Genomic DNA, 72,089 nt, shown 5'->3' on the forward strand with positions numbered 1-72,089 from the left:
CTCTTTGCATCGGCAATGGCCCGACCTAGATCATAAACGGGCTCATCTGATGCCTCTTCTTCAGCTTCTTCCCGCATTGCCGGCTCAGCTTCTTCCCGCATTACCGGCTCAGCTTCTTCCCCCATTGTTGTATCATCATATTCATGGAACCCATGGCCAGGATAGCTGTCGTCGTCCTCTTCTTCTTCATTGTCTTCCATCATAACCCCTCTTTCTCCGTGCTTGGTCCAAACATTATAATGGGGCATGAAACCGGACTTAAACAGGTGGACGTGAATGGTTCTTGACGTAGAGTAATTGTGACCATTCTTACAGCGAGCACATGGACAAGGCATAAAACCATCCGCCCGCTTGTTTGCCTTAGCCGCAAGCAAAAAAGTATGCACGCCCTCAACGAACTGGGGAGAGCATCGGTCATCGTACATCCATTGCCGGCTCATCTTCATTACACAACACCGAATAGACCAAATTAATACAAGTTCATACATAAAGTTCATACAACACTTAAATGCAACAAACAAATAACTCTCTAGCTAAAGCATTTAAATGCAACAACAAATACGATCAAGATCGCAACTAAGGTAACAATGGATCCAACAGCATAATGATACCAAGCCTCACTATCGATGGCATATTTTCTAATCTTTCTAATCTTCAAGCGCATTTTCTCCATCTTGATCTTGTGATCATCGACGACATCGGCAACATGCAACTCCAATTCCATCTTCTCCCCTCAATTTTTTTCAATTTTTCTTTCAAGTACTCGTTTTCTCTTTCAACTAAATTTAACCTCTCGGCAATAGGGCCGGTTGGAATTTCCGGTTCACATACCTCCTAGAAAAAATTTCTATGTAAACTTGATGGGCATAATTTGTCTTAAACACGAAATGCAACTAGTTTTAAAAGAGAATATACATACCACATCCGAATCATAACAAGGACTAGGGCCGACGGGGACGGATATCAAAACCATGGCACTATATGTATAACAAACAACGTACGAGTAAGATAATTATACGAGTAACTATATATCCAAATCACACAAACATCAATTTTTATATAAAATATCATGAACAAGAGGCTCACCACAAGGTGGTGCCGGCAACGGGACGGTGCGGGCGATCGACGGTGGCTACGATGGAGATTTAGAAGGCACTAAGTAAACCACACCTACATATGCAAACTAAGTGTTATTTTTTACCTCAAATTGCATATAAATCAAATACTAGCACATATATATATATATATCCTCCCAAATTACTAAACTCACAAATTAATCACTATATAAACCAATGCAAGAGCTAATCTAGCAATGAGAGATGAAAGGACAAAGTTACTAACCTTTGTGATCATTTGAATGGATGAGGGCCTTCAAATCTTGACAAATTTTGGGCAAATTTTGTGATGAACTCGAGAGGAAGAAGGGAAGAACAGAGGAGAGGGAAAGGGGAAAGGGGGAAGAACAGAGTGCTGGTGGACGAAGGGTTTATATAGGACGACCTTTAGTACCGGTTCGTGGCACGAAGCGGTACTAAAGGTGCTGGAGGGGCCCCACTCTAACAACATCCTGCCACCACTCTCATTAGTACCGGTTCGTGGCACGAACCGGTGCTAAAGGTTCGCCACGAACCGGTACTAATGAAAGCGGCCCAGCTAGCCGTTGGAACCGGCACTAATGTATACATTAGTGCCGGCTCAAATACAAACCGGCACTAATGTACTTCACGTTTGACCCTTTTTCTACTAGTGATAGTGGTTCTCAGGCTTATACGCGAGAGTCTACTCCACAAGAGCTGCAGCTACCCCGGAATGTACATGGCGGCTTCACCGAGCTGAGCATCGCAGGACCGAGGCCAACAACAATTCTTCACCGAGCCAAGACTACACCGACCGATCTGCACTGCATCAAGCCAATCTACACCGACCCCGCGCCACAACACCGAGCTGCACGACTACATCATGCCTAAGAAAAGAAAATTCTTCATCGAACACATCAACGAGAAGCTACCACCACACGCACCATCCACACAACAGGCCGGTGTGAAAAGCTATGCAATTCTTCAACGACTTCTCCGGCACGACATGACATCGACACTTCGTTGCCACGAGGGACGCCTTCAAGCGATCGTCGACACGCTGTTGTGACGGCATCGCCGACACTTATCGCCATGGTCTTCATCAATGTGGTCTTCATCACCATCATCGTCAACACACCGCTGCCACCTCATCCACAAGATGGGCACCTAGCGTCCTCTGACAGACTTTTCTGCAAGACGCGACCACTACGAAGGCAATGTCCGCGTCACGAGGACGGTATCGACCGCGTCATCCACGATGGCACAACTGCATCGACACGGCATCAGTATAGTGATGGCCCCTACACGGCCACACGGTTCTGGCAAAACCAATGTATGCTCGATGGGTTTCCTCCGGTCCTAGTAAAATCGGTGGACTCATCGCCGATGGCACCCTCTAACATCCTCAAGGTGCATTGTCCATGACTGCAGCTCAGTCATCTACAACATAGCGCTTTTTTGCGCCTCCGACTTTGTGCGGCTTCATTGACTACGACGACTACACCATCGATCACGATTTTCTCGACCACGGCTACATCTCCATGATCCTCTACGTCGACATTGGCATTAATGGCTTGGTCTACAGCAAGTCATCGGCAAACTCCAGTCAACAGCATCTGCGTCGTGACTAGCGTTCACGCCACTCTCCCTATAACTGTAGGAGGGAATAGAGGATAGACTGGGAAGGCACCAGAATGGGACACAATCACCGTCCTAGGTGCCGACGCAGTTGAAGATGGCACAACGGAGAAGACGACAGAAGCGCAAGACTTCAAGTTCAGTGACAATCGTTCGCTTCACTCCCGTTACGACCGAGGAGGGTGTTAGAGATAATATTTGATAGTTAGATATAAATATCCATTAGGGATATTAGAGATAAAATAGGTTTAAACAACCTTGCCATGTACTTCAAACCTATCCCTCTCTCATGTACTCTATATATACCCCTACGAGGGTCAAATCAATACAACACACAATAATACAAATAGCCATCATGTAATTTCCACACAGATAACTGAACAATAAGCTAGCTCTTCATTCTAGTTTATTATTTGGGCTATGCCAAATGTAACTTACTCTACACAGATTCCTGGTTTTGTACTGTTATCTTGGTAGCCACATGAGCATTTGGGGCAGGTACCAAGCGTGTCGCTGTAAAACGCAAAGAGGGATAAACAGCAAGTAGGAGACCTCAGAGCGCAAAACTGTGAGTAGGTACAAGTCACAGTCCATGTCACTGCAAAATAAAACAAACATTCAGTTATGCATGCTAGTTACTGGGATATTTTCTCCATGCATCAAGAAATTAGACAATGACTTACTGTGGGCTTGAGTTTTCCGCCTTCCATCTGGTGTAGTGAACTTTGTAGGTTCATCGAACTTGGTTGCAGGTCCACAGGTATACCCTGGACCAGGGGCCTTCAGAGTGAAATTCATAGGCAACTCTAGGGTCTTGGTTGTGGTCCCTGATCGACCAACTGAAACTTCAAAGGAGGCCACAACATTAGGAAGGTCCCATGCTAGTAAGCTGAGGACTCCAATCTTTGCTCACACAGCGGCAAAGGGATTTGTAGAATTACCAATCTCTGGTCTTACACAGAAAAAAGAAAGCTCCGGTCTTACAGAGGTTGGGAAAAGAAGAGAGGACATTTGGTTGGTAGCAGCCGCGAAGCTTCATGGGGGCCATTGCCCCCCTCCCCCTACTCTAGAAAAACTATCCCTAATTATTAGGTTTAAATATTAATTATTTATGGACGTGTGGACACCGTTGCGCAGGGGCGCTTTTGTGGTCTTTATGGACGACCCGGAACAAAATTACGATTGAGAAGAAATTTCCTTCTCACCCAGCTGATATTATTTTCAAATGCCATCTCTAGCTACAAATGTCGACACCATTGGGGAAGCAACGCGATGCTGAGCGCATGAGGGAGACCATGGAGAAGATCAGCAACACTCACACGCTTGCTCCCCACTCTGCGTAGCTGGTCTGAGTTTTTGGAGTCTCCAACTTGCACCGGGAGGAAGGACATGTTGATTTAGTGGAGATATTTATTGTGCTCCTCACTTCATGTATTTTGGAATTATCCTGTACTTCATCCGTGTTGTCTTGTACCATTTGAACTTAGTTGTTTGTAAGGTTCAGAACCTGTTTGAATGCTGCCTTGTGACTTTATTAATTTAAAGTCGGACGCTTCTAGCGTCTTCGTTCCAAAAAAAATCAGTTATTTCTCAGAGTTCATGCATAATTTATTTTCTTCGCCCCCTCAACTCTGATAAGCCCCCTCAGGAATTTTCATCAAGCTCCGCCACTAGTTGCTAGGTTTACAGCAGGCCTAAAAAGACAGCTAGAGAGAAGAATGTTGCTGACCTGATGAACCAAGAAGACAAGCCAAGGAGAACAGGAGCAATGCAGGAGACATGGTTCTCGTGCTCAAGAACCGGATTCGTGGTGAAGAAGCAAGAGTGCAGGAGGAACTTGTTTTTTTTAACAGAGGCAAAAGACTACTCTCGCGGCATGATGATGCTCATATGCCTTGCCCCCGCATGAGCCACGTCTTGTCCTCTCCTGGATGAGTTTTAGAATATAGTATGGCGGCGTCGATTTCTTCCGAAAGACTCCAGCGTTTCTCTCATTCCAGATAACCCAGCATACAAGCATGGTAAGTGAGGCCATGGCCTTCCTATTTGCTGTATTTGGTTTTGAACTTGTGAACAGAGAGCTACCGGAGGAAGAGAACGAGGAGGGGAAAGTTGCAGGATGAGGACTTTGCCACTTTAGGCGTCTCGGGGATTAAATCGCTCATAATCCAGTCGGGGATTAAATCGTTCATACATTAGGGTTAAAATGCGCTGCTCCCGGTAAAAACGAGCAGGTGTTCATACTCCAGGGTTCGGTACTTCGATTGCCATATTACACTGAAACAGAAGTGCTCAGTGAACATGCCGAGGAACCTAAGATATCGTCGTACACAAGTTTAAGGCAGAGGAGCATCAAGCACGCACAAAAAGAAAGCCATGTAATGACAAACTGAAGAGTTCTTTTCAGTCCAACAGCATGCGCATCGGAGTGCTCTCTTTCCCTTGTTCTTGGTCTTGCTTTATTTCCACGAGCGGCAGGGTGGACGGATGGCGGTACAAAGAGCTGCGCTGTCCACCGCACGAAGAAGAGGAGACGAGGTGGGAGGGAGGAGAGAGAGGAAGTGCGACCAAATAGTTTCTAGGCCTCGCTTCATTGCCCGAACGACGTGCATCTTAGTAACCGTAAAAACTAGTTGATTCACCGGACCTTAGATAATGTGGCCCACTTGGCAGCTGCTCCCGAAATAAATGTGAATGTAAAAAACAGTGCGCCAGCAGCCAAAACGGAGCCACAGGAAAAGAATCGAGCGGCCGAACGAGCGCAGCGCACACAAATATGCCTCCGGATGGCGGATAGTCTAGCGAGATTTATACTAGGTTAGATGAGGTTTTGAGTTTTGGGGATTCTCCCTTGAATCGACACGCACAAGCTTATATATTACTAAACGACTAAAATCCACACATGGAACGACCGATATGTTGACTAAATTCCGTATGTGGAACACGTCCAGCTTGAACCACTTTTGACTAAAATAAATTCCTATGTCCATGGAACGCCTTGCTTGAACGACTTTTGACTAAATTCCGTATGTGGACGTCTGGGTAAAGCAACAGAATTTCTATATGGCCAAGATCTACTGCTAGATTTTAAAGAAAATTCAAGAGTCCGATGATTACAGCTTGACAACGGAGTCCCATGACCGAGGCAATCTGTAACCAGCTAGCATTTTCATCGGTCGATATAAACCCATAGAGCCAGTCTACTACTACCAGACACCGCTAGCAAAAGCAAAGCTACTACTAGAACCAACAGTGACATGGAGCTCATATTCTCTGATGAAGCGCTGGCCATTGTCGTCCCCATAGCTGCCTACTGGGTCTACTCCGGCATGTACATGGCGCTTGGACGGTCCATGGACCAGTACAGGCTACACCCAAGGGAGGAGGAGCGCAGCAAGAACCTCGTGCCCAAGCGCGACGTCGTCAAGGGCGTCCTCCTCCAGCAGCTCGTGCAGGCCGCCGTCGCCGCCGCCATTTTCACAGTATGTTAGTACAACTCTGCATGCATGGACATGCAAACCTTCATATACATATGATATAAACGTACCTACCGCAGCTTCGAGGCGAAAGCACCGGGACGGCCGCCGGCGAAGCACGGCAGCGGACGACCTGGGCAACGTGGGTGACGGTGGCGATGCAGATCGCGGTGGGCATGGCCGTGCTGGACGGGTGGCAGTATGCGTGGCACCGGTACATGCACCTCAACAAGTTCCTGTGCCGGCACGTCCACTCGTGGCACCACCGCCTTGTCGTGCCCTACGCCTTGGGCGCGCAGTACAACCACCCCATGGAGGGCCTCCTCCTCGACACCGTCGGCGGCGCGCTCGCCTTCCTCGCCTCCGGCATGGCGCCCCGCGTCTCCATCTTCTTCTTCACGCTCTGCACCGTCAAGGGCGTCGACGACCACTGCGGCCTGTGGCTGCCAGGGAACGTGTTCCGCCTCTGCTTCTGGAACAACACGGCATACCACGACATCCACCATCAGCCGCGAGCCAGCAGATACAACTTCTCGCAGCCCTTCTTTGTGACGTGGGACAAGGTGTTTGGCACGCACATGCCCTATGTTGTCGAGCACAGGACCCAAGGAGGGCTCCACGTGCGGCCCGTGGAAGCCCTTAACTAAGCATATTGTTGTGTTTCAGATTTGACTTATATGTCACCAGAGTATTTATCCTTCCCTCATGCAACCAGGATACTACTATACATCACAAATTGATATCCCAAAAAAGTTCATATATATAGGAGCATGTGCATTTCCTGTCGGCGGTGGTTTGAAATATCTGTCATTCGAGCATCTGAGCAATTTCTTGTCGATGAAAATGGCATGCTTCAAGGCTGTCAGAGAAAAGAATTGCTACATCTGCATCAAAAGTTCAAAACCAACACCTTGATTTTCTGTACAACAGCACCACGTCAGACTAGATAGTAAAGCTTCATGTTCCGCGAGCTTCTATTCGGAGTTCTGTCTTTACAAAAGTTAGAAAACATCTTCATTCGTGCTGACCGGATTACAAACAATAAGGCCTCCTTTGGTTTAGAGGAATTTCATAGGAATTCTAGAGAATAGGATTCTTATAGGATTTTTTTTCTTTAGAGCCCTTTGGTTCATAGAAATGGATTCCTATTCCTACATAGGATTGGTTCCCATCCTCCACATTTCATAGGAAAATAAAAAAAAGCCTAGACTCAATGTAAAAATTCCTTTGGTGTCAACCAAATGACATCTTGTTTCCTATTCCTACTCATAGGATTTGAGATACATGTCATCTCATTTTCTACAAGATTGCTATTCCTATGATAATCCTATCCTATGAACCAAAAGAGGCCTAAAATAGTACTAGGCTAATATTCATAGGCAAGTTGTGTCCTGTGTGAAACTCTGGCATGCAGCTAAAAGAAATCAGTGTTGCAATTCAGATTACCTTGTCGCCTTGTCGCCTTGTCGCTACATGAATGTAGAACATGTTATAGTATATATTTTTAAGAGTGTACCCCAGATCCGAGTATATAAGATAGGAAGAATGAAATCTCAGGAGCATCTATCTGAAAGAAACCATCATTTATACAACTATGTATCCCATTAAAGCGAGAGAGTTCTTTTATTTTTTGAAAAACGAAAGATCACAGTAAGAAAGCAGAGAAGTAAGTAAGAGAAGATGCCGACCAAGAAACATAAATATGTGATCAGACAGCATCAAAACATGTTCCAGGTTGGAAGGCAAGTCCAGTAAGTATTTCTTGTTCAGCATACAGGATTAATACCCAACCAAACTATTAGCTGAATGCAGTACAATATAGAGATTACATCTATTTTTGTAAGGGATACTAAATAATAAACACACCAGTTGACAAGGCATGCTCAAGACTAGGCAAAAACTCCACGACGAGCAAAGATGATGGTTCACTTGTTGACACCATACACCAAACTGGGGAGCACCCAGAAGCTCTCCAGCTGCTTGCCTTTGCGTCCGAGAATGTATGAAATGGGATGGGATCTCCTGGACATGAACTGACCAAGCTCTATCTCAATCCAAGGTTCGTTGGAATCTTTGGATCTGCGCAGAACGTAAATGAAATTACTCTTCCCGTCCCATCTTTCAGGGTTCAAGCAAGAAAATGTAGAGCTCCTCCTATCAAGGCTAAGAAAGAGAACCCAATTTCCCAACTTCTTCATCTTCGCCCACTTAGCGGGTCTGACTGATAAGTCCAGGCGGTAGGCTTGAAAGCAGAATTTGAGATCATGTATTGAGAGGTCAACCTTGAGAAGCATGTCACCACGGACCACCAACCATGGTTTTTTAAGCAAGCCAGCGGTCATGTCCTCTCCCCACACAAGTGGTTCTTCCGGCATGCCAAGCTGAGGTGCCAAGGAAATGGTATTGAGCTTCATAAGAGAGTCCATGGCCAACATCTGACCTTTGAAGGACACAATTTGATGAATGCGTCCAGCAACGAGAGGGTGCTCCGTCCAGGACTTTGTTCCAACTTCCCACCGGAACATATACTTTCTCGAGAAAAGGAGGAGGCACGAGTTGGGCGAACTGAGAGGAGCCGTAAAGACGCCATAGTAGATTTTAGAGTTGTCACTGCGTCGAAATTTACGGGGCTTCACCATGGTACTAGTGTACACATCAACAAGGAAGCATTGTTCCTCACAGTACAAGATCAAATACCCATATGAGCAGCCCAAATAGCGCACATAATATGGAGTATGTCGGGGTGCTGAACAACGAAGGGATAAATTTGTTTTCGCAGGATCATGAAGCAGCCATTTGTAGTTAGATAAAGGGTTGTGGCATGAATTGTGATCGCCCATATGCCGACGATCATAATGAAGGTCTGTTTCGACAAAGAGAGGTGGGAAGGAGAAGTGATATATAGGCGGGAAGGAAGAAATTGTAGCACGCCAAGAGCGGCATGTGCTAGTAACAGCAAGGAAGTCATGGAATGAACTAAAGAGGACAATGATTAGGTGAAGCAGGCTGTCTGTAAGGTCTGCCCAAACTTGTCTTCCAGATGAGTCTAAGCCGTTTGAGCCCAAGCCATGGCAAATTTTCTTAGACGGCTTCTCTACAACGGCAGCTTCTCTGTCATACAGAAAATTCAAAAAGAAAGATCAGAATCAAGAAATCAAATATCAGAGACATAACTACTACAGTATTACAGACTAAGGCAAACCAAGATGCTCATCTCACTGAGCATCAATTTTTTCCAGAATAAGATGTATACCAAGTTATCAACAAGCACTTTCAATTAGAATAAGCTCTACAGCAAAACAAACCAAAACAACTTCATGAGTACAACAGCATAATATACGCATATTTCCAGTTCACCCAACAGGGGGAGATTCATACTTTATTGACTTGAGCATCAGTATCGTCAAAAGATACCAAGTAATCGAATGAGAGTAACATACTCGCAACAAATCTTTTCAACGCATAATTATTGTTTTGGTAGACCCCTCCTTCTGCACATAATTTTTGGTAACTAGCTATCCAATTCCCAAGTGTTTTTGACATCGAGAACACCAAGCACATACTAGCAAAATTCTTTCGGGTCAGATAAACACCAGGTCCAATCGCACAATTCCACTACATAATTTCGGGGCAGGCAGGGCAGCATCGATCATTCATGGCCGCCATCAACCACCAGATCATGAACTTGCATCAGGAAGAGGAGAAACACAGGGTTAGGGTTCTGCAGACCTATGGGGCAGAGCGGCGGGTGCCGCCGGCGGCGAGAGCATTGTCTCCAGTGGCTCTGGGTTTCCGGTCCTGAAGAACTCAAGCCAGTCTATGTCTATCCCTTGCGCCGCACCGCGTTTCCCCATCGGATGCGTCGGCGACGAAAGGACGAACGGAGAAGGAATCCGCCGATCCGCGGCGCCGGAGATTTTTTTTTGAGGGTCACCACACTTTATTTAAACCTCAATGATGTTTGGTACAAATAAAACAGTATGAAAAGTGGATAACCAAAGGTGTCGTCCCGCGGCAAGAGAGGCCGAAGCCTTAGTCAAAGCATGAGCTTCAAAATTGCATTCTCTAGCTTCATGCACCACTTCAGATTCATCGACTTGCCTCATTCTCAGTTTTATATCCCTGATAATAGTCGCCGAGGAGCCCATGAAGTTACCATATAAATGATTGACAGTGGCTAAGCAGTCAGTTGCAACTTTCACCCTTCTCAACTGCAGGTCTGTTGCTAGGGCGAATGCCTCACAGCAAGCATGGGCTTCTAAACATTCAGGATCGACTAGTCCATCAAAGACAGTCACTGAAGCTCCCAGGTAAACACCTTTGTCATCACGACAGATGGCTGCACTTGCACCTCTTAAATTATTCCTGGAGATTGAAGCATCGACATTAATCTTTGCTACACCAGGACACTTTTCAACCATCGTTTCGTGACTCCTCTCTGAACTCCAGCGTGCTTTTTCTTCTCCTTTGCTGGCATTAACTGAAGATCATCCAAAAATCTTTGAATGAAAGAAAAAGTAGACAGGGGACTCTGATATATTTCTTCATGCTTTGCCTGTCTCCTTGCCCACCAAATTGCCCAGAGTGTCACAAGAATCTTCGCAAAAACTTGTTCACTCGTTGATTCTTGCATCTCCGTAAGCCACAGCCTTGCATCATCGAATTGGCATGCAATCATATGCTCAACTATGTCCTCATCAACTAGTGCCCAGACACATTTTGACATGCGGCAATCAATTAGTGCATGGCGCCAGCTGTCCACTTCGGTATTGCAAAGAAAACAGGTCTCCGAATCAGCTATATGCCTCTGTTTTAATACTGCACCAGTCGGGATAGAGTTCCGAGCTAATCTCCAAGCAAATTTTTTATCTTCCCTCGGACATTTGCTTTCCATAGTTTCTGCCATTGTTTCTGTTTTGATGCCATATCTGACATACTTCCATGGTGGTATAGCCAATCCTCCATTCGCCTCTTCGTATGAACCAGCAGGCGGTACGCAGACCGTGCCGAGAAAATACCTGAACGCTCATAGAGCCACGCCCACCAATCCTCTGAAGCAGAAGTGCTCAGCGAAATATTTAACACAGCTTCAACATCAATGACATTCATGTGCTGGTAAACAGCATCCCGATCCCACTTTCTGGAGGGTACATCAATTAGTTCTGCAACCAAAACCGGAGGAACATTAGATATTGGGTGCAAAGCCCGCATCATATTGTTCCTTGGAATCCAGTTTTGGTTCCACACGTGCGTTGATCCACCATCACCGATCCGTCGTATGAGCCGTTGTTTCAAAACTTCCAAGCCCGCATAAACAGCTCTCCATACTTGTGTTGGGGAACGTTGCAGAAAATTAAAACTTTTCCTACGGTTTCACCAAGATCCATCTATGAGTTCATCTAAGCAACGAGTCAAGGGAGTGAGTTTGCATCTACATACCACTTGTAGATCGCGTGCGGAAGCTTGCAAGGTGATGATGGAGTCGTACTCGACGTGATTCGAATCACCGATGACCAAGTGCTGAACGGACAGCACCTCCGCGTTCAACACACGTACGGGACGGGAGACGTCTCCTCCTTCTTGATCCAGCAAGGGGGAAGGAGAGGTTGAGGAAGACAGCTCCACCGGCAGCACGACGGCGTGGTGATGGTGGAGAGGCAGTACTCTGACAGGGCTTCGCCAAGCACACAACGGAGGAGGAGAGGTGTTGGGGAGGGGAGGGCTGCGCCTTGGAGGGTGGTACGGCTGCCCTCCCCTCACCCCTCTATTTATAGGGGAAAGGGAGAAGGGGGCCGGCCCCTCTAGAACCCATCTAGGGGGGGGCGGCGGCCAAGGGGAGAGGGGGAGAGGGTGGCTTGCCCCCCAAGCCAAGGGGGCGCCCCCTCTAGGGTTCCCCCCTCAACCCTAGGCGCAAAGGCCCAAGGGAGGGGGTGCGCCCAGCCCACCAGGGGCTGGCTCCCTGCCCCACGCAGCCCATGTGGCCCCCCGGGAGGGGTGGCCCCTCCCGGTGGACCCCCGGAACTCTTCCGGTGGCCCCGGTACAATACCGGTATGACCCCGAAACTTCCCGTATATAAATCTTTACCTCCGGACCCTTCCGGAGCTCCTCGTGACGTCCGGGATCCCATCCGGGACTCCGAACAACATTCGGTAGTCACATACTAGTCTTCCTAATAACCCTAGCGTCACCGAACCTTAAGTGTGTAGACCCTACGGGTTCGGGAGACATGCAGACATGACCGAGACGCTCTCAGGTCAATAACCAACAGCGGGATCTGGATACCCATGATGGCTCCCACATGCTCCTCGATGTTGTCATCGGATGAACCACGATATCGAGGATTCGATCAAACCCTGTATACAATTCCCTTTGTCAATCGGTACGTTACTTGCCCGAGACTCGATCGTCGGTATCCCAATACCTTGTTCAGTCTCGTTACCGGCAAGTCACTTTACTCGTACCGTAATGCATGATCCCGTGTCCAACACCTTGGTCACATTGAGCTCTATGATGATGCATTACCGAGTGGGCCCAGAGATACCTCTCCGTCATACGGAGTGACAAATCCCAGTCTCGATCCGTGTCAACCCAACAGATACTTTCGGAGATACCTATAATGCACCTTTATAGTCACCCAGTTACGTTGTGACGTTTGATACACCCAAGGCACTCTTACGGTATCCGGGAGTTACACGATCTCATGGTCGAAGGAAGAGATACTTGACATTGGCAAAGCTCTAGCAAAATGAACTACACGATCTTTTATGCTATGCTTAGGATTGGGTCTTGTCCATCACATCATTCTCCTAATGATGTGATCCCGTTATCAACGACATCCAATGTCCATAGTCAGGAAACCATGACTATCTGTTGATCACAACGAGCTAGTCAACTAGAGGCTCACCAGGGACATATTGTGGTCTAAGTATTCACACATGTATTACGATTTCCGGATAATACAGTTATAGCATGAATAAAAGACATTTATCATGAACATTGAAATATAATAATACTTTTATTATTGCCTCTAGGGCATATTTCCAACAGTCTCCCACTTGCACTAGAGTCACCAATCTAGTTACATTGTGATGAATCGAACACCCATAGAGTTCTGGTGTTGATCATGTTTTGCACGCGAGAGAGGTTTAGTCAGCGGATCTGCGACATTCAGATCCGTGTGCACTTTGCAAATCTCTATGTCTCCATCTTGAACATTTTCACGGATGGAGTTGAAACGACGCTTGATGTGCCTGGTCTTCTTGTGAAACCTGGGCTCCTTGGCGAGGGCAATAGCTCCAGTGTTGTCACAGAAGAGTTTGATCGGCCCCGACGCATTGGGTATGACTCCTAGGTCGGTGATGAACTCCTTCACCCAAATCGCTTCATGCGCTGCCTCCGAGGCTGCCATGTACTCCGCTTCACACGTAGATCCCGCCACGACGCTCTGCTTGCAGCTGCACCAGCTTACTGCTCCACCATTCAACATATACACGTATCCGGTTTGTGACTTAGAGTCATCCAGATCTGAGTCGAAGCTAGCGTCGACGTAACCCTTTACGACGAGCTCTTCGTCTCCTCCATAAACGAGAAACATGTCCTTCGTCCTTTTCAGGTACTTCAGGATATTCTTGACCGCTGTCCAGTGTTCCTTGCCGGGATTACTTTGGTATCTTGCTACCAAACTTACGGCAAGGTTTACATCGGGTCTGGTACACAGCATGGCATACATAATAGATCCTATGGCTGAAGCATAGGGGATGACACTCATCTCTTCTTTATCTTTTGCCGTGGTCGGTGACTGAGCCGAGCTCAGTCTCACACCTTGTAACATAGGCAAGAACCCCTTCTTGGACTGATCCATTTTGAACCTCTTCAAAATCTTATCAAGGTATGTGCTTTGTGAAAGACCTATGAGGCATCTCGATCTATCTCTATAGATCTTGATGCCTAATATGTAAGCAGCTTCTCCAAGGTCCTTCATTGAAAAACACTTATTCAAGTAGGCCTTAATGCTGTCCAGAAATTCTATATTATTTCCCATCAAGAGTATGTCATCTACATATAATATGAGAAATGCTACAGAGCTCCCACTCACTTTCTTGTAAACGCGGGCTTCTCCATAAGTCTGCATAAACCCAAACGCTTTGATCATCTCATCAAAGCGAATGTTCCAACTCCGAGATGCTTGCACCAGTCCATAAATGGATCGCTGGAGCTTGCATACTTTGTTAGCGTTCCGAGGATCGACAAAACCTTCCGGCTGCATCTTATACAGCTCTTCCTTAAGATGTCCGTTAAGGAATGCCGTTTTGACGTCCATCTGCCATATCTCATAATCATAGTATGCGGCAATTGCTAACATGATTCGGACGGACTTCAGCTTCGCTACGGGAGAGAAAGTCTCGTCGTAGTCAATCCCTTGAACTTGTCGATAACCCTTAGCGACAAGTCGAGCCTTATAGATGGTAACATTACCATCCGCGTCCGTCCTCTTCTTAAAAATCCATTTGTTTTCTATCGCTCGCCGATCATCGGGCAAGTCTGTCAAAGTCCATACTTTGTTTTCATACATGGATTCTATCTCGGATTTCATGGCTTCAAGCCATTTGTTGGAATCCGGGCCCGCCGTCGCTTCTTCATAGTTTGAAGGTTCATTGTTGTCTAACAACATGATTTCTAGGACAGGGTTGCCGTACCACTCTAGTGCGGAACGTGTCCTCGTGGACCTACGAAGTTCAGTAGTAACTTGATCCGAAGTACCTTGATCATCATCATTGTTTTCCTCTTCAGTTGGTGTGGGCATCACAGGAACATTTTCCTGAGCTGCACCACTTTCCCGTTCGAGAGGTAGTACTTCATCGAGTTCTACTTTCCTCCCACTTACTTCTTTCGAGAGAAACTCTTTTTCCAGAAAGCATCCGTTCTTGGCAACAAAGATCTTGCCTTCGGATCTTAAGTAGAAGGTATACCCGACAGTTTCCTTAGGGTATCCTATGAAGACGCATTTTTCCGACTTGGGTTCGAGCTTTTCAGGTTGAAGTTTCTTGACATAAGCATCGCATCCCCAAACTTTTAGAAACGACAGCTTAGGTTTCTTTCCAAACCATAATTCATACGGTGTCGTCTCAACGGATTTAGACGGTGCCCTATTTAAAGTGAATGTAGCTGTCTCTAGAGCGTATCCCCAAAATGATAGCGGTAAATCGGTAAGAGACATCATAGACCGCACCATATCCAATAGAGTGCGATTACGACGTTCGGATACACCGTTTCGCTGAGGTGTTCCAGGCGGCGTGAGTTGTGAAACGATTCCACATTTCCTTAAGTGTGTACCAAATTCGTGACTTAAGTATTCTCCTCCACGATCTGATCGTAAGAATTTTATCTTTCGGTCACGTTGATTCTCTACCTCATTCTGAAATTCCTTGAACTTTTCAAAGGTCTCAGACTTGTGTTTCATTAAGTAGACATACCCATTTCTACTCAAGTCATCAGTGAGAGTGAGAACATAACGATATCCTCCGCGAGCCTCAACGCTCATTGGACCGCACACATTGGTATGTATGATTTCCAACAAGTTGGTTGCTCGCCCCATTGTTCCGGAGAACGGAGTCTTGGTCATTTTGCCCAAGAGGCATGGTTCGCATGTGTCAAACGATTCATAATCAAGAGACTCCAAAAGTCCATCAGCATGGAGCTTCTTCATGCGCTTGACACCAATGTGACCAAGGCGGCACTGCCACAAGTATGTGGGACTATCGTTATCAACTTTACATCTTTTGGCATCTACACTATGAACATGTGTAATATTACGCTCGAGATTCATTAAGAATAAACCATTGACCATCGGAGCATGACCATAAAACATATCTCTCATATAAATCGAACAACCATTATTCTCAGACTTAAATGAGTAGTCATCTCGTATTAAACGAGATCCAGATACAATGTTCATGCTCAAACTTGGCACTAAATAACAATTATTAAGGTTCAAAACTAATCCCGTGGGTAAATGTAGAGGCAGCGTGCCGACGGCGATCACATCGACTCTGGAACCATTCCCGACGCGCATCGTCACCTCGTCCTTCGCCAGTCTCCGTTTATTCCGCAGCTCCTGCTGTGAGTTACAAATATGAGCAACGGCACCGGTATCAAATACCCAGGAGTTACTACGAGTACTGGTAAGGTACACATCAATCACATGTATATCAAATATACCTTTGGTGTTGCCGGCCTTCTTATCCGCTAAGTATTTGGGGCAGTTCCGCTTCCAGTGACCCTTCCCCTTGCAATAAAAGCACTCAGTCTCAGGCTTAGGTCCATTCTTTGACTTCTTCCCGGCAACAGGCTTACCGGGTGCGGCAACATCTTTGCCGTCCTTCTTGAAGTTCTTCTTACCCTTGCCCTTCTTGAACTTAGTGGTCTTATTGACCATCAACACTTGATGTTCTTTCTTGATTTCAGCCTCTGCTGACTTCAGCATCGAGAACACTTCAGGAATGGTCTTTTCCATCCCCTGCATGTTGTAGTTCATCACAAAGCTCTTGTAGCTTGGTGGGAGCGACTGGAGGATTCTGTCAATGACCGCCTCATCTGGGAGGTTAATGTTCAGCTGGGTCATACGGTTGTGCAACCCAGACATCTTCAGGATGTGCTCACTGACAGAACTGTTTTCCTCCATCTTACAACTGTAGAACTTGTCGGAGACATCATATCTCTCGACCCGGGCATGAGCTTAGAAAACTAGTTTCAGCTCTTCGAACATCTCATATGCTCCGTGATGCTCAAAACGTTTTTGGAGCCCCGGTTCTAAGCTGTAAAGCATGCTGCACTGAACGAGGGAGTAATCATCAGCACGAGACTGCCAAGCATTCATAATGTCTTGGTTCTCTGGGACGGGAGCGTCACCTAGCGGTCCTTCTAGGACATATTGTTTCCTGGCAGCTATGAGGATGATCCTCAGGTTCCGGACCCAGTCCGTATAGTTGCTGCCATCATCTTTCAGCTTGGTTTTCTCTAGGAATGCGTTGAAGTTCATGTTGACATTAGCGTTGGCCATTGATCTACAAGACATATTTGCAAAGGTTTTAGACTAAGTTCATGATAATAAAGTTCTAATCAAATTATGAACTCCCACTTAGATTAGACATCCCTCTAGTCATCTAAGTGTTACATGATCCGAGTCGACTAGCCCGTGTCCGATCATCACGTGAGACGGACTAGTCATCGTCGGTGAACATTCTCATGTTGATCGTATCTTCCATACGACTCGTGTTCGACCTTTCGGTCTCCGTGTTCCGAGGCCATGTCTGCACATGCTAGGCTCTTCAAGTTAACCCTAAGTGTTTTCGCTGTGTAAAACTGTCTTACACCCGTTGTATGTGAACGTAAGAATCCATCACAGCCGATCATCACGTGGTGCTTAGAAGCGACGAACTGTAGCAACGGTGCACAGTTAGGGGAGAACACTTCTTGAAATTTTTTATAAGGGATCATCTTATTTACTACCGTCGTCCTAAGTAAACAAGATGCATAAACATAATAAACATCACATGCAATTATATAGTTGTGACATGATATGGCCAATATCATATAGCTCCATTGATCTTCATCTTCGGGGCTCCATGATCATCTTGTCACCGGCTTGACACCATGATCTCCATCATCATGATCTCCATCATCGTGTCTTCATGAAGTTGTCACACCAACGACTACTTCTACTTCTATGGCTAACACGTTTAGCAATAAAGTAAAGTAAGTTACATGGCGTTCTTCAATGACACGCAGGTCATACAAAAAATAAAGACAACTCCTATGGCTCCTGCCGGTTGTCATACTCATCGACATGCAAGTCGTGAATCCTATTACAAAGAACATGATCTCATACATCACAATTCATCATTCATCACAACTTCTGGCCATATCACATCACATGATCAATCGCTGCAAAAACAAGTTAGACGTCCTCTAATTGTTGTTGCATCTTTTACGTGGCTGCAATTGGGTTCTAGCAAGAACGTTTTCTTACCTACGAATAACCACAACGTGATTTTGTCAACTTCTATTTACCCTTCATAAGGGCCCTTTTCATCGAATCCGCTCCAACTAAAGTGGGAGAGACAGACACCCGCCAGCCACCTTATGCAACTAGTGCATGTCAGTCGGTGGAACCGGTCTCACGTAAGCGTACGTGTAAGGTTGGTCTGGGCCGCTTCATCCCACAATACCGCCGAAGCAAGAAAAGACTAGTAGAGGCAAGTAAGATGACAAAATCCACGCCCACAACAAAATTGTGTTCTACTCGTGCAAAGAGAACTACGCATAGACCTAGCTCATGATGCCACTGTTGGGGAACGTTGCAGAAAATTAAAATTTTTCCTACGGTTTCACCAAGATCCATCTATGAGTTCATCTAAGCAACGAGTCAAGGGAGTGAGTTTGCATCTACATACCACTTGTAGATCGCGTGCGGAAGCTTGCAAGGTGATGATGGAGTCGTACTCGACGTGATTCGAATCACCGATGACCAAGTGCTGAACGGACAGCACCTCCGCGTTCAACACACGTACGGGACGGGAGACGTCTCCTCCTTCTTGATCCAGCAAGGGGGAAGGAGAGGTTGAGGAAGACAGCTCCACCGGCAGCACGACGGCGTGGTGATGGTGGAGAGGCAGTACTCCGACAGGGCTTCGCCAAGCACACAACGGAGGAGGAGAGGTGTTGGGGAGGGGAGGGCTGCGCCTTGGAGGGTGGTACGGCTGCCCTCCCCTCACCCCTCTATTTATAGGGGAAAGGGAGAAGGGGGCCGGCCCCTCTAGAACCCATCTAGGGGGGGGGGCGGCGGCCAAGGGGAGAGGGGGAGAGGGTGGCTTGCCCCCCAAGCCAAGGGGGCGCCCCCTCTAGGGTTCCCCCCTCAACCCTAGGCGCAAAGGCCCAAGGGAGGGGGTGCGCCCAGCCCACCAGGGGCTGGCTCCCTGCCCCACGCAGCCCATGTGGCCCCCCGGGAGGGGTGGCCCCTCCCGGTGGACCCCCGGAACCCTTCCGGTGGCCCCGGTACAATACCGGTATGACCCCGAAACTTCCCGTATATAAATCTTTACCTCCGGACCCTTCCGGAGCTCCTCGTGACGTCCGGGATCCCATCCGGGACTCCGAACAACATTCGGTAGTCACATACTAGTCTTCCTAATAACCCTAGCGTCACCGAACCTTAAGTGTGTAGACCCTACGGGTTCGGGAGACATGCAGACATGACCGAGACGCTCTCAGGTCAATAACCAACAGCGGGATCTGGATACCCATGATGGCTCCCACATGCTCCTCGATGTTGTCATCGGATGAACCACGATGTCGAGGATTCGATCAAACCCTGTATACAATTCCCTTTGTCAATCGGTACGTTACTTGCCCGAGACTCGATCGTCGGTTCCCAATACCTTGTTCAGTCTCGTTACCGGCAAGTCACTTTACTCGTACCATAACGCATGATCCCGTGTCCAACACCTTGGTCACATTGAGCTCATTATGATGATGCATTACCGAGTGGGCCCAGAGATACCTCTCCGTCATACGGAGTGACAAATCCCAGTCTCGATCCGTGTCAACCCAACAGATACTTTCGGAGATACCTGTAATGCACCTTTATAGTCACTCAGTTACGTTGTGACCTTTGATACACCCAAGGCACTCTTACGGTATCCGGGAGTTACACGATCTCATGGTGGAAGGAAGAGATACTTGACATTGGCAAAGCTCTAGCAAAACGAACTACACGATCTTTTATGCTATGCTTAGGATTGGGTCTTGTCCATCACATCATTCTCCTAATGATGTGATCCCGTTATCAACGACATCCAATGTCCATAGTCAGGAAACCATGACTATCTGTTGATCACAACGAGCTAGTCAACTAGAGGCTCACCAGGGACATATTGTGGTCTAAGTATTCACACGTGTATTACGATTTCCGGATAATACAATTATAGCATGAATAAAAGACATTTATCATGAACATTGAAATATAATAATACTTTTATTATTGCCTCTAGGTCATATTTCCAGCAACTTGTGACGGTTGTGATCCAATTTCTGCTTGCAAAAAGTCTGAAGATGGGAAATACTTTGCCTTCAAAATTCTAGCACTCAACGAACTAGGTTCCTGGAGTATTCTCCATCCTTGTTTTGCCAACATCGCGAGGTTAAAGAGCTCAGTGTCTCGAAATCCCAGACCACCCATGTACTTGGGCATAGTGAGATCCTCCCAAGAGACCCAGGTTGTTTTTCTATTTCCATCTTTACCCCCCCCCCCAAAATTTCCTCAACATAGTATTCACCTGATTGCAAAGGCCCCGGGGTAGCAAGAAGCATGACATGGAGTAAGTGGGGATCGCCTGAGCGATTGCTTTTATTAAAATTTCCTTCCTAGATGAAGCCATACACTTCTCAATCCAGCCCTGAACTTTTGCCCACATTCTGTCTTTTATGTACTTAAATGATCCATTCTTGCTCCTTCCCATATCTGACGGTAAGCCAAGGTACCGTTCATTTAAAGACTCATTTGGAACAGTAAGAATGGATTTAATAGAATTCCTTGTAGCCTCCGGGCAACCCTTCCCAAAAAAGATAGAAGACTTGGTTAAATTAACTCTTTGGCCTGAAGCATCACAGTACTGCTGCACTGTATCTCGGATGATAGTAGCAGCGATCTCATTTGCTTTGAACATGAGTAAACTGTCATCCGCAAAAAGTAAATGATTGACGGGAGGAGCCGTAGGAGCGACAACTACCCCCCTCACATTTTCGTTCTCACCCTTGGAGTTCAAAAAACACGAGAAACCTTCTGCCGCTAGCAAGAAGAGATACGGAGAGATCGGGTCACCTTGGTGGATGCCCTTGGTGGGTTTAAACTCCTCCAGTCGACCACCATTCAGCAAAACTGAGAAGGAAACTGTATTCACACATTGCATAACTTTACGAACCCAAGATGGATGCAAGCCAATTTTTAGCATAACAACTTCAAGGTAGTTCCACTCAACCCTATCATACGCTTTCATCATGTCAAGCTTCAATGCACAATGCGAATTTTTCTTACTCCTTGATCTCTTCATGAAGTGAAGGCATTCATATGCAGCTATAACATTGTCAGTAATGAGTCTGCCAGGAACGAAAGCGGATTGCTCTTGGAAAATAATCTTCGGTAAAATCTTTTTCAACCGGTTAGAATGAACTTTAGAAATAATCTTGATGATTACGTTGCACAAACTAATCGGTCGAAATTGGACCAAAGAGGTTGGTTTTTTTACCTTAGGGATAAGAACGATGAACGTTTTATTTATAACCTCCGGAGAATCTAGCCCATTGAGAACACGCAATACCATCTCGGTAACCTCATCACCGCAAACACTCCAATTCCGCTGAAAGAAATGCACCGGAAAACCATCCGGTCCCGGTGCCTTTGTTGGATACATTTGGAATAGGGCCTCCTTTACTTCACTAGCTTTATATGGTGCATTAAGCATGTCATTCATCTCGGTACTGACTTTACAAGGAATGTGGGATAACACTTCCTCCATCCCAACAGTGCCTTCAGATGCATATAAATTCTTGTAGAATTCAGTCACCATGCTGCCCAATTCCTTTTCATCTCTGCATAATGTGCCATCCTCCCTCGGAAGCTCACTGATTCTATTTTTTCTTTTCCTCATAGACGCCTTTTGGTGAAAAAACTTTGTATTGCCATCACCCTCCGCAAGCCACTGTATGCGCGAACGTTGGCGCCACATAATCTCTTCGCGGAAATTCAACTCTATTATTCTGTTTTGCACTTTCAACTCCTCATAGGAAGGCCCCTGCCTATTAGGTTCAGACCTTAGCTCCTCAAGTTTTTTCTTCAAGCTTCTAAGTTCACTCCTCACCTGACCAAAAGTGTGCTTGCCCATGCGGCCAAAGCCGAGGCCAGGGCATGTAATTTCAAACTGGTATCTAGAACCGTCTCGGCCTTGCCTAACGATGCCCACACCTGCTCAAGCATCGGGAAGTATTCATCATGAGTTTCCCACATTTGTTCATAGCGGAACGGTTTGTCCAAAGCAATCCTCCTATTTGCTGCATCCAAATCATTAAAAAGGATAATTGGTGAATGATCAGATTTTGCAGCCACAAGATGTCTCACAGAAGCGAAAGGGAACAAGGAGCTCCAGCTAGCAGTAGCCAGTGCCCTATCCAGCCGCACCCTACAGAAGTATCCACCCGTCACCTTTTTCTCCCATGTCCAATCCACACCGATATACCCAAGATCGCACAGACCGCACACATCAATTGCCTCTCTAAACCCTGCCATTTGTGCAGCATCGCGTTTGTTAGGACCAAACTGCTCTTCTTTTCTTAAAATCCCATTAAAGTCGCCAATGCAGGCCCATGGTAAGGTGGATTCACCCCTCAAAAAGGACATCATATCCCAAGTATTATGTCTCAAGTTCCTGTTTGCCTCACCGTAATAGCAAGTAAGCCTCCATTCCTCCTTACTCGGCTCAGAAACGACCATATCAATGTGATATTTAGAGAAATTCAGCAGCCGCATGCTTATTGGATTCTTCCAAAACATAGCCAGGCCTCCGCTTCTACCACTACTTCCAACCGCATAGCCTCCATCGTAACCCAACAAACTAGTCAGACCCTCCACCCTTTGCTTGCAAAGCTGAGTTTCAAGCAGACATACCACCTCTGGCGCACACTCCCCAATGAGCTCCTTGAGCTCGCGAACTGTCGAGGGATCGCCAATTCCTCGACAGTTCCATGACATAATCCCCATTTATTCTAGCGGACCTCCTCGAGGGAGCCCGCCTCAGAAGTTGTGTCCATATCTTTCGCCTCCGCTTCATGCCCCTGTCTCCTCCTCTTAACTATAGGCACCTTCCCCGGTGTGACAGCAGCCGGAGGGGTCCCCTGTGAGTTTTCTGCTGGACCATTTTCAAGAAGCAACACAGTCCCCGCCACCTTCCCTACAAGATTAGGGACAGGCTGCCCATTTACATTAACCGAGCCATCAGCCGAGATTAACCTCTTCCTTGCACTTCTATCTTTATCCCTGTCATCACCAACCCGATCTTGGAAAAATTTCCCACCATGATGTGTTGTTTTCTCTACTCCCTCCTCATTGATGTGCTCAGTATACTCCATATCAACCGGTCATGAAGCCCTTCCACCAAAATTTCCTCCTGAATCTCTTCTACCCATGCCTCCAAAGCCACCACGAGTGTTCCTTCCACCCCTATCTCCTCTACTACCCATCCTTCCTCGACCACCTCCACTGGTGGAAAAAGGGCCTTTGGTCGCGGTTCGCAACTGCCATTAGTCGCGGTTGCGCAACCGCGACCGAACGGGCGCGACTAAAGGCCCCCCCCTTTAGTCGCGGTTGCTTAAGAACCGCGACTAAAGGCCCGTCCACGTGGGCGCCAGGTGGCCGTCGGGGCGGACGACCTTTTAGTCGCGGTTCTTGTGGCTAACCGCGACTAAAGGCCGCCACAGGTTTTTGAAAAAAAAATTGATTTTTTTTTTCAAATTTCTGAATTATTTTAACCTCTAGTCTCTAATCACCACCCCTCATCACTTCTCAATTTATTCTTTTATCACCCCTCATCATTCCAAATCATCTAACTTCCCAACCGGTCACCCATCCCTCTCACTACTCCAGCCCAAGCACGCTTAACTTCCGGGTTCTATTCTCCCACGCTCCAAGTCTGCACTTGTTGTTTTCCTGACAATAATAAGATGTCAATCCTATTAACCTTCAGGAATTTTGCTTGAGCATGAAGTGACACATTTCACTGTTTGAGTTTGAAACTATTGTTTTAAAAAACAATAATTATTTAGTAACACTAATATTTCTTGAATAATTAGTTTGACCATTGTTTGACCACAGTTTGACCACAGTTGACCACAGTTTGACCAGATTTGACCAAAATTGAAATAATTAAAATAATTATTTAGTAACACTAATATTCTAGAATAATTAGTTTGACCATAGTTTGCCCACTGTTTGAATATTTTTCAATTTTTTCCACTCTAGATCTTACAAGCCCCGTAACTTTTTTTCTATTAGGTTTTTGAGGATTTTGAAAATGTTTAACGGGGTTCCCCCGTTAAATTTGGATGTAACTTTTCGAGTAGATGATTTTTCATATAAAAAACTTTTTCATCCGAGTTAGTATGCAAAAGTTATGCCCATTTTTACAAATTTCAGAGAGATTTTGCAAATAAAGTCAAAATTCACATTTGCAAATTTTCCCAACAACTAGACCACATATCACATGAGAAACTTATTTTCTTTTATTTTTTTGACATTTCCATTATTTTCTTTTATTTTTTTAAAAACTGAAAAGGCGATCCGGGGGGGGGGGGGTTAGAGTTTGAAAATGGGACCTTTAGTACCGGTTCGTGGCACGAACCGGGACTAAAGGTCTCAACCCCATTAGTTCCGGTTCGTGCCACAAACCGGGACTAAAAGGGAGGAGCTTTAGTCGCGGTTGGCCTGGCCAACCGCGACTAAAGGCCTTTGGGCACCTTTAGTCCCGGTTGGCCTGGCCAACCGCGACTAAAGCCCGCGAGCGCCCTGGGCCCAGGCATTTGGTCGCGGTTCATCTGCCGAACCGCGACTAAAGACTTCATTAGTCGCGGTTCCTACAGTTTCGCGACTAATGGGGCTGGACGGAAGCCTCTTTTTCTACCAGTGCTCCTCCATCTCTTCCCCTCCGGAGATGGCCGATGTGTACGAGCGCCCGGTTTTTTATTCGGCTGAAACGAACCTGCTTGGCCCGGCCCATCCAAGCCCAGCTTACCCGTGTGCTTTCAGTAGTAGTTAGGCCCAGAACATAATTTTTTTTCTCTCCCAAGAATTTTGTTCGGAGGATTAGTGTAAAATTCTCTAAAAAAACATGGAGTGGCGATTTTCTTTTCTTCCTTGTATCACATAAAGACATGCATGCACACGCATGTACGTGTGGCCACGCCCTTTTTTAAATAAAACTTTGATTTTATTAATTATAAATAATTGTTACATGGTCCATAAGAAGAGCTACAATACAACCCAATAACAGTGGCGCAAAGAGCGCACCCTCACAGTGTCATGTCATCACATGTGTACGACAAAAAAAATTGGATCGCGAAGGGCCTGTATTGGGCAGAAAAGCTAGCGATAGAGGAAAAAAAAAACTCGTCTCGCATTCTCCCCCACGCACGCGACCTTCTCTCGTTCTGCACGCCAACGAAGCCGCCGCCGCCGCCGCCTCCTCTCCTCCTTTCTCTCAGCGTCGCCATATCGGGGATCGGGGAGCCACCGGTAGGAGATCAGAGACGCCGCGACCATGGCAGAAGCAGCATCCTCGAATAGATCCGGCGCTCACTGCTGCCGCCGTCTGTTTCTCTTGTCTATGGTTGGGGCTTCGGCAATGGTTGGTGCACGACGATTAGAGGTGCAGATCGAAGATGCGTCCGCCCCCGCCTCCTCTGGTGTCGGCCGCACGCTCGAGAGGGCAGCTGCGTTGCTGGCCGCGGGTTCAGCAGCCAGCGCCTCCTCTCCTCTCCAAATTCAGCACGCCATCTAGTGAGTGCATCGGGGGCTGCCGTGCCCTCAACGACGGTAGATCACCAGGTTCAGGTGAGCTCCTCCTTCAAAGTGCAACTTCTTTCTCCATGAATGCACATATCTGAAGCTTTTTTTGTTCCCCATCTAGATTTCTAATCTATTTCATTTTAATTTTAAAGTGTGCATATGGTTGTGACTTATCAGGGAGGACAATATCCGTTTGAAGGACTCATCAGGTCCAGAATACTTGGCTCGTCAGATCTCATATTTCTATAATTCATCCTCTAATTCTGACCATGCAGATCAACCCTATCTATTCCCCTGCACCCTTCTAAATCTGTTGTTGCTACGTTTTTTCCCTACATGGATATATGTATGAGATTTCCGTGTTTTAGTATATTTGTGCCTCAAAGGAGTTTACATCTTTTTTCTTATGAAATGAACCTGCTTCCATTTGCAATACTGTTAACAATGTTTGGTCAAAATTATTCAAAAAAAAAAAAACAATACTCACAAAACATGTACATTTCACCATATTGAGGATTTGAGGGCAACACTTCTTTCTTGATTATATTGATCAGCTGCAATGTTCTGTGATTACAGAGAAGGAATGGCTTCAACCAGGGGAGACATAGGATGTGAGTTAGGCCAAGGCAAACTGATAGGAAGGAGTGAGTATGGCGAACGGTCTAACTGTCTCAGAGGTTGATCAACATGTGAGAATATCAAAGAGAACGAATTGTTGTATTAGTTTCTATTTTTCAGTTTTGCTCTTAATTGGCTGACCCTGAATCCCCCATCGATATGCAGAACGCTAACAGAATCCTCTTAGACTCCTTGATATTTAATGTTAGTTGTCATAACATAATAACGGCTGTTTTTTGTGTGTTCATATTGTTAGATATAATATATTAGAGTTAAGATAATTAGGATCTGGATCTCTTGATTAGAACATCCCTGGAGCAGAATGGTGATGACTAACCGTGATTATCTTGATCCATTAGCAGGATAGCCCTTGGCTCTACCTTAGCATCTCCAGCAGTGAGGAGATCCTCGGGGAGGAAAGGCAGCAAGCAGGGCGATGTAGCAGACATGACAGACGCCGCCGGCGGCGACGCGAGGCACCCGGCGTCATCCATCACGCGCTGGTCTAGGCGCCGTAAACCTGCGCCCCGTCCGCCTCTGCGTATGGCGACGACACTACTTCAACGGTGCTGCTGCAGCATGACGTAGTGAAGTTGACGCGCATGGCGTGGTAGCCATGCTCGTAGGCGTGCATGATGTATGTGCTGCACGCCTGCACGGCAACACCTCCAATCTGAAGCGGGTAAGCACCCCGAGCCTAAACACGTTGAGGATTTATTCTTTTCTTCTAGTGCTCGGGATTTGGGGGAAAACTAAAAATTTTCTTGGGATCTTTTCTTAAACTTTCCAATCCTTTTCTGAACCGAGGCCACAATCAGTGCTAATCATTATTAGGCAACTATTTCATAATTAGCAAACATTAGTCAGGGCAAATAGCACTTAACCAGATGTCGTCATCATTAGTCTGTAAGCGGAAGCGATTTATACATGAACATTACTCAAATTCGTAAGGAATTAGACTGACTCTAGTAATTAACATAAAACGAGTCTAATCGGGGTTCTTAAACAGAGATCAAGCAGGCTCTGATACCAATGTTAGATATAATATATTAGAGTTAAGATAATTAGGATCTGGATCTCTTGATTAGAACATCCCTGGAGCAGAATGGTGATGACTAACCGTGATTATCTTGATCCATTAGCAGGATAGCCCTTGGCTATACCTTAGCATCTCCAGCAGTGAGGAGATCCTCGGGGAGGAAAGGCAGCAAGCAGGGCGATGTAGCAGACATGACGGACGCCGCCGGCGGCGACGCGAGGCACCCGGCGTCATCCATCACGCGCTGGTCTAGGCGCCGTAAACCTCTGGTCCATGTCCCCTTCGCACCACTTATAAAATGAGGAGGTCGTACCCCTTGGGGTGAGACACATGTACGGGTAAACACCCTAGTTACTCCTAACAGCCGATCCTGAAAAGGTGCTTAAGGGGATCAGAACCAAAAGTTGGGTCAATGCCCCCGATCAGGGCATGTACCGGGGATGCAAGCCCTCCCCTTCTTTCTCTCAGTTTGTTGTAACCGTAGATCAATTCCAACACATATATGTTTTTATATATTTTTAAATAAAATAAGTGACTTGTTTCTTAATGACCAAATACTGCATCACTGAATTTGTGTAAATGGAATTCATCATCTTGACAAGTATCTAAGACAGTTGATATATGTTAGATATCTTGAATCCAGTAAGAGTTAAAACCCATTATGTTCCTTACTGCTGTAGCAGATTGGATTGAGCAGGGTGCCCTTCTGCTCTAAAGATTGGATTAGTGGAGGTATTTAGTTTTATGATGGTCAGGTCAATCAAAATCACATGGTCTTTTTTTTAAGTTGAGGAAAAAAAGACACCGGAACAGGTGATTGATCAGACCACATCTTTCATCTTTTCTGCATATATTTGATCAGACCATCCGTCCGCTCTTCTTATCCACCGCTTCTCCTCTGCCGCGCCCCAGGCTAGAAGGTGGGCGACGCCGCGAGCTCTCCTCCTGAAGAAGCCACTGCCCGCTGCAGTCATTGACACCTCCTCCGCCGCAGGAGGCCGTGGGCGAGAGGAAGGCGGCGTCGTCATCTGCAGAAGGACCATCGCCCTCCTTGTCAAGTGCATACCTCTGCTGTTCTTCCCTGGGGTGTGAGGTGAGTCTCAATTTCTATTTCTGTTGGTTAGTAAACATTTACCGTTGTTGGATATTCACACAAATTCAGGGAATATCTGTTGTCAAAGTATTTTATTAGGATCCACACTCCCATGCTAATTTCAGGATCAAGTGAAGGTGGAGCATGGCTAGCCTGCTTGTTTAGCACAGTCCAGTATTCTTTGGTTTTTCTTTGCAGTTCATGTTTTGGCTTGAATAATTTCAAAATCGAGCAGGGATTGTTTGTTTTTTTCTGCTGATGGTTTAATTGTCAAACTACAGGTGCAGAGGAGAGGGAGAATTTTCATATCAAATACTCAGGCTGGTTGGTGGCTCTTACATATTTATTTCACACTACATATTTATGTCACTTTCAGACAATCGAAAGTTATGTAAAACAGTATTTAGGAGGTTTTAGTGTTTAAATTCTCAGGACAATGGAGTGAAGCATATGAGGTGCCTTATCCCATCAATCTCGTTGCATTCCAACCAATATTTCTTCTGTCCTAAATCACGCGGAAGGTCGCGATGGGTTGTGTTTTTTACCCAATGTCAATGATGCAACTACTGGATTAAGGATACTGGGACTACACATTGGTTCTGGTAGCTAATAAGTTTGTATGAAGTAATTTAGGAGGCTACATAATTTAAGTTCTATGCAATTGTGGGTGTACATCCTAATGTCCCGACGAACTCTTTCTCGCTGTTTAGGGTAGAATGTAACACTGAATATTATCTGAGCTTTTAGTTCGTCTCAGTTTACTTCTAATGTCATGAACTGATGATTTGTCCGAGCTTGTAGTTTTCTTGTTATGCTTATTATTTTTATCTCGATACATGAGTGGAAATTGAATCAAATAGTAAAGCTATTACTCAAATTGTCCTAAGAATTTAAACACTGAAGCCTCCTAATATTCTGAAATTGTGCTTTCTCTTTCCTCTTCTTATTTTGAAAGTAATTTGCTAGACGTTTTATACCATGAATTCTGTAGCACAATTGGAGCTATCTTTATCACATTGTAATGACACAATCTCATCAGTTTAACTGGATGAGTCTGCGTGATTTTGTATGTGGAACTACTACTCCCCGCAGTTCCCGATCTCACGATCATCCCATTCTAGCCAACTGCTCTTCTGTAGTAGTTAAGAACATGCACCGAGGAAGCGCGATCTGTTTTGATACTTTGTGAGCAATAACGCCTGCTCTTCTATTGCAGTTATTGTGACGGTGTGTTGATCGTGAGGAACAATGGTAATCATGTGGATGGCGCCGGAGAAGCTCGCCTCCGCGCCCACAAGCCTCGGATCCGGCAGGATCCGGGACGAGGAGGGGTGGATGAGACGGGGGAGGAGGAGGAGGAGAGTGTGGGGGCGTCTGGGGAGGAGCGAGGGGTGAGAAGATGAGAGGGAGAGAGAGAAGAGGTGGTGTAGCAGGGCCGGACCGCCGTCCTCTTCCACTCCATCAACAGGCTTTCTCAACAGCAGGCTGCACCACCGCTCGAAAGCCACCGGTCTTCTTCCACTCCATCAACAGTTAGTTAGTCAGCCGCCTCCCAATGAATAGCACACAGTCTGGATACTTCCTTGGGTCAATTCCCCTGTTTTTTCACTGTCATATTCATCAGCAATTTCAGCGGCAGGGAGTGCTTGCCGTAGTGGAAACGAAGCAAGAACTGGATGGAGCTCAGGATTTTGCTACTACCTTGCTAATAGCTTTGTGAGGTAATTTGGCTACCTATTTGTGTGTTTCTTTTCTGTTGTACCGATGTCTATTTTAATTTAGAAAATAGAAACATGAAGTGTGATTTAAGCATCTCAATAGCAGATGTTGTTAGCATGAACATAATGTGTACCGTACCTACTGTGCAAGAGAGTTGTGCCTGTGTTCCATTGTTGCTGATGTAGTAGCTTTCAATTCGCAGGCATGTCACCGATGGCAAGTGCAAGAAGAAAGCACCGAGGAGAATCCACAAATCCAAGAGGCAGAAGCATAAGCGCGTCCTGCTCAATGATCTCTTGGGTGAACTTATCAAAATGCTAGGTGAGTTAAATAGGTGTGCATCAATCACTAGCCCCCTCGACACCTTATAGATTACGTCACAGCTAGCGTTGCTTCAGTGAAGTTGTCTCTTAATTTGGGGGGTCGTTTCCTTTTCCATGTGGTTATTTGGAATGTCAGAGTTGAGCGTGGGTATGTATGAATCTGGGTCATGTTGTTACTATCCATGTCCAATTGTCCAAGTCATGCTTTTGGGGTGAATACTGGGGTTCAGTATGTGTCATGGATTTCTTTAGTAGATCCCAATGAATGTTTATGCCGTTGAAAACGTGGCTGACCTCATTGAAAATTAGTAACACCAGAAGACCTCTCGATGTCTCTCGATGTTTGTTGACAATTCATTACATTGTGCATAATTGTCAGCATATAAAACTGTGTAGTACCTGCATCCATTAATTCCAATCTTTTTCTAATCCATCTGTCTCAGGCTCTCAGCCATGCATCTTGCATCAAACTGTATGTGCCTTGGAGTATATTGCTTCTTATATTGCACCCATTATTAGTGAAGAAATTGCGAAATGCTTACTATGCATGGTGATTATTTAACCAGAGTAACATCTGACATGAAAAGGCACTTCAAATCAGGGCTAATTTTCAAGCCTGAATACCTTTTACTTAGAACAAAGTACTGGTACATATTCTCTATTTTTAAATGTAGCCATCCCACTCTCCCTGGAAGCCCCGCCCCCTGCTACATTTTCATGGTCACCGCCCCCAGAAACGGCTACAAGATGAAGCGACGCACAAGGTTTCTTCTCTCCTTCTTCTGGTTTTTCTCTTTGATATCCATTTGTTGCCTTGGGTATTTCTTGATTCCTTCTCTGGTGTGTGTGTGTTTGTGTGTGTGTGTGTGTGTGTGTGTGTGTATGTGTGCGTGTGCGTGTGCGTGTGCGTGCGTGCGCGCGCGTGCCCGCGCGCGTGTGTGTGTGGAAGGTCACGCGCCTTTGCGCCGGGTGGGAGCATCTACTGCACTAATAGAATGCCAAGCATAGGAAAGGCTCCCCAAGATGATATATGCTTCTTCAGTTTACGCGCATTTTTTAGAACTTTTTTCACCCAATGATAATTCATTACTGCTTGAACTCTCCATGGTCAGACAATTTGGTTGGTGTCATGTTCTGAATGCATGGTGATATTGAGCACGTACAAGGCTTTCCGATTCAACCGCAATTTCCAGGGTAGTTGTTCTAGCAGGATATTGTATTTGTTACGGAAAACATGGATGAGTAATTACATGATATATTATTAATATTAAACTGTGTTGTTTCTCTGAAACTAACTTGGTATTTCAGCTGTGGAAACTGATGTTCTAACCTTAGTTCCATAGATGAATCTTTGTTGTCTTTTTCAGAAAGGGAATGTCTGGTATATCTTTCTTTGTGGATTTATTCAGTGAGTTTTCTACATTTGGGCTGCATTGTTAAGAAAGAGTTTGATGATGCCACAAGAGCAAGAATTAAAAGTCGTTTGTAGAACCATGTTTCCTCATGGCAGGAGGCGAGCAATACTTTACTATTACAATGTTCATTTTCAATACAATCAGAAGTATGACACTGATTGTCAATTGCGCGTTCATGCAATACTTTACCCATGAAATAGAAGAGTTGTGCAGGCGTGTGATTCAAGTTCTTCGACGGAATGGACCCAACTCATTCAGTGAAGAAATTTCAAGGTTCTCTTTCGGAACTGGTTTGAGCTTCTATAAGTTCAGTTTGAAGAACAGTATCACAGAATAAGGAATCATGAAAATAATGAGGTAACAGCAGAGGGTGAGTGTTGCAAAAAAGATTGACGACTGGAGCTAAAAACAGGCAAGAGAATGTACAGAAAAGCCTTACTTTAGATTTAGCCAGTAGAGCATGTGCCCTTCGCATAGGGATAATAACTTTTAGTAAAACAGCAGCACCGGTTTGATTCAGGGTATACAATATCTTACAAACAGTCAAGGATTCACCAACTCACCAGTCAAGCATTAGATAGATAACAAAAATGTAGGAATAACATGTGTGCAGAAGTACATTCCTACTCATCATGACGACAGGTGTCAAGAAGGAACTAGGTAGGAATAACATGTGTGCAGAAGTACATTCCTACTCATCATGAGGACAGGTGTCAAGAAGGAACTAGGTAGGAATAACATGTGTGCAGAAGTACATTCCTACTCATCATGAGGACAGGTGTCAAGAAGGAACTAGGGATACCCATAGCATTTCCCCACTGTTTAATCAATCTTAGTGGAACTGGGTCGTCATGTAAAGTAGTTTCACTTGGGGTGCATCCATCAGCCTCCTTAACCACATAATAGACAGTGGAGCTGAAACTTCCCCTCTTTTTTTAAGAATGCCTAGTCGGGTTCTTCTCCTACCAGTACCGAATAGAACTCGAAATCGAATTTCATTGCGGGAAATTAGGATTTCATGAGGGAGGAAAAGGGGGTGGAGAGTCGTACAATGCATTGGTGGGATGAAGATCAGAGAAGCGAATGCCTCTCGTAATTGATTGAAAAGTGCTCTGCTGCTTCAAATATCATGACAATTCAAATACAAACTGCAGACCTGTACTTACGGTCAGAGATGATGGCTGAACATTCCTTATTTCCAATAACAATACTTTCCGCTTGAAGGAAGTTTCTTATTGGATTACATAATGCTTCCAGATCATCTTCGTTCTGGTCATAGCTATTCTGAGTTGTCATAGTCTTCAATGTTAGGCATCTAGGTGCCCTAAGCAGCTTGTCATTGACTGATTGATTTAGAAAACACATAGATTCCTGTTTCGCCTGTAGATAAAGTATGGTTAAATAGTTATGGAATTCCTCAGGAACTGTGTCCTGAAGTTTCCCACTTTCAAAGAAACTGGAAACCCATAATAGTTTCCTATGGTTATCTATGATCTCTTCTAGGTGCTTGGCAAACTCATACTCCCTGTGTGAGGTAATATAGAAGATCTTTTAGATCATTAAAGTAGTGATCTAAAAAGTCTTATATTATTTTACAGATGGAGTCTTCTTTACCACTTATAAGCAACATACTCACTGAATCTACTCACGCTCATTCTGGAGTGATGAAGAATTGAGATGATAATGGAAATAAGATCCATGACATGTTGCTCCTAAGATGTGCGACTGATTGCAATGGAACAATATGCGGATGCACAAGTTCTTACCAAAACAGAGGTAGCACGGTCTAGAATATGGGACACCAAACTGCAAGGGACTTAGGAAGAATTATTGTGTGTTGAAACTGAGAGTTGAAAGGGCAGCTAGCAACTGGTCATGTATATCAGACACCTATCACAAGCAATTGATACTGATAGAGTCCAAATACTACAGTCAATTGTGATTCGAATAATTCTAAGCTTAAAAGAACCTCGAATCCAACAACATTTTCCGCGCACCATCTACTCGATGGTATGCCCATATGGATTGTTTGATCTCTTCTCCTCTGCAGACTGCAGGTGCAAGTCCCCCGCTCATTGAGGGCGTGGTCAGATTGCTTAATGAGTTCTTTTATTTTGGGATTTTAAGATGACTACTGCTTGAGCACCATAGTTGATTGCTATTTATTTCAGATCAAATTCTCAATCAATTTTTCCTTCCAATTGAAATGAAATATTCGGCAAAATAGAATGATGTATATTGCGAGACTATGTACTGTAGGAGTTATTTGAGTAATGATGTGAAGGCAATGTATAAACTTGGTGAATTCACTTCAGTTTGCTGATACTGATATACCGCTATGTGTCCAGCAAGTGTGATTTGCAAGTCATATATAGTATGTATTCACAAACTTTTCTGTGTGTTCCATTGTACTAAGTCGAACATCCATGAGCACAGATTTGGTTCTAATCAGGTATCACACATTTCATGCTTGCACTATAGTTTATTTCTCCATCTGTGCATCGTCAGTCTTGAGTACATGCTCTTGTGCCTGCCCAGCTTGCTCTGTTACTGAACTTGCCCTCTCTTCCTAAAGAGCAGACCTGATTTCCTTTATGTCCTTGAAGCAAATACCACAATGTCAGCTTGAAATTTTTTAGGACACACAGAGCCAGAATGTAGATATGGGGTTTGACAGAAAGAGTACACACCGATTTTAGGTGCTGTATTTTAGAAGCGAGCCCCTCTTTCATGCCTACAAGCTCCTGCAGGTAAATCAACCGTCAGTCAGCATACTTTTATATTCACTGCTTGGAACAACAAGCTGAATCAACTGAAATTACTCACGCTATGGCAGTTCTTGGTGAACAAGACTGCAAACTGCTGATAAAAAAGATAATATCATGTTGTTAGACACCCATTTGTCTGTGGTAGATACACTACTGTGCAATTGATGCATCAGATCACTAGGCCGATTTTAGGTGCTGTCATTTAGGGTCCTAGCTTGGTTATAAATCAAATCAAGGCTTGCTTACATAATATGAATGAATGGTGCAAAACCCATCATGCATCTAGTGGTAAATAATCTTTATTTTGCAAATAACATCTCTTATTGGGTGTTCTTCTCTGAATATAAACCTGATGACCCCTAAACCTATTTTGGATTGACAGATAGAGTGTGACGCAGAGAAACAAGTATGGTGTCTGATTATATGGTCATCATCACATTTGTCTGAAAATTTAATTGCAAACATGGTTACAAAGTTACAGTATTCAGAACTGATTCCATAATCTAATTCGTTTATCTATCTATTTCACCTCAATCTGTCGCTGCTTTGGAACTCTCTTTGTCATCAATGATCAACCTAGACCCGCGAACGTGCGTAAGCTAGATAAGTGCGCACATAAACGCTCAAGAGGCGTGCCAATGGCACGCCCCAACCACTAGTGTCATTCATAGGTTCCTCAAACCAATCCTTAGGGCCTGTTCGGCAACTGCCCAACTCCCGGCTTCTTTGAATCCGCAAGCGGATCTGTCCCGAACGACCTAGCTCCGTGAAGCTAGCTCCTGGATCTGATACGGGTCGTAGTACAAAAGCTGGGAGCTGGTGTTTCGTGGATCCCAGAATTCGTAAAACTTGGAGTTCGACTTATTTACGACGAGCTGCCACCGTGAAGTGAAAGAAAACGTTTCGTCTAGCGAAGAAAAGACCTGAGCGACTCCCTTCCCTCCCTTACCAGGCCAGAAACGAGCTTAATGGGCCAGCCAACTTCAAGCCCAGGACTGGCGATTGGATCTGGGAGTTTTGTAGCCGAACGGTGTTTTCAATCCATGATTTTCTTTGGGAAGCTGGAGGTGAGATCCAGAAGCTGGATTTGAGGATTTTTAGGCGCTGGAGAGTTCCCAAACAGGCCCTTAGTGGCCAAAAATTTCGCTAACCTAGCTATTTCATGTGGCCACACCCATTTGATGAAGCACATGTTATCTTGAATTGGCTGAAACCAGAGAGTAAAAAGCGTCTCTTCTGAGTTATGTCCTTCAAGCAATGTTCACAGCGGCAACAGCTTGTTCGAAACCTCTCTTTCATCGGCAACGATCAAGGAACAAACTTCATCCTTGACGACTAATTAAGGATTGCAAAATCAGCATATATGTCGTAGCATTCCATTTTTATAACATCAGCTGCGATTATACATTGTCCAGTAAACAAGCTTGTCAATTGCCTGCACAACAAAGTCTACTATTAGTCCTTGTCAATTGACTGCACAACAAAGTCTACTACTAGGGCAACTCCAACGCAGAGACAAAAATTATGTCTGTGTTTTGTTCATATGGGTCTCCAAATAGACCGGCGGACAGGTGGACACGTCCCACACGCGGCTGTACACCCAACGCGCCAGATCCATTTGGGACGGACATGCCAGGAAAGAAGAGCGAAAGAGAGAAGATGGTGGGAGGATGGTGGCCACCGGCACCAGCTCGGGCGTCCACCCCGCCGCAGGACACGCCGCACACGTCCGGGCCGGCACACCGTTGCAGCCACTGCTATCCCACAGAAGCCGACAGCGTGGCACAACCCATCTGGATCTAGTGGCCACCCAGCTCCAACGCACTAGCCGCCATGCCTTGGGCGTCGCCGCGCGCCTTGGCCTTGGGCTAGAGGTGCTGGCGCAGACAAATTTGACGCTATTATGGGTTTAGTACATTTGTTTTTTCAAGGATTTTTTAGACTTCAGATATGTGTGGCGGGTGGCAGATACTGCCCACCACTTCAAACGTTTAGAAATTTTGAAAAATTAAGCGCTGGCTGACGAAATATTGCTGTGACGGGTATATTGTCCGCCCACCACTAGTTTACGAGTGACGGGTAGTAATTTACTAATTCCTGTATGCCACTAATGTGCACTAAGCAATGGCGGGCATTTACAATGACCCGTCATTGCTACTTTTCCGGAAAAGCGGTGGCGGGTTTCTAACCATGTCTGCCACTATTTTGAGCCCACCTAAGCCATTTCTTGGTAGTGGTCTCCGGCAGATCTCGCAGGATTCCGTTGGTGGTTGTCTTTGGTGGATCTGCTTGGGGGTTCGATCTTCATTTGTCTATGTTCGTATGTTTTCAGGTTAGATTTTTCCTGATCTACGCTTCACTTCATCGCTGCCGGTTGGTGTGCAAGTCCTACGACTTCCCAACTCTCTACTACAACAAGTTTCTCCAGCTCCAGCGAGGGAGGGACGATGATGACAACGCGCATTCAACTCGATTTAGTGCTTGTAATCGTCGCTAGATGGTCTACGAATCTGGATATAATTTTTATTATTTTTGTTGTCTGTTGTACTGGCATGATTAAAGATGAACAGAACAGAAGTTTTCCTGAAAAAAGTCAGTTCTTAGCCAGACTACTAAAACTTAACTCCCCTCCCTAAAAAAATTGCACACAGATTCATTTATTTGGGCCATCGAACCAAATCATGTAAAGCTTCACTAGTTAACCACTTCATAGGAAGACATTTAGGGTGCATGGTTCACCGGTTCTTTACCAGGAGAACTGATCTAAACAAGATGATAAAAGAAATTACACACTTCAACAGAAACACAACTTCATTGACTACTACTACAAGTGCAGCCAATATTTTCTCCATCTCCTTATGTCCATTGCCATCTTCCTCAACACTTTTTCCCTTCTCGGTTGACTTCTCTGGTATGCATACTTGTTTCTTCGCTGCCTCCATATGAAAAAGCTTGGAGATTGTGTCCTTTGGCATCTCATCAGTAGCAACTTCTGCACCATCGTCCAATAGAGCTCTCTGAATCAATAGACCAGTTTATTTTTCTTCCAAGTATCAAATTGCAACCTTTCTGTAGAACATCAAGCCAACATTTACCTCACATTGTTTGAAAACGAAGAACATCAGCCATCTGATGAGCACTTACATTGTCCTTCACACACTTGTAGAAGACCCGACATGGGCACACGACACCTTCTGGCAGTTGTCGTCGCATTTCATCAGCGGGCGAGGCAAGCCAATGAATTTCTGGGCAACGACTGGGCCCATGCTACTGGCAGATGAGGGTATGCCTGACAAGAGGAGGGGTGGCGAGAGGCAAGCACCGAGAGGAGGAGGACAACCCGAGAGGAACTCCAGAGGCAGTGCATGCACACGGGTGGTTGCACAGCTCCATTCCCACCTATGAGCTCGCGGTGGCGACCGGGGCTTGATGCGTCGATTCTGATGACTACTGCAACCGATGAGCGAATCGAAGTGGGGTGGGATGTCCACGGGGTTGTGGGGTCTCAGCGGATGTGCTTGGTTGTCACCGGAAGCAAGGTGGGCCACCCTGGCATGGAGGAGGCCGAGCGGGGGAGGGAGGGAGGTGACCACGCGAGGGGATGAATCTTTTGCTAAGAGCTGGCGGAGGCTTCTCCTAAAAATATTAAGCAGCTAAAGGAAATGGGAGTTCGGCTACGTGCAGCTTAACTCCACAAAAGGGAATCATCTGAGGAGTTAAGCCCTTTTAGGAGATAATTTTGTTTACCAATTGAATTACAAAAACTTGTCTAAGCACACATAAATACATATTCCCAGAACTGAGAGCATAAATATCAAGGAGAGATCCACAGTTGAATCCTAATCTTGATGTTTCCGTAAAACAAGTACATAATTTAATGATATTTCCCTACATAAATGTATCCCTTATCTGATCGATACTGCATCCAAAGACTAGAGGGTGTTGTTATTTAGACCGTATGCAGCCTGAATGCACTATTCTTTGAAGCGTTTTAGAAGATAACCAATCATGCATGGAGTGTAAAAAAATGGTCCTTGAATGTAGTCGTCACAGATGTAATTTCTTGGGTGTAGTCTGCCCAGATACTGAATTTTTATGCTATTCAAATGGCAAGCCATTGCAACTACTCGTCTGTATGATCTTAACCCCAAGAAAACAACTTCTTTGTAGGGATGAAACCCGAGAAAGAAGACATGGCTGCCAAAATATTCAGAACAATCTTCAATGTTCACAACGTTATCATCATCGGAGTCCCAGTCCAAATTTTCAATCCTTATCTTGCGATTATTGCCATCCACATCATTAACATCATCGAAAATCCAAGTTTTTCCAGTTACCTCAAAATGGTCTGACCAGCCAGATTGTACAATTGCAGATACCGATAGGTCAATATCAATAGGTTTCTTCGACATCCAATCTATCCGTTCACTTGATTCCATGAGATTCCAAACCTGAGGTCGGTCTCCATCATGAATTGCTGCAAAGTACACCCCCTTTTCCGATTTCCCAATATAAGTACGCACTTCAACACTCTCCTCGATATTTGTCGGCAGTTCAATTACTCGGTACTTTCCATCTGATAAAGATAACCTGCCAAAATATCAATTCATTCAAAAAAGTTGTAAGAACATTTTCGAAGAAAACAGATGGACAACTAGTGGGTAGAATTGAGAAGGTGCTTTTTGCAAAGATGCATTGCATACCTCAAGACAAACACACCATGAAAGTGCAGGTAGAGTGATCCTTGCCAATACACACTTTGCCTACACCTCTTAGGGCCCCAGGGAGATGTTGGGTATAATTGATCTAGTGGCATATTGGTCATTGACTCCAGAGCTTGGGCTTCACGGACAAACAACCTCTTCTGCCACTGCCTTGTACTGGATGAGAACACATTTAACGTCCAGGAGGACGGTGATGCCAAACTTGTCGGCGAGTCACCTTCTTCGTCGGGTTCATCTTCACCTTCCCCGTCGGACTGTTCTTCACCTTCTTCGTCGGACTGCTCCGGCGGTGATTCCATGGGTTCTTTAGATCCCTCGTTCGACTCATTGTTCAGCGGCACCCTGTCGGGCTCGCGCGGGACGGAGAACACCTGATAGTGCGGCGACTCAGCAGGGTCAAACACAAGGTACGCGTCGCAGCCGTCGTCCAGCCAGGGGAGATCTTCCCAGAGCCTGGTGGCGGGGTTGATCACGCACAGGGTCCTCAGGTCGCGGTACAGCAGGAGGCCGTTGCAGTGATCCACGATCTGTCTGGAGGCGCCGCCGTAATAAGGCAGGAAGCCTAGATCGCCGTCGACCGCGGGCTGCCGCGTCGAGGAAGGGCGGGCGAAGAAGTGCGGCATGCGGTCACCGTAGTTGAAGAAGACGCCGTGCACCGCGCGCGGGAGGAGGTGGAGCAGCAGCAGGCGGCGGTCGTCGATGACGGCGCGCCACGCCTTGCGGACGCAGCGGCACGCGGCGAGGTCGCGCGGCGGGAGGCGGCCGAGGATGCCCACGAGCGCGTCGTCCGGCAGGGATTCTATCTGGTCCATGGCTGCCCCGCGCTGTCGGCCTTTGATCGTGAGCCAGAGGCACGAGAGTTTAAGCAGGAGATCGATCGATCGATCACCGGCGTCTAGGGCAAGAGGGTTCTGTAATTTATGTTTGACAAAAGAATAGGAAGACAACCTTTTTTTCATGATAATACGTGTAGTACAAGTCACGTAGCACACTCCCACATGTTATTAAAACTAAAAAGACAATAGAACATTAGCTATCAAATTCGAGCATCAGTGCTCCGCGTTACACATTACACGTAGAGCCAGTGGTTTTTTTGCCCTGGTTCAAATATGGTACCAAGTTGTTATCATAGCCTCAAATGTGATGATTTTAGGTAAATAACTCACGCCCGAACGGTGCAGTATTCCAGGACCACACCAGCGGCATGCCGGCATTACAGACTAGGCTGGACCGAGCGGCTGGTTTCTGCCGGCCAATTTATATTTCGGTGGCGCGCGTGCATGCTCCGGCGATGCACGGGGCATCGCGGGGAGAGGCGCAGGGACCTGCACATGGGCGTAGAGGCATGCAGTAGGGAGGCCATACCCTTTTGAGTGGTGCCGGTGGTCGGGGTCAACGCCATGGTCAAGATAGGTGGCGTTGCACGCAGACAGTGACGGTGTGCGGTGTCTCACATGGCGGCAAGAGGCTACGGGGCACGGGAAGGAAAGGAAGGAGATGGGAAGCGGCTTCATGCGCACCGTTAACACACTGAAGGGGTCATTGAGGCCGGGACACAATGGCGACAGGCAATTACCCAGGTAGGGGAACATAGGATGTGTGGATCGTCTCTGTGGTGTTTTGGAGCAATTCCTAGCACGGGGATGGTGATAGCAATGTGGAACATCAAACGATGGCATGCGGACAACTGATGGTGCGCTGGCCATCGAATCATGGGTACCAAATGTTTTTTCTTTACCCGAACTACATAAAGTAATCAAAGAAAAATAGCATAATTCTTTCATAATTGAAAGATGAATATACCAATGCAACAATAATTCAAATATCTATATCTATACTTCTATATAGTGTATGAGCTTTGAAATTTTGAATCCTAAGCCTGAGAAGCAACTTGAGCCGTTCATGAGGGTCAATCCTATGACTCAGAGCGAAGGGATTCGCGCCTATAGTAGCAACGTATCATCTCACTTTATTCCCGAAAATTATAGACCCTCCCGAGGCATTCACTGTAGGTCATGTGGATGGGAGTACTTGTAAGGCCTTGCGTAGGCAAAACGACATCTCTATAAGCTGAAATAAGACCGGTGTTTTTAACGAACATGTCATGCTGAAAGCCTGTCCCCAAAGCCTTCACCGGATTTACTAGGCCAAACTGCGCATAATATGACAGAATTAACAGTACATTAGAAATTGCCTTGTGATTAGAGCATACACTAGCTTCAAATGTATCTTTTGTTATGTATATTTTTCTCAATCTTTTGTGCGTTATAATTGATGCAAAGGCCAGGGTCCAATCTTTTTTCAAAAAGTTACATAATCTTTTTTTTAGGAACAAATGTAACTACGAGATTTTTTTATGCATTCTTAAACAAATTAAGCGCATCAGAAGCCCATTGTAGTACTGGTTAATAAATTATGATAATTATCACAAGAGCCTTACATACACACAAAACAAGGCGGCTTATTCCTTAGACTTTCCATCGAAACACATTAATTAAAACTTTGCACGTGCTATGCACGTACCAGCGTACTAGTAATCATTATATTCCAACATAAAATTTTGAAATAAAATAGTTCAAATTTGAATTGAACTTACTCTGACACATGTTCTAATTGTCCATATGAAACACTATACGATGCTCAACCAGATCATTTTGAAGTTGTGTATGAGTTCCTTGATTGTGAACCTGATAATGCATTTTGAGAAATTATTGAAATGTTCTCGGATTCTACGGTGGAAGCTGGATAGGATCATCCATCTCTTGAAATTCCAACCTTGGCGAACTCTCCCGCCATCATCCTCTATAATCATGTTGTGCATGATCACATAAGTTGTCATCTCATAGTCTCTGGTTCACATAATTTAGCAGGTCTGAATCTATTGTGTCTGCTTAAATATGTACAAGGAGAAGACCCCAAAAATGCTATTATATTTGGTTGACACTTGCCGAGCATGGTGTCCTACGATCGGCAGGGGCGCAGTGTACCTGGGCGGCAGCCAGATCCATGGTGGAACAGTGGAGTAGGCAAAGCCGGGCGAGCATTTGGGTGTAGCGGTGGTGGTTCGGAAAGGGTTAGACGGCATTCAGGGTGATACAGTGAGCCGTCGTAGTCCCAAGTGCGTGGATACAAATCACAGGATGAACGGTGGGAAAACCGAGGGCACCATATGAGTTTTTTGGTGGGTGACAAGTCAGAGTCCGACGTGGTGTTCGTCCGGACTACCCTAAACCTCTCGAGTTTGGTGTCGTCTAGATCGATCTGTATATTTTTATGAACCATGTTAAATGGCTAAAAGTGTTCGGAGATGTGACGAATAGGTGATCCGGAATTTGCTCTTGCAGTTGCAGCTAGCCTGTATCTGACCCCGCAGAAAAAAGCACATCTAGATGTGCTTTAGTTAGAGCATTTCCAACAGGCGCCAAACGCGCCGCGCGCAAAAAACAGTTATAGCGCGCGCCCATCGTCTGGTTTGGCGCGGCGCGCAGCGCTGGCTCCAGCAGCCGCGCTAAAATGCAGCGCGCGCGCGCGCCGCTCCAGCAGCAAATATGCGAGCGAGCGCCGCAGTATGGATGGGGGGTGGGAGGTGCGAGCGAGCGCGCGGAAGCGGGCGCAGCAAATATGCGGCGCGCGATTGCGTTTCGGCCCGCGCGCTGGACTATGTATGCTGCGCGCGCTGTTTTCGCGCGCCCGTTGGAGCAACTATTCCGGTTGCCCGCGCGCTAAAACGGGGGATTTTGCCGCGCGGCGCTAGTTTGGCGCGCCTGTTGGAGATGCTCTTATTGCATATCTAAGTGACTCAATCCAATTATAAAAAAAAAAAAATGAAAATGCTTGCACGAATCTTCACATAGAATCAATGACATAGAATTTAGATGTGCAATACTTAAGGCACATCTACATGTGATTTAGCAAAACTGCAGAAGAAAAAAACTACCCTGTATCCTGTTTTTTTTGCGGGAAAAAACTACCCTGTATCCGAACCGGCCGACCGGTCGGGGTACGCAAAGGAAGTTGCCTTTCAAACCAAATACTCGAGTGCTAGTCGAACTCAGTACGGGCAGAAAAATCTCGAGCATATTTACTCTCACTTCGGGCCTCGGATCGGAGTTTTCTGTAGTCGCTTATCCAGCATCGATCTACACCAACGCCGGTCGCCGCTCGAAGACGACCAAGGAAGATCAGAATCGGCCATGGCCATGGAGATCTCGACGGAGGAGCAGGACCTGGCGTCTTACCGCCGCGACTGGGAATCCTCCTACGGCGCCGAGTCCGGCCCCTTCGAATTCTACAGTAAGTATTAATGCTTCGTACTCTACGGCGCTCGATAAGGTTTTCTTCTTCCACCCGCCGTACGCCTCGACAACAAGCAGAATAATGCTTCCTTGAAGTTCTGAAACCTAGGCTGATCTGAGATTTTGCTGCAGCGAGCGTGAGAGCCATGCTCTTCACATGCAAGCCCACCCCCGCGCACGCGGGCCCCGAAACCTGCCTGCAGATCTTCTCCATCGAAGTCACGGAGCTCAGCGGGGGCCTCCAGTGGCCGCTGGAGGTCTACGGCCTTGTCGCCACCCGAGACTCGGTGGATCATAATCGCAACGTCATCTTCAGGCGCAGGAGGGAAGCCTCCCTACTCCTCACTCAACAGGTCTGTTTTTCCTCTGAACCATCATCTGTAGCTGACATCAACTGATCCATTAACGAGTGCAAATGATGCTTGCAGGATCCCTTCTTGAAGCTCACAGGCCCGTCCCGCGCCGTCGTGTTCGCCGGCCCCGTTGACGTCGAGGTCCAGCTCAAACTCAAAGGCAGAACCACGGAGCGTGAAGACGAAGAGTTCATCTCCAAAGTTGTGACATATGGACGTGATTTCGGCAGTGACAATTCCGCCGACGCAGGCAACCAGCACCCCGCGCGCACCACCTGTTCCAGCAGTCGCTGCTCGCTGGAGCTCACCGCCGCCCCGCTCGCCAGGGCGATCGAGGCCACCGTCATCTCCGCCGAGGTCACCCAGGGCCGGTGGCCCAAAACCTTAGGAATCCGCGTCGTCGTCTCCGGCACGACCGGCGCAGACGAGGACTTCGTACTGCTTGACGCTCGAGATGGGACATTTCGCGTGGACCTCGCCGACAGCATCATCACCCTTACCCGGCATGTCGTGTGCGTGGAGGAAGGCGGGAGGCTGAAACTTTGCATAGAGGCCTACAGCAAGAGGACCGGATGCATGTACGGAAAATCTGGGGTCACGGAGCTGATGCCCAAGAAGGTCCTCCGCCACTATTGCCGTATGCAAGCTTGCCTTCTGCACGGTTAAGTTCGTCGTTGGTTGGTCCTGCCTCGTGCCCAAAGTGGGGGAGCTCATGAAGTATGGCATATGATGCAACTAGCCATTTACTAGTTCTCTTGTGTCAAAAATGTGGAATGAATGTGGTTGATGTCGTCACAAGCCATTGTTAGATCAAGTATCCAAGACCGCTATTTTTTGTTTCTTTGTCTTCATCAAAGCTTTAAATAGCTCCACTATAGCCTGCTATAGCTTTTGGAGAGTTCTCCTGCTAAAGTTATGTATGTTTAACGCTAAATTGAAAATGACACTAATAAACCGCTATTTTCTACTATAGTGTTAAATTTGGTGTCAATTAGCCCGCTAAGCCGCTGCATGAAACCATCCTTCTGCCTTATTCTTTGTTCTTATTTCTGATATATATGAGCATTGATGTGAAGCATGGTTATTGAATTAGGACACCTGATTGGTGCTCGGGTTTTGATGTTCGAACATTTGTATATCCAAGTATATGCGATATATCGTACTCCCTCCGTCCCATGATAACATATGATATTTGATTGTATACTTTTTTTTAAAAAAAAGCATGGTTTAAGAAAAACACTAAATAGGGCTTAGTTTCGTTGTGACTCTGCTATAGCTTTTCATTGCATCTGCTTGAACCGCCGCTAAATGGCATAACCCACTATTTAAAACATTAGTCTTTATTCATGAATCATCATGCTACTCTCTATCGTAGCATACTGATAATACATGTGAAACAAAAAAAAGGCAGACGCTGCGTTTGGATGTCTGTATTGAGCTTCCGAATTGGATTTCGTATTGCCTGGTTGCCAATTCAGTTGTTTGGATGCGCACTGAAATGACAGACTGAAATGAGCACAAATACAGAAGTGAATTCGCTCTCACACACGGAGGCCTCCCGCAATACGGAGCTCCACCGCTCCGATTTCGGTCGAATCGACCTACACCTGCAAAAGAAAACGATTGGATCTACGCCGGAGTGAAGTCTAATTTAAACCTTGAAGTTGTAGAGGCGGTCGGAAATAAACCCTCACCTTCAAATTTCTGAAGTCTGTGCCTTGTCTTCTCTTATCCCAGCCTAAATGAACCTTTGGACGGTATTAGGAATGGATTTGATGACGTGGCACCAAAAGGTCGGGATTGCTAACATTGCGCAAATTAATAATCTACCTTGTTGGCGTTAGTTGTCATCATATCTATCTTCTTCCCATCCTTCCCCCGAAAAATATTCTGTTGTTGTACTCATCGGGCATGCCTCGGACGTCCGGTCACCCCGTCGCTGCGCGGAACTGATTATCCCCGTACGGCCCGAGTCCACGGATGCCGGTGACCGAGTTGACGCGAGGACGCCGGTTTTTGACAGACCCGAGGACGAGTACAAGCTGCCGGAGCAGGCAGACGAGCCATGCAATGCACAAGTATCGCTCGAGGAAGCCATCGGGGAAGCAACGAGCCTACCATAGCGGGGAGAACGCGAGCGCCCGGCAATAATGTTGATCACGTTTCACGAGCAGCAATGCAGCACACTCGACTTGGGAGACCTCGTCAGCCTCGTCGACTACCCATAGTGAAACATGGTCGCCAGGGTGGGTATTCGCCGGAGTCCACGCTGCACGTGAGGGCGAGGACGCCGATCTGATGGCCTGCACGAACTTGCAGTGCTCGGTTGTGACTTGTGAGGTGCGGAACGGGCTCGATGGGCTGCGAGCTGCACATGGCGGCGACCGGCGTGGATAGCATGGCCTCGTGCGGCACGCAACGGCATCCGTATGGCAGCTGGCATGGCACAACAGCGCGGCAGCGGCTATGCACTAGGAGACTCGGCTGATGGAGCGCCGCCGCGTCCCGCCTCCTTGATCTCTGTCACCGCCTGCTCCGATCCGTACGCGGCACTGCAGCAAGTTCCAGCGCAGCTGGGCACGCGTCGTCGCTGCTGCTACAATGGGCGTGGGCGCGCACCATGGCAGCGAGCTGGAGATCGAACTCGCGCGCTGGCGCACGAGCTTTTTCTTTTACGTGTGTCGCTTCTGTATAGCTATTCTGTTAAAACGAAATTATGATAGCTTGGGTAGCTTGTATGGATTCCAGTACGACCCGGAGGTTCAGGTTCGAATACTCCTGGGTGCATTTTTTTAATCTAGTTCTTTATCTTACTGGTAAGTGGACCCCGCATAAATGTGCTGCATTAGCTCACTCATCCTGGCCTTTTTCAGTGCCATGCAGTAAATCCCCGTTTGGATACGCCCATATGGTAAAAAATGACCAGGATTGCAAAGGATGGGTGTGACGCTCGGATAATTAGGCTACAGTAATTCCACATTATTGATGCGACGTCACCATGGTTACTGTTATTAATCTCGTGTAGTTCAAAACTGGTTCCGCATTTAAACTTCAAATTAAAGTCGATTCATGAAAGTTTTGAAACATTAAAATTAAAATGTTCGTTTTGTGTCAATTAATCCATACTAAATGTGGGTGAAGAAACCACACTTTTATAAAATTCTGAAATACTCTAAAATGATAAAAACAGTAGCAACAACAGTTATTTAAATACTTTTTTATAAGTAATAAAATGTCAAATATAAGTTATTTGGTGCTTAGACTTTTTGTGACTGTGGACTAGGTTGAAATACTAATTTAGATGCTAAGTTTATATTTTTACTAGGACTAAAATAAATGGCAACAAAATAAAACAAGAACAAAAGTAAAAACAAAAAAACAAAAGGCCTTCCCACCTCCCCTAGGCCTTGGCCCAACTGGCCACTAGGCCGGCCCAACCCGCCCCTGTTACCCCCTTCCCCTATTCACTGCAGCTGTGACTGCCACTGATGCCCGCCACGACATCGGTCAGCGCCGCGGCGACCATCCGCCGACGGACCGCCCCCTACAAGACCCCAACTCCCCCCCCACTAACCCTAGAGCGCCCCTCCCTCCCCCTCTCTCTCTGACCCCCCTCCTCCAGATCCAACTGCGCCCGATGCCGTCGTCGTGCGCCGCTCGATCCCATGGCCACCGTCCGTCCCTTGCCTCGTCGACGAGTCCAGAAGCACCTTAGCACCGTCCTCTTCCTCGACGTCGAGCCACAAGGCACCGGACGGCCCTGTGACGCCACCCCAACCTTGACTTCCTCCTCGGGCTTCGGCGGCCACCGCGTCGATCCGCGCCGCCTTGAGCTCCTCCGGCGTCCCTGGGCCTTCTCGTCAACGCTGTGAGCACACGCGCGCGCCCCCCTCTGCCCCCTCCAGTTTTGTTGTCGTAGCTAGCCCCGCCGCCGCGCCTACTCGCTACTGCTGCCGCCGCAACCACCTACGGTCGTTCGTGCGCACGCCAGTAACTACGGCCACGCAGGGCCGCACCCTACTCCCCCGCCTTGCTACCCGCATGCAACGCCGTCCCCTATTTGCTCGCGCGCCCGGCCATGGCGGCTCCGCCCGACCGCACCCTCCACCCACTGGAGCTACCCGTCGTGCCGCTCGCTCGCGTCGGCCGCCGTTGCCTTCGACCCCTGCCTACTGCGGCTGTGCGTGAGCCTCGACCCGCCTCTCCTCGCCGCGCCGTCCCTGTCCGGCGCCCCACTCCGGCTATACGTGCGCGCCCACACGCGTGCAGCCGCGCCCTGCTGCTCCCCCCGGCCTCCTCGCGTTGCTGGCTGCAGCTTGCTGCTGCCGCCGCTGCGCTCGCCGACGCCCGATGGTCGCACGCTGACCCGCGTCCCCGACGCGCCCTCACATGCACCCGCGGCTGCTCGCCTTCGCCGCCGCGCCTCCCGCTCCACCCCGCGGCCGATGCTGCCTTCTTCGCCCGGCCATTCCCCACGCCGCGCTCACTGCCCCTGCCATTGTCGCGCCGCTGCTCGCCCAGTACCGCAGCGGTCGCCGCAGCCGCCCTGCCCGTGAGCCGCGCCACCGTCGCCCCGCTGACCGTCGCCCCCTCCGTCGCCTCTGCCTGCCGCGGCCGGCCGGCGAGCCGCGCCGCCGACCACGCGCCCGGCACCGGCGCCCCGTGCACGCACGCGCCCGTGCCTCGTTCGAGTGGGCGCCCACATCCCACGCCCGCCGCGTTAACCCGCACCGGCTGGCCCTTGTGCCACTGGCCTACGGGCTCCATGCCCCTTTAAAAAAGTAATAAATAAAATATTTAATGGTAAAATTAATTATTACTTAATTAACTTAATTAATTTAGGCTTAACTAGGTAATTAACCTAATGTCTCTATGACATGGGGCCCCACTTAGTAGATTTGACCAGTCAACGGTCAGCTCTGTTGACAGTTGACTGGGTCAACTAGGACCCCCTGGGCCCCACTGTCACCCTCTGGTACACCTCTGTGTACACAGATCGGTGCACATAGCATTTTAGCTATTTAATTTCTTATTAATAACAAATTCAGAATATTATTTAAATCTTTGAAAAATCGTAGAAAATAAACCATAGCTCAGATTAAAAAGTTTTCTACATGAAAGTTGCTCAGAACGACGAGACGAATCCGGATACGTAGCTCGTTCGTCCGCCACACATACCTAGCATAGTGAACACGCAACTTTTCCCCTCCGGTTCATTTGTCCGAAAACGCGAAACACCAGGAATACTTTCCCGGATGTTTCCCCCCTTTTGCTTGTATCACTTAGTACCGCGTCAGGTCACCCCTAGCACAACGTAATGCCGCATCTTGCTTTTTGTTACATTGATTGCTCTGTTATTTATTGTGTTCCCCCTCCGTTACTTCTTTCCGGTAGACCCCGAGACTGCCGGAGACCCCCAGTTCAACTACGGTGTTGACGACCCCTCTCTCTTGCCAGAGCAACCAGGCAAGCCCCCCCTGATCACCAGATATCGCCTACTCTTCTCTATACTACTTGCATTAGAGTAGTGTAGCATGTTACTGCTTTCCGTTAATCCTATTCTGATGCATAGCCTGTCATTGTTACTGCAACTGTTGATACCTTACCTGCAATCCTAAATGCTTAGTATAGGATGCTAGTTTATCATCAGTGGCCCTACATTCTTGTCTATCTGCCATGCTATACTACCGGGCCGTGATCACGTCGGGTGTTGATCACGAGTATATACTATACATACATACTATACAGGTGGTGACTAAAGTCGGGTCGGCTCATTGAGTACCCGCAAGTGATTCCGATGTTGGGGGCTGAAGGGGCAGGTGGTTCCAGCAAGGTAGTAGTGGGCCTAGGTTCCCGACGGTCCTCGACTGTTACTTTGAGGCAGAGCGACAGGGCAGGCGGAGACCACCTAGGAAGAGGTGGGCCTGGCCCTGGTCGGCGTTCGCGGTTACTTCAAAATAACACGTTTAACGAGATCTGGGTATTTGATCTGAGTCTGGATACTGGTCTATATGCACTAACCAACTGCGCGGGAAAAGTTATGGGCACTCGACGTCGTGGTATCAGCCGAAGCCTTCGTGACGGCAGCGACTGAGCGGCGCGTGCCGGGTTGGACTGGAACACCTGCTCTTGTATAAGGGAGGCTAGGTCTGCTCTCCGGCCGCCCTCGCAATGTGCACGTGTGCAATGGGCGATGGGCCCAGACCCCTGCGCCATAGGATTTATTCCGGCGTGCTTACCTCTCTGTTATGCCTAGGTAGGGTTGTGACGTGTTGATCTTCCGAGGCCGGACATGACCCAGAAAAGTGTGCCCGGACAAAGGGGATCGAGTGTGTTCGGAAATGTGGTGCACCCCTGCAGGGAAGTTAATCTATTCGAATAGCCATGATCTTCGGTAACAGGATGACTTGGAGTTGTACCTTGACCTTGTCACAACTAGAACCAGATACTTAATAAAACACACCCTTCCAAGTGCCAGATACAACCGGTGATCGCTCTCTCACAGGGCGACGAGGGAAGGATCATCTGTTAGGATTATGCTATGCGATGTTACTGGGTGAACTTACCATCTACTCTCTTCCTCTGCCGCAAGATGGAGGTTACCAGAAGCGTAGTCTTCGAAAGGACTAGCTATCCCCCTCTTATTCTGGCATTCTGCAGTTCAGTCCACATATGATACCCCCTTTTCCATTTGATACCAATGCATACATATGTAGTGTAGCTCCTTGCTTGCGAGTACTTTGGATGAGTACTCACGGTTTCTTTGCTCCCCCCTTTTCCCCTTTTCTCTACTCGATTGCTACGACCAGACGATGGAGCCCTGGAGCCAGACGCCACTGTCGATGATGACTACTACTACTTGGGAGGTGCCTACTACTACGTACAGCCCGCTGACGACGACCAGGAGTAGTTTAGGAGGATCCCAGGCAGGAGGCATGTGCCTCTTTCGATCTGTATCCCAGTTTGTGCTAGCCATCTTATGGTAACTTGTTTAACTTATGTCTGTACTCATATATTGTTGCTTCTGCTGACTCGTCTATGATCGAGCACTTGTATTCGAGCCCTCGAGGCCCCTGGCTTGTATTATGATGCTTGTATGACTTATTTTATTTGTAGAGTTGTGTTGTGATATCTTCCCGTGAGTCCCTGATCTTGATCTTACATGTTTGCGTGTATGATTAGTGTACGATTGAATTGGGGGCGTCACAAGTTGGTATCAGAGCCGACTGCCTGTAGGAATCCCCCTTCCACACTCCTTGGTCGAAGTCGAGTCTAGACATTACAAAACTTTTTACTAACATGGATGTGTGTCTTACGGGCCCATGTCGCCATTTGGGTATTAGGATCTTTTACTCCTCGACCCTTACTCTGGGACTCTGATCTCTCTTCTATTCGGGTTAAAAGATTTTTCTAACTCTAACTTTAGGTTCTCGTGATTACTTCCTTTCGGAGAGCCCCTTATTATAGATGATCGTCTGCCGCACCAGAAGATTCCGAGGTTACTCTACGATGTTCTCCGAGACACTTGTACCCACCATCTTTGCAATTCCCTACCCCTGTAATATCCTTATGGATAACTACATACACTTGCCATTCATACAATCGTTCCCCATTGATCTCATTATTACAAGGTAGCCCGAATTTCTCTCTATTGTTCCAAGAATACTTGTGCCTACTGCCTAGCAGTTTCTTGCCACCTCAATACCCCTACAGATAATCCCTCGCACTTACCAAGTATCGCGCATCCCTAGTTGTTCATGTGTTTCAGAAAGGTCTTTGAAATACTATTCGATCTTCCAAAAATCCTCAGCAGCTTATTGCTCTTGAAATTCTCGCTTGCTGCATTATGGTTAACCCCATAAGTAATATTATTGGCATCCTTTGTCACCATCATTTTGAGTCTTTGATCCAATATGGTTGCGAATTCTCGCAATCCTCAATCAGATCCTAGAATTCATCCTTTCGGATCAAACGTCATTTTAGACGTGAGCTGGATCTCAACCAATCAAATTGCCATCGATTGTACCCCTAAGCCTACTCAACTTATCCATCCTTGATCAGAGTGTTTGCTTCTGATCCCTTGATTTGAAGATCATAATTCCTTTGCATTTCAGTTTTGAATTAGTCAGTTGTTTGTATAGTCTGATCTCCTTGTATCCGTTCTTATTCTGGTTGAGTACCGATATGTTGGGGAACGTAGCAGAAATTCAAAATTTTCTATGCATCACCAAGATCAATCTATGGAGTAATCTAGCAACGAGGGGAAGGAGAGTGCATCTACATACCCTTGTAGATCACTAAGCGGAAGCGTTCAAGTGAACGGGGTTGATGGAGTCGTACTCGTCGTGGTTCAAATCACCGATGATCCTAGTGCCGAACGGACGGCACCTCCGTGTTCAACACACGTACAGCCCGGTGATGTCTCCTACGCCTTGATACAGCAAGGGGAGAAGGAGAGGTTGGGGAAGACTCCATCCAGCAGCAGCACGACGGCGTGGTGGTGGTGGAGGAGCGTGGGACTCCAGCAGGGCTTCGCCAAGCACTAGGAGAGACGAGGAGGAAGAGGGGTAGGGCTGCGCCAACAGGGAGATTGAATCGCGTGTGTATGGCAGCCCAAAACCTCAAGTATATATAGGGGAGGGGAGGGGCTGAGCCCCCACCTAGGTTTCCACCCCTAGGGGTGGCGGCCAGCCCTAGATCCCATCTAGGGGGGCGGCCAAGGGGGGAGAGAGGGGGGGCGCACCACTAGGTGGGCCTTAGGCCCATCTGAGCCTAGGGTTTCCCCCTTTTCCCTTCTCTCTTCGCCTTGGGCCCTGGTGGGGGGGCGCACCAGCCCACCTGGGGCTGGTCCCCCTTCACACTTGGCCCACGCAGCCCTCTGGGGCAGGTGGCCCCACCTGGTGGACCCCCGAGACCCTCCCGGTGGTCCCGGTACGTTACCGATAGCACCCGAAACTTTTCCGATGACCAAAACAGGACTTCCCATATATAAATCTTTACCTCCGGACCATTTCGGAACTCCTCGTGACGTTCGAGATCTCATACGGGAATCCGAACAACATTCGGTAACCACGTATATCTATTCCCTATAACCCTAGCGTCATCGAACCTTAAGTGTGTAGACCCTACGGGTTCGGGAACCATGCAGACATGACCGAGACAACTCTCCGGTCAATAACCAACAACGGGATCTGGATACCCATGTTGGCTCCCACATGTTCCACGATGATCTCATCCGATGAACCACGATGTCAAGGACTTAATCAATCCCGTATTCAATTCCCTTTGTCCAGCGGTATTGTACTTGCCCGAGATTCGACCGTCAGTATCCCGATACGTTGTTCAATCTCGTTACCGGCAAGTCTCTTTACTCGTTCCATAACACATCATCCCGTGATCAACTCCTTGGTCACATTGTGCACATTATGATGATGTCCTACCAAGTGGGCCCAGAGATACCTCTCCGTTTACACGGAGTGACAAATCCCAGTCTCGATTCGTGCCAACCCAACAGATACTTTCGGAGATACCTGTAGTGTACCTTTATAGCCACCCAGTTACGTTGTGACGTTTGGCACACCCAAAGTGAAGGGTTTCGTAGTAATTTCAAAAAATTTCCTACGCTCACGCAAGATCATGATGATGCATAGCAACGACAGGGGAGAGTATGATCTACGTACCCTTGTAGATCGACAACGGAAGCGTTTGGTTGATGTAGTCGTACGTCTCCACGGCCCGACCGATCAAGCACCGAAACTACGGCACCTCCGAGTTCTAGCACACGTTCAGCTCGAGGACGATCCCCGGACTCCGATCCAGCAAAGTGTCGGGGAAGAGCCGTCAGCACGACGACGTGGTGACGATCTTGATGCTCTACTGCAGCAGGGCTTCGCCTAAACACCGCTACAATATTATCGAGGACTATGGTGGAAGGGGGCACCGCACACGGCTAAGAATATGATCACGTGGATCAACTTGTGTCTCTCTGGGGTGCCCCTGCCACCGTATATAAAGGCTCAAGGGGGGAGGCCGGCCGGCCAACATAGGGCGCGCCAGGAGGAGTCCTACTCCCTCCGGGAGTAGGACTTCTCCCCCAATCCTAGTTGGAACAGGATTCGCGAGGTGGAAAAGAGAGAGAGAGAAAGGAGGGGGGCGCCGGCCCCCTCTCTCCTTGTCCTATTCGGACTAGGGGGAGGGGCGCGCGGCCCAGCCCTGGCCGCCTCTCCTCTTCTTCCACTAAGGCCCACTAAGGCCCATGTAGCTCCCGGGGGGTTCCGGCAACCTCCCGGTACTCCGGTAAAATCCCGATTTCACTCGGAACACTTCCGATATCCAAACATAGGCTTCCAATATATCAATCTTTATGTCTCGACCATTTCGAGACTCCTCGTCATGTCCGTGATCACATCCGGGACTCCGAACAACCTTCGGTACATCAAAATGCGTAAACTCATAATATAACTGTCATCGTAACCTTAAGCGTGTGGACCCTACGGGTTCGAGAACAATGTAGACATGACCGAGACACGTCTCCGGTCAATAACCAATAGCGGAACCTGGATGCTCATATTGGGTCCTACATATTCTACGAAGATCTTTTATCGGTCAGACCGCATAACAACATACGTTGTTCCCTTTGTCATCGGTATGTTACTTGCCCGAGATTCGATCGTCGGTATCCCATACCTTGTTCAATCTCGTTACCGGCAAGTCTCTTTACTCATTTTGTAATACATCATCCCGCAACTAACTCATTAGTTGCAATGCTTGCAAGGCTTAAGTGATGTGCATTACCGAGAGGGCCCAGAGATACCTCTTCGACAATCGGAGTGACAAATCCTAATCTCGAAATACGCCAACCCAACATGTACCTTTGGAGACACCTGTAGAGCTCCTTTATAATCACCCAGTTACGTTGTGACGTTTGGTAGCACACAAAGTGTTCCTCTGGCAAACGGGAGTTGCATAATCTCATAGTCATAGGAACATGTATAAGTCATGAAGAAAGCAATAGCAACATACTAAACGATCGGGTGCTAAGCTAATGGAATGGGTCATGTCAATCAGATCATTCAACTAATGATGTGATCTTGTTAATCAAATGACAACTATTTGTCCATGGTTAGGAAACATAACCATCTTTGATTAACAAGCTAGTCTAGTAGAGGCATACTAGTGACACTCTGTTTGTCTATGTATTCACACATGTATTATGTTTCCGGTTAATACAATTCTAGCATGAATAATAAACTTTTATCATGATATAAGGAAATAAATAATAACTTTATTATTGCCTCTAGGGCATATTTCCTTCACAAAGTACTCCTATGGTATCCGGGAGTTGCACAATCTCATGGTCTAAGGAAATGATACTTGACATTAGAAAAGCTTTAGCATACGAACTACACGATCTTTGTGCTAGGCTTAGGATTGGGTCTTGTCCATCACATCATTCTCCTAATATATGTGATCCCGTTATCAACGACATCCAATGTCCATGGTCAGGAAACCGTAACCATCTATTGATCAACGAGCTAGTCAACTAGAGGCTTACTACGGACATTGTGTTGTCTATGTATCCACACATGTATCTGAGTTTCCTATCAATACAATTCTAGCATGGATAATAAACGATTATCATGAACAATGAAATATAATAATAAATAATTTATTATTGCCTCTAGGGCATATTTCCAACAGTCTCCCACTTGCACTAGAGTCAATAATCTAGTTCACATCACCATGTGATTAACACTCACAGGTCACATCGCCATGTGACCAACATCCAAGAGTCTACTAGACTCAATGATCTAGTTCACATCACTATGTGATAAACACTCAAAGAGTTCTGGGTTTGATCATGTTGTGCTTGTGAGAGAGGTTGTAGTCAACGGGTCTTGCCATATTCAGATCCCTATGTATTTCGCAAAACTTTATATCATAGATGCTGCTGCCACGTTCCACTTGGAGCTATTCCAAATTGTTGCTCCATTATACGTATCCGGTATCTCTACTCAGAGCTATCCGGATAGGTGTTAAGCTTGCATCGACGTAACTCTTTATGTCGAACTCTTTATCACCTCCATAACCGAGAAACATTTCCTTATTCCTCTAAGGATAATTTTGACCGCTATCTGGTGATCTACTCCTAGATCACCTTTGTACCCTCCTGCCAGACATGTGGCAAGGCACACATCAGGTGCGGTACTTCAGCATGGCATACCGTATAGAGCCTATGACAAAAGCATAGGGGTCGACCTTCGTCCTTTCTCTTTCTTACGCCGTGGTCAAGCTTTGAGTCTTACTCAACTTCACACCTTACAACTCAGGTAAGAACCCCTTCTTTGACTGATCTATTTTGAACTCTTTCAAAAACATGTCAAGGTGTGCGTTCTTTGAAAGTATCATCAGGCGTCTTGATCTATTTCTATAGATCTTGATGCCCAATATGTAAGCAGCTTTATCCAGGTCTTCCTTTGAAAATCACTCTTCAAACAACCGTTTATGCTTTCCAGAAATTATACATTATTTCAGATCAACAATATGTCATCCACATATACTTATCAAAAATATTGTAGTGCTCCCACTCACTTTCTTGTAAATACAAGTTTCTAGCAAACATTGTATAAACCTAAAAGCTTTGATCACTCCATCAAAGCATATATTCCGACTCCGAGATGCTTGCTCTAGTCCATAGAAGGACTGCTGGAGCCAGCATACCTTTTAGCATCCTTAGGATCGACAAAACCTTTTATTGTATCACATACAACTTTTCTTACGAAAACTGGTAAGAAAACTTGTTTTGACATCCATCTGTAAGATTTCATAATCGAAAAATACAGCTAATGCTAAGATGATTCCGACGGACTTAAGCATCGCTATGGGTGAGAAATTCTCATCGTAGTCAACTCCTTGAACTTGTGAAAAGACTCTTTCCCACAAGTCGAGCTTCATAGACGGCAACATTATCGCCCACGTCTGTCTTCTTCTTAAAGATCCATTTATCTCAATGGCTTGCCGATCATCGGGCAAGTCCACCAAAGTCCATACTTTGTGCTAATACATGGATCTTATCTCGGATTTCATGGCTTCTAACCATTTGTCGGAATACTGGCCCACCATCGCTTCTCCATAGCTTGTAGGTTCATTGTTGTCTAACAACATGATATCTAAGACAGGATTACCGTACCACTTAGGAGTAGTACATATCCTTGTCGACCTACGAGGTTCGATAGCAACTTGATCCAAAGCTTCATGATCACTATCATTAACTTCCTATTCAACAGACGTAGGCTCTACAGAAAACATCTTTCTATGTTGCATCACTCTCTGGTTGAAGTAAAGGTTCGACAACCTCATCAAGTTCTATCTTCCTCCCACTCATTTCTTTCGAGAGAAGCTCCTTCTCGAGAAAGGACCCGTTCTTAGCGACAAACAATTTGCCCTCGGATCTGAGATAGAAGGTATACCCAACTGTCACCTTTGGGTATCCTATGAAGATGTGTTTGTACGCTTTGGGTTCAAGCTTCTCCGGCTGAAGCCTTAAGCATCGCAGCCCCAAACATTAGGAAACGACAACTTTGGTCTCTTGCCAAACCAATGTTCACACGGCGTCGTCTCAACGGACTTATATGGTGTCCTATCCAAAGTGAATGCAGCTGTCTCTAACGCATAACCTCAAAATGAAAATGGTAGATTGGTAAGAGACATCATAGATCGCAGCATATCTCATAAGGTTCGATTACGACGTCCGGACACACCATAACCCAGTGGTGTTCCAGGTGGCTTCAATTGTGAAACAATTCCACAATGTCTTAAGTGTTTGCCAAACTCATAGCTCAGATATTCTCATTGATCAGATCGTAGGAATTTGATCTTCTTGTTATGATGATTCTTAACTTCACTCTGAAATCGCTTGAACTTTTCAAACGTTTTAGACTTGTGCTTCATTAAGTAAATATACCTATATCTACTCAAATCGTTAGTGAAGATGAGAAAATAGCGATATCCACCGCACGCTTCAATTCTCATTGGATCACACGCATCAGCATGTATGATTTCCAACAAGTCGCTTGCCCATTTCATTGTACCTGATAACGGGGTCTTAGTCATCCTGCCCATGAGGCAAGGCTCGCATGTGTCAAGTGATTCAAAATCAAGTGACTCCAAAATCCATCGACATGGAGTTTCTTCATGCATCTTACGCCAATATGACTTAAGCGGCAGTGCCACGAGAAAGTGGTACTATCATTATTAACTCTACATCTTTTGGCGTGAACATGTGTATTACCACGACCGAGATTCAATGAACCATTCACATAGGGTGCATGACCATGAAAGGTATCATTCATGTAAACAGAATAACCATTATTCTCTAACTTAAATGAATGACCGTATTGCAATGAACATGATCTAATCATATTCATGCTCAACGTAGACACCTGATAACATTTATCTAGGTTCAATACTAATCCCGAAGGCAGATCGAGCATGCGATGGTGATCTCATCAACTTTGGAAACACTTCCAACACACATCGTCACCTCGCCCTTAGCCAGTCTCCGTTTAGTCCGTAGCTTTTGCTTCAAGTCACTAGTAATAGCAACCGAACCGGTATCCAATACCCAGGTGCTACCAGGAGTACTAGCGAGGTACACATTAATAACACGTATATACTTTGTTGAAGTTGCCAGCCTTCTTATCTACCATGCATTTGGGGTAATTCCGCTACCAGTGACCGTTCCCCTTACAATAGAAACACTTAGTCTCGGGTTTGGGTTCAACCTTGGGTTCCTTCACTGGAGCGGCAACTGGTTTTCCATCCATGAAGTTTCCCTTCTAGCCCTTGCCCTTCTTGAAACCAGTGGTCTTGTTAAACCATCAACACTTGATGCTCCTTCTTGATTTCTACCCTTTACGGTCTTAAGCACCGCGAACAGCTCTGGGATCAACTCCATCCCTTGCATGCCATAGTTCATCACGAAGATCTAGTAGCTTAGTGATAGTGGCTAGAGAACTCTATCAATCACTATCTTGTCTGGAAGTTTAACTCCCACTTGATTTAAGTGATTGTAGCACCCAGACATTCTGAGCACATGCTCACTAGCTGAGCTATTCTCCTCCATCTTGTTGGCTAAAGAACTTGTCAAAGGTCTCACACCTCTCAACACGGGTATGATCCTGGCGTTTAAAACGTCATTGGAATCCCGATTCTAAGCCGTAAAGTATGGTGCACTAAACTATCAAGTAGTCATCAGGACGTGTCTGTCAGGTGTTCACAACATCCACAGACGACGTTGTAGGGGTTTGCACATCGAGCAGTGCATCAAAGACGTAAGCCTTTTGTGTAGCAGTGAGGACACTCCTCGGAGTACGGACCTAGTCCGCATCAGTGCTTACAATATCTTTCAACTTGGTCTTTCTCTAGGAACGTATTGAAACAGGGAGCTACAACGTGAGGTATTTATCTACAACATATTTGCAAATACAATTTAGACTATGTTCATGATAATTGAGTTCATTTAATGAACTCCCACTCAGATAGACATCCCTCTAGTCATCTAAGTGAAACATGATCCGAGTCAACTAGGCCGTGTCCGATCATCACGTGAGACGGACTAGTCAACATAGTTGAACATCTTCATGTTGATCGTATCTTCTATACGACTCATGCTCGACCTTTCGGTCTTCCGTGTTCCGAGGCCATGTCTGTACATGCTAGGCTCGTCAAGTCAACCTAAGTGTTTTTGCTGTGTAAATCTGGCTTACACCCGTTGTATTCGAACGTTAGAATCTATCACACCCAATCATCACGTGGTGCTTCGAAACGACGAACCTTCGCAATGGTGCACAGTTAGGGGGAACACCTTTCTTGAAATTTTAGTGAGGGATCATCTTATTTAAGCTACCGTCGTTCTAAGCAAATAAGATGTAAAACATGATAAACATCACATGCAATCAAATAGTGACATGATATGGCCAATATCATTTTGCTCCTTTTGATCTCCATCTTCGGGGCTCCATGATCATCATTGTCACCGGCATGACACCATGAACTCCATCATCATGATCTCCATCATCGTGTCTTCTTGAAGTTGTCTCGTCATCTATTACTTCTACTACTATGGCTAACGCTTTAGCAATAAAGTAAAGTAATTACATGACGTTTATGTTGACATGCAGGTCATAAATAAATTAAGACAACTCCTATGGCTCCTGCCGGTTGTCATACTCATCGACATGCAAGTCGTGATTCCTATTACAAGAACATGATCAATCTCATACATCACGTATATCATTCATCACATCCTTTTTGGCCATATCACATCACAAGGCATATGCTGCAAAAACAAGTTAGACGTCCTCTAATTGTTGTTGCAAGTTTTTTACGTGGCTGCTATAGGTTTCTAGCAAGAACGTTTCTTACCTACGCCAAAACCAAAACGTGATATGCCAATTTCTATTTACCCTTCATAAGGACCCTTTTCATCGAATCCGATCCGACTAAAGTGGGAGAGACAGACACCCGCTAGCCACCTTATGCAACTAGTGCATGTCAGTCGGTGGAACCAGTCTCACGTAAGAGTACGTGTAAGGTCGGTCCGGGCCGCTTCATCCCATGATGCCGCCGAATCAAGATAAGACTAGTAACGGCAAGTAAATTGACAAAATCAACACCCAAAACTGCTTTGTGTTCTACTCGTGCATAGAAACTACGCATAGACCTAGCTCATGATGCCACTGTTGGGGAACGTAGCAGAAATTCAAAAATTTCTACGCATCACCAAGATCAATCTATGGAGTAATCTAGCAACGAGGGGAAGGAGAGTGCATCTACATACCCTTGTAGATCGTTAAGCGGAAGCATTCAAGTGAACGGGGTTGATGGATTCATACTCGTCGTGATTCAAATCACCGATGATCCTAGTGCCGAACGGACGGCACCTCCGTGTTCAACACACGTACAGCCCGGTGACGTCTCCTACGCCTTGATCCAGCAAGGGGAGAAGGAGAGGATGGGGAAGACTCCATCCAGCAGCAGCACGACGGCGTGGTGGTGGTGGAGGAGCGCGGGACTCCAGCAGGGCTTCGCCAAGCACTACGAGAGACGAGGAGGAAGAGGGGTAGGGCTGCGCCAACAGGGAGATTGAATCGCGTGTGTATGGCAGCCCAAAACCTCAAGTATATATAGGGGAGGGGAGGGGCTGAGCCCCCACCTAGGTTTCCACCCCTAGGGGTGGCGGCCAGCCCTAGATCCCATCTAGGGGGCGGCCAAGGGGGGGAGAGGGGGGGCGCACCACTAGGTGGGCCTTAGGCCCATCTGAGCCTAGGGTTTCCCCCTTTTCCCTTCTCTCTTCGCCTTGGGCCCTGATGGGGGGGCGCACCAGCCCACCTAGGGCTGGTCCCCCTTCACACTTGGCCCACGCAGCCCTCTAGGTCAGGTGGCCCCACCTGGTGGACCCCCGGGACCCTCCCGGTGGTCCCGGTACGTTACCATAGCACCCGAAACTTTTCCGGTGACCAAAACAGGACTTCCCATATATAAATCTTTACCTCCGGAACTCCTCATGACGTCCGGGATCTCATCCGGGACTCCGAACAACATTCAGTAACCACGTATATCTATTCCCTATAACCCTAGCGTCATCGAACCTTAAGTGTGTAGACCCTACGGGTTCGGGAACCATGCAGACATGACCGAGACAACTCTCCGGTCAATAACCAACAGCGGGATCTGGATACCCATGTTGGCTACCACATGTTCCATGATGATCTCATCGGATGAACCACGATGTCAAGGACTTAATCAATCCCGTATTCAATTCCCTTTATCCAGCGGTATTGTACTTGCCCGAGATTCGATCGTCGGTATCCCGATACCTTGTTCAATCTCGTTACCAGCAAGTCTCTTTACTCGTTCCATAACACATCATCCCGTGATCAACTCCTTGGTCACATTGTGCACATTATGATGATGTCCTACCGAGTGGGCCCAGAGATACCTCTCCGTTTACACGGAGTGACAAATCCCAGTCTCGATTCGTGCTAACCCAACAGATACTTTCGGAGATACCTGTAGTGTACCTTTATAGCCACCCAGTTACATTGTGACGTTTGGCACACCCAAAGTACTCCTACGGTATCCGGGAGTTGCACAATCTCATGGTCTAAGGAAATGATACTTGACATTAGAAAAGCTTTAGCATACGAACTACACGATCTTTGTGCTAGGCTTAGGATTGGGTCTTGTCCATCACATCATTCTCCTAATGATGTGATCCTGTTATCAGCGACATCCAATGTCCATGGTTAGGAAACCGTAACCATCTATTGATCAACGAGCTAGTCAACTAGAGGCTTACTAGGGACATGGTGTTGTCTACGTATCCACACATGTTTCTGAGTTTCCTATCAATACAATTCTAGCAGGGATAATAAACGATTATCATGAACAATGAAATATAATAATAACTAATTTATTATTGCCTCTAGGGCATATTTCCAACACGATACTCAAATCAGCTCCTTGTAGACCACTAGACCTCTTGTGGATTATTATCCGAGAGTGTCCTTCATATTCAAGTAACCTTGTGAGCCTTTCCATGGATATATAAAGCCTTTGGTAAATTGTATCCTCTGCTTTCTCAAGCATGCTCTACTATCGAGCTTGTGTTATTTACTCTGAAGTTTGTGGTATATGTTCCTAAGATGCCCTGATGGGTTGAACCTATGCCTTCCCTAATCCGTGTGAACCCGAAAGATTTCACGGGTCATACTTATCTGGTATTGCACCAGGTAAAACTTTCAACAACTAATGTCATTTTTTGAAAAGCGAGAGGTGAATGGAAGGTTATGCATTGGAGAAGCGGGAGTCGACCTTGAACTTTGTGTTCATGCCCATGGACCCGATGTGGAACCTATCATGGAAGCTTCTTGCAAAATATTTAATCATTTGGGTAATTCTTTCGGTGTCATTAAATTGGATCCCCTGCAGCTATGGTTCCGACCATATCGTTCTTCTTTGATCCCATTTCTCGGACAAGTTAAAGAACTTGTCTTTTGCAAGTCAATACCCCAGTCCAACCTCTACTTTGATCTACCGTCGAGTATTACCCCCGGTATCTCGAGATTATCACGGAAGTGCATAATTTATGAGTTTTTCATGAAGTACTACACTCTCACTGATTCCAATTTTTTCACGGGCTCTGATTTATTAAACACCCAAAGACACTGACAATTGAGTCTGCACTATGATTCAACGAGGATTGGAGATCTTCATTGCTTACAAGTTTAATACTCCATCATGTCTTTCCTAGGCTGAACGGCTATATCATTATTGTGCTAAATTTTAACTGTGCTACCTGGTCCTTCTTCCAGGAGCACAATTTTCGACGATGATCTAAGCTTACGTCGATCTTCCTCATCATATCACTTCACCTTGAATAGCAAGCTTGATTTCGAGTTTGTGTCGTACCCTTGGTTCCAATAACCTTTCGCTTCACCATTCATTTGACTCGATGTCATCACCGGCCGATTACACCTTCATGAAATCTCTCGACAATTTGTCGTGATCGTCAAACAACATTTTGATTCCTTCCATAATATCAACCAAATTGATGATGACAAGTACCATCCTTGTCCCTCGATGATTTGTGTTATCACCGACAACATTATTGCTTTCCCTCCAACACAAACTTGTTCGTGTTTTGTGTTATACCTGGAGACCCATGCTATCCAGCAATTATTCTTCTTTACCTTGGAGTATTACCATCTTTTATGTCAAGAATTTCATGAGAATTTCACCACCTCTCGAGAATTCTTGATACAGGTAATACTTATCATCATCACCATTCCTTCTTAGTCCTCGTGTTGTTCCTAACCGGAATACCGACAAATGAACTATGATGTGTGAATTCAAAACTTCTGGCAACCCCATTGCTTTGAACCAATGTTTGCTCATGGATGTTCTCCTCGAGCATACAACATTATATCATTTGATTTGACAAATGTTATCTCCTTGTTCACATAAGTGTGGAAATCCAGCTTTTGGAAATCTTGAAGAATTGTCGCTGAGTCCATCAGCCACCCCCCTCATCATTCCCTTGGGTTAATGATGAACTCTTGTTTCGGAACTCGCTCCCATAGTTCATTTCCTAAGAATTTTACAAGGTCATCTCGACAATTGTGTTGCACCTTTTCTTCTCAGGCATCCTGAGTCAGAGGTATCCTGACACCAATCAGATCTGAATCTCGGTCAGATATGATGGTTGGGACATATTTCCAAGAGTTATGACACGGGTCCTTATATATCGGTAAGGTGATGTCATGCCCATCACACCTGGCCGGAGGACTTGTGGTTATAGTTTCCTGTTTAACAAGGTTAACCATTCTTCCATGAGGAAATTGTAACAATTATTCTATGGGTTGTTCCTGATGGATCCTTTGCGTATCCAAAGTCTAACCTTTGCTTAAAGACCATGTCAACGCTATCTCGGAGCATGTATGTGGTACTCCGATTTTCAATATGAACATTTGAAGCACGATGCTAAAATTTCTTTATAAATTACCCCAAGCACCGTCGTATGGCTAATGTCATCACATTTCTCTCCCTTTTCCTAAAGGGTTTTTCTATGATATATCCTGTCATGGATATCATACTCTGCTTGTCCTTGGGAAGGATATACCCTTGAAATATGTGTTTAAACACATTTTCCTTTCCATTGTTCTGTTTAATCTGATAATCATATTTTCCTTTTCATTGGTTGGGTTAATGTTTCTTGTGATCTAAATGATCTAAGCAGTAATATTCTCCTTCTTATGTAAACACCTTGGTGTACAATTATGTCAGCAAGACCCTGTTACTATTGTTGATGACATTCTGGTAACCACCAATGGATGAGAACCTTGCCTATTGTTCCGCCTCGTTTCAACGAGCAAGGAAATGGTTCTCTTTGCCCCTCGCCCTTGGTACCAACGTTGTTGCCAACTTAACTGACAGGCTATCTTCTGACATACCTTGCTATCTTGACCATGCACCTGATAGCGCTTTCCTGCTTTGAACCCACATGGTGGGCCCATAATCGACAGGTTCCAGGATCGAAACCTGACTCTCCTGTACACCCCCTGTTCCCAAAGCTATTCCTCATGTGTGGCCTCATATGTAATTCACGAGTGATAACCCACAAGTATAGGGGATCAATTGTAGCCTCTTTCGATAAGTAAGAGTGTCGAACCCAACAAGGAGCTAAAGGTAGAACAAATATTCCCTCAGGTTCTATCGACCACCGATACAACTCTACGCACACTTGACGTTCGCTTTACCGAAAACAAGTATGAAACTAGAAGTACTTTGTAGGTGTTTTTAGGTAAGCTTGCAAGAAAGTAAAGAGCACGAAAATAAAGACTAGGGGCTGCTAAGATAAAGACACAACTAAATTAGATTTAGTAAAGAGCTTTTGTCAACAAGAAAGTTATTTGTCCCTAGGCAATCGATAACTAGACCGGTAATCATTATTGCAATTTTATTTGAGGGAGAGGCATAAGCTAACATACTTTCTTTACTTGGATCATATGCACTTATGATTGGAACTCTAGCAAGCATCCGCAACTACTAAAGATTCATTAAGGAAAAACCCAACCATAGCATTAAAGCAACAAGTCCCCTTTATCCCATACGCAAACAACCTACTTACTCGGGTCTGTGCTTCTGTCACTCACGCCACCCACCATAAGCAAATCATAAGCATATTGCAAACCCTACAGTGGGAATCCCTCACTCTTGCACGACACGGAGAGCACCATAGGACAGCACCAATAATAAAACATACAACTCAAACCAATCTTGATCATCAAATAGCCATTAGGACAAAACAAATCTACTCAAACATCATAGGATATCCATACATCATTGGGAAATAATATATAGCATTGAGCACCATATTTAAGTAGAGATTACAGCGGGTAAGAGAGAGGTTACACCGCTGCATAGAGGGGGGAAGAGTTGGTGATGATGGCGGTGAAGTTGTTGGTGAAGATGGCGGTGATGGTGATGGCCCCGGCAGCGCTCCGGCGCCACCGGAAGCAAGGGGGAGAGGGCCCCCCTTCTTCTTCTTCTTCCTTGACCTCCTCCCTAGATGGGAGACGGGTTTCCCCTCTGGTCCTTGGCTCCCATGGCGTGGGAGGGGCGAGAGCCCCTCCGAGATTGGATCTATCTCTCTGTTTCTCTCTGATTCTGCGTTCCCTTCTGGCTCTGTTTCACCATTTCGTATATATATGGAGATCCGTAACTCCGATTGGCCTGAAACCATCGCCGTGATTTTTTTTTCCGAATATTAGCTTTCTTGCGGCAAAAGAAGAGCGGCAACCGCCTTACGGTGGGCTCATGAGGGTAGGGGCGTGCCCTAAGGGGGCGCACCCCCCTGCCTCGTGACCACCTCAAGCACTGGTTCGCGTTGATTTTCCTTCCGAATTTTCCATTTTTTCCAAAAATAAGCTCCTTCTGTTTTTATCCCGTTTGGACTCCATTTGGTATGGATATTCTGCGAAACCAAAAACATGCAACAGACAGGAACTGGCACTGGGCACTGGATCAATATGTTAGTCCCAAAAATAGTATAAAAATTTGCCAAAAGTATATGAAAGTTCAATAATATTGGCATGGAACAATCAAAAATTATAGATACGACGGAGACGTATCAGCATCCCCAAGCTTAATTCCTGCTTGTCCTCGAGTAGGTAAATGATAAAAAAGATAATTTTTGATGTGGAATGCTACCTAGCATAATCTTGATCCTATGTCTAATCATGGCATGAATATTAAGACACGAGTGATTCAAAGCAATAGTCTATCCTTCGACATTAAGACAATAATACTTCAAGCATACTAATAAAGCAATCATGTATTTTCAAAATAACATGGCCAAAGAAAGTTATCCCTACAAAATCATATAGTCTGGCTATGCTCCATCTTCACCACACAAAATATTCAAATCATGCACAACCCCGATGACAAGCCAAGCAATTGTTTCATACTTTTGACGTTCTCAAACCTTTTCAACTTTCATGCAATACATGAGCGTGAGCCATGGACATAGCACTATAGGTGGAATAGAATATGATGGTGGAGGAGACAAAAAGGAGAAGATAGTCTCACATCAACTAGGCGTATCAAAGGGCTATGGAGATGCCCATTAATAGATATCAATGTGAGTGAGCAGGGATTGCCATGCAATGGATGCACTACAACTATAAGTATATGAAAGCTCAAACTGAAACTAAGTGGGTGTGCATCCAACTTGCTAGCTCATGAAGACCTCGGGCATTTGAGGAAGCCCATCATCGGAATATACAAGCCAAGTTCTATAATGAAAATTCCCACTAGTATATGAAAGTGTTAACTCAAGAGACTCTCTATATGAAGAACATGGTGCTACTTTGAAGCACAAGTGTGGTAAAAGGATAGTAACATTGCCCCCTTTTTGCGGCCTTCTTTGGCCCCTTTTTTTATTTAGGCTTCTTTGGCCTCTCCTTTTTTGGGCAATGCTCTAATAATGATGATCATCACACTTTTATTTACTTACAACTCAATATTACAACTCGATACTAGAACAAAGATATGACTCTATATGAATGCCTCCGGCGGTGTACCGGGATGTGCAATGATCTAGCGTAGCAATGACATCAAAAAACGGACAAGTCATGAAAACATCATGCTAACTATATTACGATCATGCTAAGCAATATGACAATAAATGCTCAAGTCATCTATATGATGATGATGGAAGTTGCATGGCAATATATCTTGGAATGGCTATGGAAATGCCATAATAGGTAGGTATGGTGGCTGTTTTGAGGAAGATATAAGGAGGTTTATGTGTGATAGAGCATATCGTATCACAGGGTTTGGATGCACCGGCGAAGTTTGCACCAACTCTCGAGGTGAGAAAGGCAATGCACGATACCGAAGAGGCTAGCAATGATGGAAGGGTGAGAGTGCGTATAATCCATGGACTCAACATTAGTCATAAAGAACTCACATACTTATTGCAAAAATCTATTAGTCATCGAAACAAAGTACTACCCGCATGCTCCTAGGGGGATAGATTGGTAGGAAAAGACCATCGCTCGTCCCCGACCGCCACTCATAAGGAAGACAATCAATAAACACCTCATGCTCCGACTTCGTTACATAACGGTTCACCATACGTGCATGCTACGGGACTTGCAAACCTCAACACAAGTATTTCTCAATTTCACAATTACTCGACTAGCATGACTCTAATATCACCACCTTTATATCGCAAAACTATTGCAAGGAATCAAACATATCATATTCAGTGATCTACAAGTTTTATGTAGGATTTTATGACTAACCATGTGAATGACCAGTTCCTGTCCTCTCTCTAAATAGATAAGTGAAGCAAGAGAGTTTAATTATTTCTACAAAAGATATGCCCGTGCTCTAACAAATATAAGTGAAGCAAAAGAGCATTCTACAAATGGCGGTTGTCTAAGTGAAGAGAAACAGGCAATCCAAACTTCAAATGATATAAGTGAAGCACAAGAAGCATTCTATAAAGCCATACTCAAAAGATATAAGTGAGGTGCAAAGAGCATTCTATAAATCAACCATGGACTATCTCATACCAGCATGGTGCATAAAAGAAAAAAGAAAACTAAAGCAAAAGACGCTCCAAGATTGCACATATCGCATGAACGAAACGAATCCGAAAACATACCGATACTTGTTGAAGAAAGAGCGGATGCCTCCCCAGCATCCCCAAGCTTAGACGCTTGAGTCTCCTTGAATATTTACTTGGGGTGCCACGGGAATCCCCAAGCTTGAGCTCTTGCCTCTCTTCCTTCTTCTCACATCGAGACCTTCTCGATCATCGAACACTTCATCCACACAAAACTTCAACAGAAAACTCGGTAAGATCCGTTAGTATAATAAAGCAAATCACTACTCTAAGTACTGTTGCAAACCAATTCATATTTTGTTTTTGCATTGTGTCTACTATAATATAACTTTTTCATGGCTTAATCCACTAATATAAATTGATAGTTTCATCAAAACAAGCAAACTATGCATCAAAAACAGAATCTGTCTAAAACAGAACAGTCTGTAATAATCTGAACATTCACCATACTTCTGATACTTGAACAATTCTACCAAAATTATGAAAAATAAAAAATTTGTATAGGAAGATAGTGCAAAAAGAATCAGAACCATTTAAGATTCCAGCTAAAAAATTTAAAATCGTGCACTAAAGGCAAACCATCAAACAAATGTAAACATCCTAAAGGCAAACCATGGCACATTATTTTTATAATACAATCGAACTATACAAGGGGATAATTATTTTTGTTGAAAGATTTCTGTAATTAAGATTCACAAAGTTCCCATGGGCATGAACAAAGTTCAAGGACGTCCCCCACTTTCACAATGCTCGTCTCTCTCACTTTCACTTTTCTTTTAGAAAAAGTTTTGGGTTCCCCTCTTTATTTTTGTTGTTTTTAAACTATATGAAAGGACTCAACAGAAATAAATGACTCTCTAAAACTTCCGGGTTGTCTCCCTGGCAGCGTGATGTCTACTACACAACCTTCTTCTTGTAGACGTTGTTGGGCCTCCAAGTGCAGAGGTTTGTAGGACAGTAGCAAATTTCCCTCAAGTGGATGACCTAAGGTTTATCAATCCGTAGGAGGCGTAGGATGAAGATGGTCTCTCTCAATCAACCCTGCAACCAAATAACAAAGAGTCTCTTGTGTCCCCAACACACCAAACACAATGGTAAATTGTATAGGTGCACTAGTTCGGCGAAGAGATGATGATACAAGTGGTATATGGATGGTAGATAAAGGTATTTGTAATCTGAAAATATAAAAACAGCAAGGTAACTAATGATAAAAGTGAGCGTAAACGGTATTGCAATGCTAGGAAACAAGGCCTAGGGTTCATACTTTCACTAGTGTAAGTCCTCTCAACAATAATAACATAATTGGATCATATAACTATCCCTCAACATGCAACAAAGAGTCACTCCAAAGTCACTAATAGTGGAGAACAAACGAAGAGATTATGGTAGGGTATGAAACCACCTCAAAGTTATTATTTCCAATCGATCTGTTGGGCTATTCCTATAAGTGTCACAAACAGCCCTAGAGTTCGTACTAGAATAACACCTTAAGACACAAATCAACCAAAACCCTAATGTCACCTAGATACTCCAATGTCACCTCAAGTATCCGTGGGTATGATTATACGATATGCGTCACACAGTCTTAGATTCATCTATTCAACCAACACATAGAACCTCAAAGAGTGCCCCAAAGTTCCTATCGAAGAATCACGACGAAAACATGTGCCAACCCCTATGCAAAGGTTCATGGGCGGAACCCCCAAGTTAATCACCAAAACATACATCAAGTGAATCACGTGATATCCCATTGTCACCACAGATATCCACGACAAGACATACATCAAGTGTTCTCAAATCTTTAAAGACTCAATCCGATAAGATAACTCCAAAGGGGAAACTCAATTCATTACAAGAGAGTAGAGGGGGAGGAGAAACATAAGATCCAACTATAATAGCAAAGCTCGCGATACATCAAGATCGTATCACCTCAAGAACACGAGAGAGAGAGAGAGAGAGATCAAACACATAGCTACTGGTACATACCCTCAGCCCCGAGGGAGAACTACTCCCTCCTCGTCATGGAGAGCACCGGGATGATGAAGATGTCCACCGGAGAAGGATTGCCCCCTCCAGCAGGGTGCCGGAACGGGTCTAGATTGGTTTTCGGTGGCTACAGAGGCTTCTGGCGGTGGAACTCGCGATCTATTCTCCGTTCTGGAAGTTTTAGGATACGTGTGTATATATGGGTGAAAGGAGTACGTCCATGGACCGAAGGGGGCCACGAGGCAGGGGGGCGCGCCCCCTACCCTCGTGAGCTCCTCCTTCATCTTCTGACGTAGGTTCCAAGTATATCTGGTAGGTTTCCTTCCAAAAATAACTTCTCCAGTTGATTTCGTTCCGTTTCGACTCCGTTTGATATTCCTTTTCTTCGAAACACTGAAATAGGCATAAAACAGCAAATCTGGGCTGGGCCTCCGGTTAATAGGTTAGTCCCAAAAATAATATAAAAGTGGAAAATAAAGCCCAATATTGCCCAAAACAGTAGATAATATAGCATGGAGCAATCAAAAATTATAGATACGTTGGAGACGTATCACAACGCTTTCTTTAAAGCCATTAATCTAGGCATATAGTGCTCAAGTAGTGAATCCACCTGGATCCCAAGGTATATCAAAGCCAATTTGAATCAACAATGATTTGTAATTTAGTAGTGAGCACAAAGTAACATATATCAAGCAATGACGAAGTCTAACTCTCTTCCTATGCATCGGCATGTCATAAAAGAACAATTCATGCACACATAGTAAAGGCCAGTGCATAGTATAAACAGTTTCTTGCAATTTTTTCATGTTGAAAACATAGAGAGGTGGAGATATAGTTCATCTCTCATAATAATTGCAAGTAGGAGCAGCAAGCACATGCATATTATATCTATCAAAAACATCATGTGCAACGGTAAAAGGCAACCCATCAATGTAATCCTTAATAAGTGCAAACTTCTCCGATATAGTGTAATCGGGAGAATTCAAAAGGATAATAGGACTATCATGCGTGGGTGCAATAGCAACAATTTCATGTTTAACATAAGGAAATATAGCAAGTTCGTCTCCATAAGCATCATTCATTTTGGCATCTTGGCCACAAGCATAGCAAACATCATCAAAAAGGGATATTTCAAAAGAATCAACGGGATCATAACAATCATCATAGCAATCATCCTCCGGTAAGCACGAAGGGAAATTAAACAATGTATGAGTTGAAGAGTTACTCTCATTAGAAGGTGGGCACGGGTAGCTAATCCG

General features: G+C 45.8%; 3 protein-coding genes and 2 long non-coding RNA genes across 5 annotated transcripts; 4 read left to right on the forward strand and 1 right to left on the reverse strand.

Moving 5' to 3' along the window:
• Positions 1-5,971: 5,971 nt before the first annotated feature.
• Positions 5,972-6,837, forward strand: LOC123154624 (sphinganine C4-monooxygenase 2-like). The gene is made up of 3 exons (XM_044573310.1): positions 5,972-6,196; positions 6,271-6,645; positions 6,700-6,837. Exons 1-3 carry the CDS (start codon positions 5,972-5,974, stop codon positions 6,835-6,837), a joined length of 738 nt encoding a protein of 245 aa, XP_044429245.1.
• Positions 6,838-25,364: 18,527 nt separating this feature from the next.
• On the forward strand, positions 25,365-29,806 carry LOC123150899 (uncharacterized). Its single transcript, XR_006475396.1, has 6 exons — positions 25,365-25,845; positions 26,377-27,100; positions 27,564-28,270; positions 28,370-28,550; positions 28,676-28,874; positions 28,983-29,806. It is a non-coding gene; the product is annotated as an uncharacterized lncRNA (long non-coding RNA).
• A 42-nt stretch (positions 29,807-29,848) lies between these two features.
• On the forward strand, positions 29,849-33,493 carry LOC123151959 (uncharacterized). Its single transcript, XR_006475928.1, has 3 exons — positions 29,849-30,082; positions 30,175-30,271; positions 30,472-33,493. It is a non-coding gene; the product is annotated as an uncharacterized lncRNA (long non-coding RNA).
• A 5,047-nt stretch (positions 33,494-38,540) lies between these two features.
• LOC123152438 (uncharacterized) lies at positions 38,541-40,384 on the reverse strand. The gene is made up of 2 exons (XM_044571982.1): positions 39,479-40,384; positions 38,541-39,365 (listed from the first exon to the last, which is right to left on the reverse strand). The coding sequence occupies exons 1-2, from the start codon at positions 40,309-40,311 to the stop codon at positions 38,750-38,752; spliced, it is 1,449 nt and encodes a 482-aa protein (XP_044427917.1). The 5' UTR covers positions 40,312-40,384; the 3' UTR covers positions 38,541-38,749.
• Positions 40,385-43,569: 3,185 nt separating this feature from the next.
• On the forward strand, positions 43,570-44,856 carry LOC123146879 (uncharacterized). Its single transcript, XM_044566149.1, has 3 exons — positions 43,570-43,792; positions 43,927-44,147; positions 44,223-44,856. The coding sequence occupies exons 1-3, from the start codon at positions 43,693-43,695 to the stop codon at positions 44,811-44,813; spliced, it is 912 nt and encodes a 303-aa protein (XP_044422084.1). The 5' UTR covers positions 43,570-43,692; the 3' UTR covers positions 44,814-44,856.
• The last annotated feature ends 27,233 nt before the right edge of the window (positions 44,857-72,089 follow it).

Source organism: Triticum aestivum, chromosome 7A (assembly GCF_018294505.1).
Source record: "Triticum aestivum cultivar Chinese Spring chromosome 7A, IWGSC CS RefSeq v2.1, whole genome shotgun sequence".
NCBI lineage: Eukaryota > Viridiplantae > Streptophyta > Magnoliopsida > Poales > Poaceae > Triticum > Triticum aestivum.

What these genes read in the sequence shown, in the direction of transcription:
- LOC123146879 (XM_044566149.1), top strand. Translation starts at nt 43,693, where the DNA reads ATGGCCATGGAGATCTCGACGGAGGAGCAGGACCTGGCGTCTTACCGC. An exon ending in CGGCCCCTTCGAATTCTACA is followed by an intron (nt 43,793 to 43,926) that starts GTAAGTATTAAT and finishes ATTTTGCTGCAG; the next exon opens with CGAGCGTGAGAGCCATGCTC. An exon ending in CCCTACTCCTCACTCAACAG is followed by an intron (nt 44,148 to 44,222) that starts GTCTGTTTTTCC and finishes TGATGCTTGCAG; the next exon opens with GATCCCTTCTTGAAGCTCAC.
- LOC123154624 (XM_044573310.1), top strand. Translation starts at nt 5,972, where the DNA reads ATGGAGCTCATATTCTCTGATGAAGCGCTGGCCATTGTCGTCCCCATA. An exon ending in TCGCCGCCGCCATTTTCACA is followed by an intron (nt 6,197 to 6,270) that starts GTATGTTAGTAC and finishes TACCTACCGCAG; the next exon opens with CTTCGAGGCGAAAGCACCGG. An exon ending in GCCTGTGGCTGCCAGGGAAC is followed by an intron (nt 6,646 to 6,699) that starts GTGTTCCGCCTC and finishes ATCCACCATCAG; the next exon opens with CCGCGAGCCAGCAGATACAA.
- LOC123152438 (XM_044571982.1), bottom strand. Translation starts at nt 40,311, where the DNA reads ATGGACCAGATAGAATCCCTGCCGGACGACGCGCTCGTGGGCATCCTC. An exon ending in CATGGTGTGTTTGTCTTGAG is followed by an intron (nt 39,366 to 39,478) that starts GTATGCAATGCA and finishes ATATTTTGGCAG; the next exon opens with GTTATCTTTATCAGATGGAA.